Consider the following 72,089-nt stretch of genomic DNA (forward strand, 5'->3'; position numbering starts at 1 on the left):
TTTTACCTTAAATGTAACTACTTAAATACTTAAAATAACTACTTAGGTACTTAAAATTTACCCGCTACAGGGCAGAAAGTGTTGTTTTTGTATTTTGAAGAAAGGGTATGGTTTAGTTATTTTTTTAAATATACTAAATATTTTTGAAATGGAGAAAAAACCTTCAGGTTTTACCTAAAAAGATCTGTTGCATAGTAAAAAGTTCTATAAGTGGCTTGATATTTATTTTTAACACATTTCATTTTATTCTTATACTTTAAAAACGATCCCCTGAAAAATCAAGTTTTTTTTTATGACGTTGTTGAAAGGAGTGAGCGACATATATTTACATCTTCTTGCAGTACACAAGAAAATATATTTATATATATATATATATATATATATATATATATATATATATATATATATATATATATATATATATATATATATATATATATATATATATATATATATATCTTTATATTTAAAATAACTTCCATGGTAAATGGAATTCATCCAGAATTTGTGAACGAAAATTTAGACCAACATAATATTATAAATACTTTCAAAAATATATTTTCGCTTGATTCAAAACTTTCTCTGCAATTCCCAGCTGGGGAAGGTAAAAAAAACTCAATAACTTTTGACACACCCACAAAAAATTACTACGAATTTTTATAGCTCAAATTTGATATATTATTCTCTTATTGCACCTGATCTTATTTAATTTCGGCAAGGCTCTTTTTTTATTGCACCGCGCGGAAGTTTAATCTTAAAATATAAATCTCTCTTGAATCGTTCAAATTCTGCTCCATAAATTTATAAACTTAATTCTTGGGTTTTGTAAAATATTTTTCACTCGCAACAATAAATGATTCGTTTTTCAACTCAACGGAAAATAAAAAGAATTAATAAATATTAAATATGAATATTTTTTGTAGTTGATTAGCTATTTCGGACTTCACGAACAGTTTTATTAGAGTCGTTTTTTGGATGTGGATGCGTTTTCAAAAAATGCGTCTTTAAGACCTTATATACAATAAACCGTAATTTAATTTTCTGTAATACCAAATATCATTAATCGTGTTATTTTTTTCTTAAAACACACTTTTTTAAATAAAAAAAATGAGTTTTCCTTATTTATATGGTTTTAAAAAAAAATTACTTATTGAAAGGTTAAAAAAATTATTAAAATATAAACTAACTAAGTTACCATAACGCCGTTTTCCCGTAGGGGTAGGCAGAGAGAATAGAACGCCATACTACCCTGTCTTTGCAAACATTATTCGCCTCTTCCACATGCACGCATCTCCTCATGCATACCCGACGATTATATCGACTCCTGACCCGGCCGCTTTGTTGTGCCGAATTTTTCTCGGTCATTCTCTGCTTCTTTTTCTACTACATTCGCCTCATAAAATTTGTTTAGCCGTTGTTTCCTCACTCATACGTTCCACGTGTCCAAACCATCTCAACACACCTTTCTTAATTTATCGATAATCCTTATCTCAGCTATGCATTCTTTCCTTATTTCACCATTCGAACGTCTATCAAACATCAATAAATATTCTTTATAAAATCAAAATCCAACATACATTCAAAAAATGTGCATGGAGCTCCCGGGTTCGATTCCGATGGCGGTCGGAATAAATAAAAGCGTTTTTTATTCCCATATTTACAATATTATCACTGGACTGGACTCGTACAAGAAGTGCAGGACTGCCATGATCACCTTTCCAACTTGAAATTAACGATATTGATAACACTGCCTCGATACGATCGTAGTGCCCTATGCACCATTGGGTGCGTAAAAGGGTAATAAGAAGAATTAAATTGAAATCGAATTTAAAAATAAATAAACGAAAATAAGAAATTTTTTATATTGTTTTATAGTTAACATATTAATTACCCTGTGTTAGTTTTGTTTATTTATTTTTTTAACTTTCTTCTTTGTGTTTCAGTCTTGTTAACCTCAATCCCAAAATAAGTAGCGGAATTTACTCGTCGGGAATATTACAAATGTGATTCGTGTGTATTATATGTTTAAAAATGAATAATAATAATAATAAAACCCTTATCCGCACCCTAATGGTGCATAAGGCACTGCTTCATATAAATGCAGTGTTATCTTGATCGTTTTACACATGAAGGAAAGGTGATCAGCCCTCTGCTTCAGGTACCAGTCCAGGGTAATATTGAATAAATATTACAGAGAAAAAAACACTTACATTTATTTGCCCCCCCCCTTGGGAATCGAACCCGGGACCTCCAGAACGGTAGCCGAGCGTGCTGACCATTACACTTCGGAGGCGAACAATTGAAAATGAATAATTAAATAAATCAATAATAATTTGCGATCCTTCATGTTAAGTAAAAATCCTTCCTGTTAAGTAAAAATCGTATAAAAACTATGACATGAGAATTTATGTTTTGTATTCTGTTGTTTTTGTCAATTAATGACGCTTCATTGGGTACTTACGAACTGATAAACGATGTGAAATACTCGTAATTCTGCCTAAATTGGTGTCAGAATCAATTTTAAGGTAATTTTCCGCTTCATAAAGCCTCAAGCTTTCCGAATTTGCCAAAGTTTACCTTGATAATGAAAATTAACGAGCAGAGAGGGTGACTTTAACATAGAAATGCAAAACATTTTAATGGGATTTATAAACACAAATATAATATAATTGAAATCACCATTTTTTTCTTAATTCTATGGTGACGTAACTAGAATAAAATGTCAAGTATTTTATTAACAGTATGGTTGAATAATTTTATGTTCACAATTTTTTTTTAAATATTTTTATTTGAATTTTATTACTAAAACTGGCAGTACACAATGGAGTCCTGATCTTAACCTAATGTACGAAAGTGAAGCATAGAGTTGACAAAAGAAGAATGAAAATAGACTTAATGCAGCCAAATACGATCTCTTAGATAAACGTACGTCAAAACCATATATGACAGATGTTTCAATGGTGAAATAAGGAAAGAATGCAGGGCTGAGAAAGCACGTGAATATTGAGAGCAGAATAAAAATATTCAAGACATGTCGCTCACTCCTTTCAAGAACGTCATAAATCAAAAATCGTAAATTTTCAGTTGCGAATATTTTCGGAATGCCCAGAAAATGTACTATATCCCAGCAAAAAAGGCATATTTTTAGCTTAATATTTACCCGTTACAGGGCAGAAAATGTTGTTTTTGCATTTTGAAGAAAAGGTATTGTTTATTTTTTTTTTAAATATACTATAAAGAAATTCAAATGGAGAAAAAACCTTCAGGTTTTACATAAAAAGATCTGTTGCACAGTTAAAAGTTCAATAAGTGGCTTGAAATTTATTCTTAATACATTGTGTTATATTTTTAAACTTAAAAAACGTTCTCCTGAAACATCAAGTTTTTTTTATTAATGACGTTCTTGAAAGGAGTGAGCGATGTGTAAAACAGATTGGAATAGAGATCAGAGCAGACACAGCGAGAACCAAATCTCTTCTAGGAACTTCAGAAATGGGACATTGAGGTGCATAACCGGGAACACGTTAAGGGACCGAATAAGAATCACGGAAATTCGGAAAATGTGTGGTACGAAGAATATAGTCAGATGGGGAAGACAACGAAGACGATTCTGGAATGCCCATGTCAATAGAATGCAAGAAAATAGACTGGCCCAAATTGCTCTTCAAGAGAACCCAGGCATAAGAAGATCATCTGGAAGACCTCCAAAACGATGGCGCGATAGCTGCCAGTTCACGTCACAAGAGACGGATAGTGGAACAGACAGATCCTCAGATATAATTTTAACCCTTACTGGTCCAATGTCGAATCTCATTCGACATCGATTTTTTCCTCTTAGGTCCCATGTTGGATGCTTTTCGACATTATTGTCATCATAAGTATTATTATTTAAATTCCAAGCTAACATTTTTGTCACTCGTATCTACTTCAACAGTAGGTATGTGGAGCAGAGGACATTTTTTCCCAATTGGAATATAACTGTCTACCCAGATTGTTTTAATTTTGTGGAACCGGAAAGGGTTAATAGTTATTTTGCCATAAATGTGGAATTGTTTTATTGGTTTTATGAATTTTTTAAATGTTTTTCGCAAATTCATTGTGGCACATTTTATTTTTACGGAGATACTTTGTGGCACATTTTATTTCATTTAGGATTTTTAACGGAGTGTGTGGAAGTTTTTGGTAAGGGAATGTAATTAATTATGAGTATTTTAATGTTTTTAATGTTTTAGAATTTAATAAACTCTGATAATGACAAGGTTTTTGTCAGAACCGGTAGGCTAAAGTGTTCTTATAATAAAAAAGTGGTTACAACAAAGGTGTTTAATTTTATAAATATGGCATTATTTTTATTAATGTAAATATTTTTGCTAATGTAATGTAATGTTTATTATTGTTAATATAACTATTTTTTTATTTTATTTACTTTTTTAAATGTAAAGTTGTACAATTTTCGAATAAATAAAACAAATAAAATGAATAAATAAAATATGTATGAAGGAAGAATAAGAAGAAGAAAAGCATAATTTTTTTTCGATCGCATTTATTCGCTTCCTTAAAATATTATGTCCGATACTGATGTTTATTTTATATTTAATATATTGTACAATAGATTTTTTTCAGCTGGCGTTCATAAAATGACCGTATATAATTTAGATCGATACGATACAGCAACGTTTTCAATACATACATTAAGGAAATGAGTTTAATAACATATCTTGATCGAGTTCTTTGTTTATTTTGGTCAGCCATTCTCGGTTTAGGTATGCAATATTATTAGTGACCTTTTGAGACTCAAAATACGTGCATTCGTTTCCACTGACGAATACTTCATGATCTTTAATCTTTACTTCAAATGTCGAAGGTCTTCATTCACCTAACGCCCAATGAATGATGGATTTACGTGCATTCTAACACGCCCGAATCTAAAACTACGTATGCAACAATTGCTCAGAAAAAAACATTTTTACATTTTAATATCTTTGATTTTCTTTGATTTTGTTACACATTAAAAAAATTAAGACGGCTGGCTATTTAAAAGGCTTATGACCTATTTCAGTGATTATTATCTTTTTAAGTGGTAAACCAAGTTTACCCATCGTTGACAACAACGCTATTCAATTTTTTTTTAAATTACATAACGTTTAAGTGACTCTGAAATCTAATGAAGCTATGGCTTATGCAACACCGCTTACCATGACCCTAAGATTATTGAAAGTTCAATAAATAAATAAATATATAAATATATACATATATATATATATATATATATATATATATATATATATATATATATATATATATATATATATATATATATATATATATATATATATATATATATATATATATATATAGATATATATATAAATAAATATATATATATATATATATATATATATATATATATATATATATATATATATATATATATATATATATATATATATATATATATATATATATATATATAAATATATATATATATTTATATATATATATATATATATATATATATATATATATATATATATATATATATATATATATATATATATATATATATATATATATATATTATATATATATATATATGTGTATATATGACTCAATTTCGAAACAATGCTTGAATCACTAGAATTTCACTAGAGACATCTAATGGCAAGATGAAAAAATAATAATTATAAAAAATATATACTGATTTATATATACTGATGACAAATTTGATACACAGTTCTTGAACTCGATAGACTTCACGAGAGGCATCTATGGTGGAATAAGGCAAGCTTTTTATTAAGAATAAACTCTTTCATTTGTACATTGTTCTTATTATACTCTATATGTCTTTATTATACGACTGTTTCGTGTTCGTTTAAACACATTTAATACATATTGAAATGTTTTTATCAAATCATTTTTTCTATAAATTTGTCGCATACTAAGTTTTGGACTATAAGAGCCTTAATATACCTGCGTCTACATGTTTCTTGAACGACTTCGTGACGTCTGTCTGACCATTACTCCTTGCAATCCGCGTCTATGCAGAATATATCTGTATAATTGTTATTGTAATCTTATTTCTTAATTCCTACACAAGCTTTAGGAATAATTTTTGCTCGTTTAAATTCCAATCCACGAATGTTGACTTCAGGAACTAGGCAATAACAATAAAGTCAAAACGATTACGGTTTTTATGTCACCGCCCATTAAAACACAAATCACACGAGGATTTATTCCACCTTACACTGGATTTTTATTCACATTAATTTTAAAACACTTATCGAACGAGAATTTATTATTTATATTATTTTTTTACCTCTCAACAAAGATGAAAAAGAATATGGAAAAATTAAATAATTAAAATGTATTATTTTTTGACAGGGCTGATTACCTTTCCTTCATGTGTTAACAATCGAGATTATACTGCTTTATATTATGCAGTGCCCTATGCACCATTGAGTTCGTATAAAGCTGAAAGGAATATTTTTTCTCCAATATTTATTTTATAATAACCTGGAGTAGTACCTGAAGCGGAGGGCTGATCACCTTTCCTTCGTGCGCTAACGATCGAGATAAAACTGCCTTTACATGATGCAGTGCTCTATGTACCATCGGGTGCGGATGACAGTTTGAAGAAGTAATACTTACAGATTTAAGGCAGTCTTTCCAAATCAGTCTTTTATAAAATGAGGAATAATTTTTTTGACATCTCATCAAAGATGAAAAAGAATATGGAAGTCTAAGCATTTACGGGTCTGAAGACCGTCATTGGCTGGTTTAAGTGATCACTTTACACACGTGTTACATTCAACAATTCTGCCCATTATTGACCAACACAATACACGAATTCTTGGAAATTCTCTATATTTGAACCAATTTTTAAACATTGTTCTAGAACCACTAGAACTTCACTAGGGACATCTATTGGTAAGATGTAAATTGATGATGATTGATTGATTGAAAATGAATGTTTTTATTGAGCAAAAACTCTTTTATTAGTATGTGGGTAAATAATATGAAAAAAAACTCCTGTAATTGGAGATAATCCAAATTTTGTGAACATATATTTGGACCCACTCAAAATGTTGTAATTTTTTTTGTTTTGTTTTATAATCACTATGGTGATTTTAAAACAAAGTTAAATTTTAATTATGAAATTAAAAAGTTAGTGCTTCAAATATAAATTATAAGAATATGGAAGTCTGGACATTAACGGGAATTACGACTGGCATAGTCTGGTTTAAGTTCAAGAAAGATTTATTTTCAATTGGTCTAAGTGTTTGTAATGTATTTTTCATATTTACCTTCACTATCCTTACTATCCTACCTGCAGACAAACCTCTAATAGAGGCTTTGCGAGTTATTCCTTTATAAAAATAAAAATAAAAGTGTTCATTTTACACACGTGTAACATTGACCACTTCTATCCATGGTTGACAAGCACACTACTTAAATTCTTGGAACTTCTATATGTATAGTTTAAATTCGAAATATATTGCTTGAATTACTAGAATATATCTAAAGACATTTGGTGAGATGAAAGAAGCTTTTTATTGAGCAGAAACTCTTTTATTTGTTTGTTAGGTCCGAATCTTGGATTATATTCACATACTTGTGAAACGCTAGAAAATACCATTAAAAAAAATATTTAAGCTTGTAATTTGACGAGTTTTTTTGTTTACGACATTTTGAGTGTGTACAAATACTTGTTCACAGATCTGGATTATCTCCAATGAGGAGTTATTTTTTAATTTATTTTATGTCAAAAGACTCAAAATTTTGTATATAAATTCTTTTACGTTATCATTTCTAAAGGAAAGATTAACACAAAATTGAAAAATTCAATTGAAACGGATGACAATCGCCCGAGAACCGAGAAATCGTAATAAAACTTTACGTTTTATTGCGATTATTAATTGATAATAAATACAAGATAAACCATATTTGTGAACGAGTATTTGGATGCACACAAAATGTTGCTATTTATTCGTCTATAATATACATTTTTATACATGGATATGTATTCATATAAGTTATAATAAGAATACAATAAGTATTAATATATTAAACTTTTTTTTTAAACGTGACTTGATTTGTTACAGAAGGAAACACATTTATATTAGATCATTATTTCATTGGATTGTACTCGTATATTTTGAATGATTGATGATTTTCTGTCTTATGCACCGCTCATATAAAAATCAAACCAAGTTAATCTATTTTTTATACACTAAAATAATTGTTTTTGATATGACAATATAAGTTTACAATAAATCATCAATTTAATCTGCTAACACTTCAAACTCGTTTTTAAAACGATAATGATTTAGTAATAGTTCATACATTTGTAATAAATGACTGATTTGTAAATGATTTATATTGAAAATTGCTGTATATAATTACTTACATAAATATACAATAGTTTTCAATTCGAAAAAAAACAAGTGGTATGATATACAATTAAATCGGACCTGCATCATATAAAGCAGTGTTCTCTTGAACGTTTCAATGCCAAATTTTTCTCGAAATTCTTCGCTTCTATTACTGATTTGTTTAATTGAACTTTTAGTCAAATTTGAATCTGGATAAATCCATAAATATTTTTATACATTTAATATATTATAGTCATGCTTTAATTTTTTTTGAAAAACGTATTCTTTGTCAGCAGCAGCATCTTTTGAATGTAAAAACAGACACAAAAGTAAACATTGATCATGGCGGACAACGGGCTTCCTGACACTCTTTTCACTTAGCATTTTTAATGTTTACGATTGCATAGTCGTTTCATGGATTATTTATATTTTTATTGCTTTACTAGCATTGTGAAATTAAAAACATTACTGAATTTTGTTTTTTGTTTGTTTTTCATTTTACCTGACTGAGCCACAGCAAGCATTATACTTCATCAATCATCATCAAACCCTTATCCGCATCCAATGGTGTATAGGGTACTGCATCATGTAAACGCAGTGTTATTTCCATCGTAAACACATGAAGTCAAGGTGATCAGCCATCCGCTACAGGTACCAGTCGAGGGTAATATTGAACAAATATTAGAGTGAAAAAATCACTTATATTTATTTGGCTCCACCCTGGGAATCGAACCCGGGACCTCCAGCATGGTAGCCAAGTGTGCTGACCTATATCATTACAAAAATTAATTATTTATTTCCATTTGATATGGATATTAAAGCGTGTATAGTTACAATAATGCTAAAGTTTGTTAAGAGAAATCGATTTTAAAGGCAAAAAATTAATCAGTGCACTTAAAACGCAGCCAATTTCCTTCCACAGTTTTTCATACGATTTAACACCTTGAAAAATACCAGAATTCATCTGTATGTAATGTACGTAGATTCTCGTAACACGCTTAGTGCGCTAATGAGTCCATATTAATTAAATCAGTATTGATGATGTTTTACTTATCACAGCATGAAATATCTTGCCGCATTAATTAAAATCATCATTAAAAACCGAATAATTAATGATAATTAATATTTCCTTCGCTTGCAAATCTGCAACGTGTGAAAAATGGACTGCAATGTTTAAACAAGTATTAATCATCTTTAAGGCCCAATATACGATAAATCGGAAATTCTTCTTCTTCTTCTTCTTCATCTTCTTCTTCTTCTTATTATAGGCCTTGCGGCCTGTTTTTAAGAGGGATTAGCCTCCTGCGACGTCGATTCCCAGCTATCGGCCCATCTCTTAGGTGGTCTGCCCGGGAGTCGTCTACCATGGGGCTGGCCGTACAATGCGATGTGGGGGAGTATGGATGGTTCCATTCTCCTCACATGCGCATACCATTGTCTTCTTCGCTGCCTTCCCCACCTAACGACATCTTCGATCTCGCATATTTCCCTGATCTTGGCATTTCTCAATCTATCTCGAAGACTCTTGCCTGTTATGCTTCTCAGAGTCTTCATTTCTGACACTCTAAGCGCGTTTCGGAAATGAATTTTCTTTAAACCTAGGTAGCATTGTAGGTAATTGAATTTATTGGTTAAAACGCCGTTTTCTGTTGAAAAAATAAGTTTTTCTTCGAAATTAACATGCGGTTTTGAAAAGAAAAGGGTAAAAAATATGATAATTTTTTTATTCATTATATTTCTTAAAAGTGTTACAGTCTTTAAAAATGAAAATATAAAGAGATAAAAAATAAAACTAAAGGATAACACACAAAACATAAACTTTCAAAAAATTATTACATTAATAAATGGTAAAATGTTAAAATCCCCGCATTTTCCCCACATAGTGCTAATGCCCGCAAATTCCCCATCCGTGTTGAGATTCTCCGCAGTTTGGAAAATTCCCTATAGATTGGCAACCCTGAGAATACACCACTAGAAAATACAATGTGCTAAGACATAAACATTATCACACCCAACACCACCAGTAATTGAGATAAGGGATCTATTATAGTTGCAATAAATCAGGAGCTGGCGAAACTCCTTGTTATAAAATCGCAATGTGCAAGGTGTGGTACCTTTCACTCCAGGAAGTAAACGCAGTTCGCTAATTTATTAAAATTTTATCAGTCGACCGCCAAGGCACTTCTCGGTACAAGAAAACTAATGTCATAAATAAGTTGAAATTCCGACGTTAATTTACTTATTATTAGTTATTAAGTATTGAGATAAATTACGAGAATAATAAGGAAGGTTTGTCCGCCTCTGTGGTCTAGTGGTAAGCACATTAAGCCTTCGTGCTAGAGGTCCCGGGTTCGATTTAATTATTGCATTTTCTTACTAACTAAAGAAGTCCCCGTTCTAATTCAGTAAATTTTTATTTTAACAATGTAAACAATAAATTGCACGAAATATTTTGAATTTTTATATAACAAATATTTTAAATTATGTGAATATATGTACAATTGTAAATATTTTTTAAATCAATTAAAATATTAACGTAGTTTCCAGATACTGCAAAAATAGCTGAAATATAATTTTAATCAGTTTTTGTGTTTTGTAATTTTTAAGGGGGTGATTAGTATAAAATAAATCCATATTTTCTGAATTATAATCCAATTCATTAAATTGTGCTTATTTTTGAATTAAAACCGTTTTAATGGTAAATTAAGTGTACAAATAATTTAAGTAACATTAACTTAAGTTAATAATTGTATTTTAATCTTAATTTTGTTTCAAAAATTTATTTATTTATTTATTTTATGCTTTCTATGAATTCTAATTCAATGTGAATGTAATTTTTTGCAAGGCGATCTGCAAGGCTTTTAAATATTATTCAAACGCTAGTGAAAAATAAAGTCCTTTGTCATTTAAAAAAATATATATGCATTTCAGGTCAAGTTTAGATCGTGATTGTAAACGAAATACTATTACTACAAAACGAAAGAGAAATTAGAGTCAATATCTAAACATAACATCTGAAAAGCTTTTAGTGGATTAAATTATATTAACACAACTTTGTTTGGGTATTTTCCCGCCTAATTTGGCAATAACGTGGGGAATTATATCTTTATCTTTTGAACTAAATATCTTTATCTTTTGTACTAAAGTTTATATTTAAATGAAAAAAAATATTATTTCGTAAAATTCCCTAATTTATTATAATTTTTACCTACAAATTTATTCAATATTACCCTGGACTGGCACCTGAAGCGGAGGGCTGATCACCTTTCCTTCATGTGTAAACGATCAAGATAACACTTCGTTTATATGACGCAGTGCCCTATGCACCACTGGGGTGCGGGTAAGGGTTTTATTATTATTATTATTATTATAAATTGTATAAAACGTGTTTACATGGCTCCCGCTTTTTACCTTTAATGTATTTACAGAGCTCCCGCTTTTAACTTATAAATTGTAAAAAATGTGTTCGCACGTCTCCTGCTTTTTACCCTTAATGTGTTTACAGGACTCCCCCTTTTTAACCTATAAATTGTAAAAAAATGTGTTCGCACGTCTCCTGCTTTTTACCTTAAATGTGTTTACAGGGCTCCCGCTTTTAACCTTTAAATTGTAAAAAATGTGTTCGCATGTCTCCTGCTTTTAACCTGTAAATTGTATAAAATGTGTTTACACGGCTCTCGCGTTTTACCTTTAATTTGTATGAAACGTTCGGCTCTCGATAAGAATGTGTTAAGTTAAAGTATTTCCTAACGTCCCATAATCAGTAGCTCCTACATAACTGTATTTGATACCTTCGAAACGCCTTTGTTCGCATTATTATGTATAGCAAGGCGGTAGACGTTATTTGGTGTTTCGTTATCCAGGCTATTATATAATTATGATGCATTTACTTGCTATAACTCTGTCGCTATCAAAATAGTTATGTAGTAGTTATATAGTAGGTATATTATAATAAAATAACAACTAACCAGTTTTTTCCACATACATGTCATTTGACCAACGACCGGGTTTCGTCGTAACAATCATAACCAGTCTGATGATGTCGGTTAAGACGAAACTCAGTCGCTGGTCAAATAAAATTAATGTAGAAATAACTATAAAGTTGTTATTTTATTATATAAAATGCATTTCCAACAAGAAACGCCAGTACAAAACTGAAACATAAAAATATTTGGAATTTTAGATATTATTTTTTTCATTATTTATTGATTTAGCGTTTAATTTGTAGAACTCCATTTTGATTTGTGTTTTAATTTTTAAATCAAACATAGATTTTTTGAGTCTACTAAGTTGTATTTTATTAAAAAAACAGACAAAAATTAATATTGTGACTATTGTTCAGCCTATTAATGGCATTTTCACGATATTAATTTTTATGTATTTTTTTAATAAAATACAACTTCAAAAAACCTGTGTTTGATTTAAAAATTAATAAATAAATTGTTTGTTTTCTTTTATTTTATTTGCTCAGTGGCCGATTTCGTCTTTATCAACATCATCATACTAAAAGGCTAGACAAAAAATTGTTATGTTATATGCAAGGCAGAAGCTGAAAACCATGATTTTATATATTTTTTTCTGAATGATTTATTTTAATTTATAAAGTGTATTGTAAAAATGATTACATTTAATTGGGATTTTATATAAATTTTATTATAAAAAGAGATTTTTGCCCTTATATTTCAATTTCGTAAGGATGAATCTGGAACAGTTGGTTAACGATTACTTGCAAGACTTATAAAGTGCCTTGGTGGGTCTCTAAAAAACATGTCAATTTTGTTTAGGAATTTTTAAATTAATGCATATATGTATTTATATATAACATGTTTAATCAACGAATGAAAAAAAAACATTGAAAAATCAATATTTAATTTTTTTGGTGGTGCAGAGTACCTAATGGGTGATCGCAAAATGATCATATTTTTAAATATATTTTTTTTATGTAAATTGTATAAAATGTAATAATCGCGTACTACGAGCCCTTTTGTTGCTTTGTTTCGATGTCAATCAACAATAGCACGAAATCTCAGGTAGATGCTTGACATAACTTTGAAAGGGCGTTGTTCCTTCACGAACTGCAGTGTAATGCGAGGTCAACAGCACTCCAATAGTAGACATACTATTAATTCCGACACGCACCGCGCAATCAATATAATAATTTCTTTACGTGCCTGTTATTCCTTTTGTATTTGCAGAAATTCATGTTTATTAAATGATAGCCATGTCTTAACTATTGTATATTTTAAGGACATAAACAGCTAACATATGGCAGATTTTTTTTTTAAGTACATTAATATGATTCTGAAACCAATACAATCTTATTTATTTATTTTTTAAAACATTTATGTGTGGATGTGTGAATTTACATTGAGATATTTTGAACTCATATCGCTCACTCCTTTCAACAACGTCATATATCAAAAAACTTAATTTTTCAGGAGATGGTTTTTAAAGTTTTAAAATATAATAAAATGTATTTAAAATATATATCAAGCCACTTATTGAACTTTTTACTGTGCAACAGAGTTTTTTTGGTAAAACCTTAATGTTTTTCTCCATTTAGTATATTTGAAAAAATAATTAAACAGTACCTTTTCTTCAAAATGCAAAAACAACACTTTCTGCCCTATAGCGGGTAAATATTAAGTTTAAAATATACCGCTTTTGCTGGGATATAGTACATTTTCTGGGCATTCCAAAAATATGCACAACTGAAAATTGACGATTTTTGATATATGACGTTGTTGAAAGGAGTTGGCGATTTGTGTGTGGGTGTATTAATTTACACACATGATATTTTGAACTCATATGTGGTCCGTATTAGTCGTATGAAAATTCAAGACGTTCTAAAGATAAAATAAATAACGTAGTCAAACCAGAATATAAGTGAAACCACTTTAACACGTTCTTTGCGTCGAACACGGCTCCCGTATCCATACAAATATGGCAGCCACACGTTAACGGGAGTCGTGTTGTATGAAGATAAGAATTTGTAGCTGATTTTATGTGTTTTGGAAACACGAGAAATACACTTTTTATGATGTTTAAATAAAAGGCGGAAATTGATTTTGAACAAAATTATGGGTTTTCAAAAATTCGCGAATTTTCATATCACTTTATACGCATTAAATGTGTTCAAAGAGAGCTTACTTGCAATACCATTATTTCGTCTGTTTTTTAAAAAAAATACCTTAAATCACTTGCTTTTAATTTTTTTAGAAATGTGAATTAAGTATTGTATGGTTTATAAAAATTAAAAAATATATCTCTTTTTTGTTTTTAAATTAATAAAAATGACGGCACCATCCTTGATAAGTGGCAGTGACACCTGGTACATAAATATGCACGCAGTCACCATTGATAATAAATATAACATGTCCACAAGCAAGTTAACATGACACGGGATACTGAAAGGTAACGCTAGACCCTGATGTAAATCCATCGACAGTTTATCTTAAGTGACCGTTTAGTTAAATTTGATCTCCGACCTTCGCGTATTGAATGTGTCACTGCGGATTTATCTTTCATTTTTATATTTATTTATTTTATTTGTTCGCTTACAGCTTAACATTTAAAAAGTATATAATAAACAATGGTTACATAAACAAAAATAAACATTACATTACATTAACAAAAATAGTTACATTAATAAAGATAAAGCCAAGTAAACAATTCCACACTGATGTTATAACAACTATTAAAAACATTAATAGATAAAAAAAAAGGGTATGGTATGAAAAATAGACAACTCTTATTCACATTATTTCATTTATTTTAAGATATTTAATTTATTTTGTCCGCCTCCGTAGTGTAATGGTCAGCACGCTCGGCTACCGTTCTGGAGGTCCCGGGTTCGATTTCCAGGGGTAGGGGTCAAATAAATATAAGTGAGTTTTTTCACTCTAATATTTATTCAATATTACCCTGGACTGGTACCCGAAGTGGAAGGCTAATAACCTTTTCTTCATGTGTAAACGATCAAGATCACATTTCGTTTATATGACGCAGTGCCCTATGCACCATTGGGGTGCGGATAAGGGGTTTATTATAATTATTTTTATTTTAAGACAACAAGACCTTTTTTACAAAGGAAAACGATTATTTACACCGCAGTACCAGATATACATATCATTGCGTGTGGATAAAGGCCTTAACATCTGAAAATGTCGTGAAAAATGTCTATACGGCTTTCAGTATAATTATGAATGTAATTTCCAATGCTTTATAGATTTTGTGTATCTCAAGGTTTCTGTAAGTCACCTATAGTGTACCAATTATCTACTAAAGGCCAATTACCGATATTTCAGTATTTCGATATTTTACGCAAAAATACTCAACTAGAAAATAATGGCATCGTAAATATTTATGATCTTTGCGCCGTTGTGAGCTTTTTCTTAGTATTCTGTTCCCATTTTGTTATTATTACCCATTATTGTGTAAATTTGCAGGCATCAGTGTAATGTTACTGGGCTTGTATATAACTACACGCATTTTCATAGTTCTTATATTCATAGTTTATTTATTTATTGGAAATCAACAGCCATTAACAAAAATAATTTAAATATACAATATAAGGAGCCGATAATGAGACCAATTACTGATTTCACATTTTATACAACAATTTATAATATATATAACAACAAGAAAGAGTGAAAATACTATTTATAATAATAATAATAATAAACCTTTATCCGCACCCCAATGGTGCATAGGGCACTGCGTTATATAAACGCAGTGTTATCTTGATCGTTTACACATGAAGGAAAGGTGATCAGCCCTCCACTTCAGGTACCAGTCCAGGGTAATATTGAATATATGTAACAGTGAAAAAATCACTTATATTTATTTTACCCCCCTTGGGAATCGAATCCGGGACCTCCAGAACGGTAGGCGAGCGTGCTGATCATTACACTACGGAGGCGGAAAATACTATTAAGCTCAAAATAAAATGTGTTTGCCCGATGTGGCGTGTGGTGTGTATTGTATTAGTGTATTTTGTGTAATAGTAAAGAGTGTGCAAGGCCTAGAGTTATAGTCGTGAATTATCCCTAAGCCGAGTTCCGAACATGCTTCGCACATTGAGCCCTATACTGAATCTAATGCTCAAAACATAACCAAGAACTCAGCCCAGATCCTCTCCACGACCACAACCCACAGCCCACAGCCTAAGTGTTTAAAATAATAGTTAACTCAATTTTAATATAACACAATAATTAAATAATTGATGACGCACCATTTTTACAATATATCATTTCAAGGAGGTTTTGCATTAATATATATTTTCTTCCTAGCTCCCCCCAACTAATTGTCTTGTAGATTGTTGGGGTCGGCTTTCCTTAACCTCAGATTGTAAGTCCTTCTATTATATACAACGGCACCTAGGCTATGCCTTGTCGAATCATGTTTTTTTTCCTGCAGCATCCATGAGTTATTTTATCTCTCTCTAAATGTCATTAAAGGAAGTTCAACGGCGATAACTTGTTTTAATAAAATTAATGTGGAAAAAATTGCATAGTTGTTATTTTATTATATGTATATATATATATATATATATATATATATATATATATATATATATATATATATATATATATATATATATATATATATATATAAATATATATATTTATATATATATATATATATATATATATATATATATATATATATATATATATATATATATATATATACACATATATACATATATATATATATATATATATATATATATATATATATATATATATATATATATATATATATATATATATATAAATATATTTATATATATATATATATATATATATATATATATATATATATATATTGTATATATATATATATATATATATATATATATATATATATATATATATATATATATATACATATATATATATATATATATATATATATATATATATATATATATATATATATATATATATGTATATATATATATATATATATATATATATATATATATATATATATATATATATATAAACACATATATATATACACATAAAAGGCTATATACTGCGTATTACAACTAGATCCGTCTTACCATGATATATCCGTGACAGCTCTCAATATTTATTATGATTATTCATTAATTATTCACCATTTCGAAGTTTTCACGTTGGCAGAAAGGTGTGCCGGAGACATGAGGAATTACACTAATCCAATTTAATTAATGCCGTTCCGCCTTATATGTCTCAGGATTGCAAATCCTTGTAGCCTGTTCCGTTCGGTTATCCTTTGCGGCCCTACGACCTTGCAAGGAAATCGTATATTAAACTTAAAATACCTAATTGACAGGTTCTTTTGTCATTACATCAAGTTTCACAAAATAGGTGCATTTAATATATATTGTGTATTATTTATTGCGTTGTCATTAATTGTAAAGAATTCAAGCTTTGTACTGACATTTCTTGGTGGAACTGCATTTTATAATACCATAAAAAAATAATTTAACATTTTTTTTCCACTTTATTTTATTTGACCAGTCTCCAAATTTTACCGTTACTGACATCATCGCCTCCGTAGTGTAATGGTCAGCACGCTCGGCTACCGTTCTGGAGGTCCCGGGTTCGATTCCCAAGGGGGGTAAAATAAATATTAGTGATTTTTTCACTGTCATATTTATTCAATATTACCCTGGACTGGTTCCTTGAAGCGGAGGGCTGATCACCTTTCCTTCATGTGTAAACGATCAAGATAACGCTGCGTTTATATAACGCAGTGCCCTATGCACCATTGGGGTGCGGATAAGGGTTTAATTAATTAATTAATTATACAAAAATTATTAAACTTTTTTTTTTCACTTTATTTTATTTGACCAGTCTCCAAATTTTACCGTTACTGACATCACCAGTCTGATATTTTTTTTATATAACGACATTGCAATTATTAATCATCTATACTGCAACTCATCATAATTTATGTTTTTTCTTCAAATAGTTACAACCATTTTCTGTCTTTTTATTTCAAACGGTTGTTAATGATATTAATTTTTGACATCTCATCAAAGATGAAGAAGAATATGGAAGTCTGGGCATTTACGGGGCTGACGACCGTCATAGGCTGGTTTAAGTGATCACTTTACATACGTGTAACATTTACCAATTCTACCCATTATTGACAACCACACTACTCAAATTCTTGGAAGTTCTATATATATATGAACCAATTTAGAAACCTTGTTCTTGAATCACTAGAACTTCACTTGAGACACCTATTGGTGAGATGAAAAGAAGCTTTTTATTAAGCAAAATTTCTTATATTAGTATGTGAGGTCCGAATCCTGGATTCTAATCACACACATGAGAGACGCCAGAAAATATCATTTTCGTTTTTATATTTGAGCTTATAATTTGACCAGATAATTTATTTACAAAATTTTGAGTATGTTCAAATACTTATTTACAAATTTGGATTATCTCCAATTACAGGAGTTTTTTTTGACATCTCATGAAAGATGAGATTATTTCCATATTCTCCTTCATCTTTGATGAGATGTCAAAAAATATTATGAAAATAACTCCTGTAATTGAAGATAATACAGATTTTCTGAACAAATATTTGAACACACTCAAAATGTTGGGAATATTATATATGTGACTTATGTATGTAATATGATTAAATAAATAAATAAAATTAAAATTAAAATACCACAATATCAACCCTTTGCAGTCCAGAATAACTACAAAAATATATATTTGATTCGTATCTAGGGAGATAATATTATAACGAACTGACGTCCATAACATGCCATTAAGGAGTAGATTAGCGTATCGGCTCTGTGGGTGGTCGATCGGGATATATCCCAAAGATGCCGGAAGAATGCACGCTAATGTAGTCTGTAGGTACTTACATTTTGCTTGTAATATCAAACTACCCGATGTTTAACAAGTAAGACTACGCCCTCGCAATGAATGACCCATAAATAAGGACCAATGACAGTTGCACGATTATAACCCTAATATAACAGGCAAAATATTTCGTTTAAATAATCTGAATGGAGTTTTAAAAACCCGTCACAAAATGTTAAAAAAATTTATTTTTTAAGAAATTAGAGCTTAAGTATTTTGTATATAAAAATGTTAATTTTCTTTTTTAATTCGGTTTTCATTTTCACCAAAATTTGACAATTTTCTTAAATACATTATATGTACAATTTTAAACAAGATTTCATAAATTTTTTTATCCCTACAAGCACAGAATGCTGGGAATGTCATAAGTAGATTTTTTTTATATGGGAAGAAAAAAAAATGTTGGTTGGTTCGTTTTAGCAAGGGATCGTTATCTTTTCATGTCTACTGGCCACTTTTGCTTATTTTTCATGTTTAAAATTTCCTTACCGCATATAAATATCGATATATTTTATAAAGTACCATACATGGTTTACAAAAAAAGATGGAGTTCAGGGATAGAAGTTTTATAACCAAAATTTTATTCCAAAAAATGCTTATGAATTTACAAAAAACAAACCTAGAAATTTTAAAAATAAAATTCTTTTATTTTTTCATAAATCGATTCTACAGTTATTTTGTGAAAATACCTAATGTTTTTTAATATTTAATTTTACGTCGTAAAATCTACTTTTTCTTCAAATATATTGTGACACGTTTTTCTATGCATTCTGCATCATTGTTTAAAAATGTTGCGGAATGCATAGAAACTCGCATAACAACAAATTAAAAAAAAATACTTGTACTTACCAAGTAAAATTTAAATAAGAAACAATTATTTTGTCTTGTTCGATTTTCGTAAAAACAAATGAATGTCTCCTCTTTCAGCGTTTTTCTGACTAAAATTGTCGCACCCCAAGGTCGCTTTAGGGTTACAACATTACACTACACCTGCCTACATAAATTATTGGAATTGATATAGTTTCCAGTAGGTACTAGTCTGTACCAACAGCTATGATATGACTGAAATAAGAAACGTACAATTTATTGTGGTTAGTACCTTCAGTCTGCAAAAAACAGCGTACATATTTTAATTAAGCAATTTATGCATGCTATAAATAAATATTGTACTATATACATATAATACGATAGAATTTATACCTTTTAACGAAATCTAAAGTGTCAACGCAAAATGGAGCCCTGGTAGGCAAAAAATTTATGAAAATAGGCTGAATGCTGTCGAAGTGCGTGCGACCTTTTAGACGAATGTAAGGTAAAACGATGTATGATAGATGTTCAAATGTATGAATATGGAATAAGGAAGAAATGCAAGGCTGACATAAGAATTATCGATAGGCTGAGATAGGAACTTGTATATAAGTATGTATATCCTGTAATTCTGAGTATTCAGCATCATCTATGGTTGGTTAAGTTAGCTTTTTATTAAAAAGAGACCTTTTTAAAATACCCAAACTTCCATATTCTTCTTCATCTGTATCCAGATTCCAATATAAATAACTCCTAAGTGGAGAAAATCAGAATATGGATACTCAAAATACCATTAAATATCTTGAAACATTTACCGCACGCTTCTGATACGTACATACATAAATTACAGCCATGAGAGCCTTTTTACCTTGTTTTTTTTTAATCCAACCAAGAACATACTTTAATATTGCTTCAGTTCATTGGAATCGCATTCTTTTTCAATGGCATGACTAAAATGACAACGCGTCTAACAGTGTAGCAAGCCACAATCGTATCATAATCTCAAGTGATTATTAAATATTATTATGACATTTCAATAATAAAGCCGCAATGGAATAATGATATCAATCTCTTTCCAATATCTTGTTTCTGGATCTAACCGCGAGTTCGATTTTGTCATTTCCCACATTAATAACTAACAAAATGTGAAATGACTTGTTTTAAAACCTGTATATATATGCGTGGTAATATTAAATGTATATTACCGTGAAATAATCTATTTAAAATGTTTATTTAAACATATTTTTACTTAAACATATTTTGAACCCACCAATTAAACAATCAATCTTTATATAATTTTTTGACATCTCATCAAAGATGAAGAAGAATATGGAAGTCTGGGCATTTACGGGGCTGACGACCGTCATAGGCTGGTTTAAGTGATCACTTTACACACGTGTAACATTCACCAATTCTACCCATTATTGACAACCACACTTCTCAAATTCTTGGAAGTTCTATATATATGAACCAATTTAGAAATATTGTTCTTGAATCACTAGAACTTCACTAGAGACATCTATTGGTGAGATGTAAAGAAGCTTTTTATTAAGCAGAAACTCTTACAATATATTCATATTTTCTTCTATATTCTTCTTCATCTTTGATGAGATGTCAAAAAATTATATGAAAATAACTCCTGTGATTGGAGATAATCCAGATTTTGTGAACAAGTATTTGGACACACTCAAAATGTTGTAAATCAATCTTCATATTTATAAAACTAAAAAACATTGTTTTAACTATTTTTTTATTGGAACACTTTATTTAAATGGTTTCGACAAGAACCCTGTCATCATCAGGGTTTATGTACTTAATTCTAAAAACAATGACAATTCCTGATGATGACAAGGTTCTTGTCGAAACCAGTTGGATAAAGTGTACCAATAAAAAATGGTTAAAACAAAGTTGTTTTATTTTAGAAAGTTTATAAAATGTGCAACAAACTATCTGCTAAAAACATTCCAGAAAACATAAATACTGTTACAGTCTATATATAGAAGAAGGTTTTGTGATCTAAAAATGGTTGTCAATCAATTATTTAACTGACAGCCTTATCTTATTAGTCTATCTAACATAAATAAACTCCCATGTTTCCACAATAAAGTAATTAGTATGTAAAATTAACTCACTGCGAAAGTTTCAAGGTGAAATAAATACCCACTCGAATTTATGATTCGATAAAAACAAAACTAATCCGACATTCCGCCATCTATCGAGTCGCATTCGTTTTTTACTATTTGTAATAAATTCTTTGCAGGTAGGTAGATCAATATAAAATATGGAATACAATGTAGAACAGGGTTTTCAGAACGTTGTTGATCAATAATTATATAATTAAAAGAGTATAATTAATATATAACTTTGTTTTAAAATCAATTTAAATATTTTTATTACAACTTTATTATAATGTCTACTGGTTTTGAAGCAAGATAAAGAAGCGGTTAGCTTCGAAACCGGTAGACATTATAATAAAGTTATAATAAAAAATATTTATATTGATTTTAAAACAAAGTTACATTTTAATTATAAAATGGAAAATCACAAAGCTTCAAATATAAATTATATATTTAAATGAGTTTTTCCCAAGCTCTTTAAGAGACTTTAAAATTCCGCAAAATTGTAATTAAAAGCTCATCTTATTTCATTTTTTTTTTCAATAATTTTACTATCAATTTAATATTTTACGCTTTTTGATTTGCCCAACTGCAAGTAAATTGTTCATAAATATTGTCAAATTCAAGCTAACTCCACAAAGCGTATTCATAATATCATTCTTAGTAGGTACTGAGTTTTCAAAAATCACCTATTAGTAACATTAAAGTAAAGGCGGATTTACATTGAGACATGGAACAGATCAATATATGTGATATTGTTCAGCATAGCGGTAGTTCTTCTTATAGGCATAATCATCAGCAGGTTACTCCTGCAAATAATTTGATATTGATACATCTTCTCATACATACACGCCGATTATTCCGACCTGACCACTTTCAAGTATTTGAAATACTTGATGCCAAGTTTTTTTCTGTCTTCCCTGCTTCTATTGCTAACTACATTCGCCTCATTAATTTGTTTAACTATCCTTTCTTCACTCATTTGATTCACATGCCAAAACCATTTCAACACACCTTTCTTTGTTTTATCGACAATGCTTATATCAACATTGCATTCTTTCCTTATATCACCATTCGAACATCTATCATACGACGTTTTGCCGTACATTCGTCAACGCTGTACTGACGTGAAATCAATTTATACCAACGCATACTTTTCAGCATTGACTTGGCTTGTTTTTGAAGTCAGTTACCGACTCAATGTAAATCTGGCCTAAGCATTATTCTACGGAGGCCGTGGAAATTCTTCTGGTACTGAAAATATTTCAACGCTCGGTAGAGCGGCAAACCCATCACGCCGTTCCGCCATTGATCCTGAAACTAAAAACTGAACGTAAATACTCTTCGTTTGCAAATTCTCAGCACCTGATCCGGATTCGGTCAGTAGTTCTTTGCAAACAGATCGCTGCAATTGAATCATTAATCGATGATCGACGAACGAAGTGTAGTAATACCGATTTGGCAACTTGTCGTAAGAAACATCAAATGAACAAAGGAAAAACACGATTGTTTAACTCGGTTCCTATACATTAACCACAAAAACTGGGCTCCAATGCTACTTTTTGTATTTGCTTTCTTAAGTTTAAGGTCAGTCGAATGGTTTTGTGTAATAGCGCAATATTGAGTCTTTTTTTTGACATCTCAACATGGATGAAGAAGAATATGGAAGTCTACAGAGTTTATGACCAGTCATTGGCTGATTAAGTGATCATTTTACACATGTGGAATATTTACCTTTCTACCCATGATTCACAACCTGACTATTCAATTTTATGGAACTCATACATATATCATCGATGACGCTTCATCGTTGACGCTTCACAACAGTTATCTATTCTAGCAGGGAACCCTTTTATTCAAACGTATGCAAGATTTGAATCACGAAGGGGAGGCGCCTGAAAACGATTTTTCAAAAATATGCAGCTTATAACTTGACCAGTGATTCTATTCATTGGATTTTGAGTATGTCCAAATACTTGTTTATAAATTTGAGATTTAGCAGAGACCCTTTATTAGATATACGCAAGATCGAACCCACATTAATTTTACACACTGGTAGACGCCTGAAAATGAGATTTTCGATTTTTTATGAGGTTTATATGAGTAATTTGACCAGTTATTTTATTCGCAACCTTTTTAAGTGTGTCTAAGTATTTATTCACAAATTGTGGCTAGCTTTCATCCTGGAGGTCCCGGTCTCGATTCCCAGGGTGGGGTCAAAAAAATGGAAGTGATTTTTCACTCTTATATTTATTCAAAATTACCCTAGGCTAGTACTCGAAGCAGAGGACTGATCACCTTTCCTTCATGTGTTTAAACGATCGGGATTACACTGCTTTATATTATGCAGTGCCCTTTGTACCATTGAGTTCGTATAAAGCTGAAAGGAATATTTTTTACTCTTATATTTATTTAATAATAACCTGGACTGGTACCTGAAGAGGAGGGCTGATCGCCTTTCTTTCATTTTATTCTTATTTTTTTATTGCAAAACCAACAGAATATTTTAAGAAAAATAATATAACATAATAAAAATTTCAAAAAATAACATTCCAATTAGAGGTTTTCACATAAGTAATCTAAAAATAAAAAAATCTGTCATATACATAAAAGTATAACTATATAATAAACTTACATTACATGTTTTTAACAAATAATAGAAATGAAATGTGTAAACGATCGAGATCGCGTTTACATGATGCAATGTCCTATGCACCATCGAGTGCGGATGACGGTTTGAAGAAGTAATATAGATTTGAGGCAGTTTTTCCAAATCAGTCTGTTATAAAATGAGGAATAAGTACTTCCAATCGAAAGTGGAGCAAATGGGGCTTGGTCAATTTTGTTTGAATTAAATATTGTACTAGTTTTGAAAGCCAACGCATTCTCTGTTTGGACGTTAGTATCAGGTATCACGATTCGCTAGAATAAAGTGCAATACTTCCCTTCAAAGTGAGTGCACGGAATGATGGAAGAAAATATAGCAACGCCGATTTAACGCAATATGACTTACTTAACCAAATAATTATTCATGGGGCATTCTAAAAGTATACATTACCATAAAATTATTAATATATTTTTACAGTTCAATCTGAAGGAATAAGAAATTGGGTTTTTAAATCAAGTCTTTACATAGTTTAACATTGAAATAATACATTTTAAAAATCTAGTAAATCACATATAAATCACTAATTTAAAAATCCAAAAAAGTAAAAATGAAATATCGTGGAAATTACAATAAGTTTTCTTATTATTTTTATAACGATCGCAGATCCTCGACATAGATGAAGAATAATTTTGTCGGATGATTATGTTGACATGAAATAGGTACTATACACACAAACACACACACACACACACACACACACACTCACACACTCACTCACACACTCACCCCAACCAACATAACTTTCATAAGAATAGTATTATCAATGGATTTTTTTAATTGGCTGTAGATTTGTTAATTGTTGTTGTATATTGTTTTGTAGTGGCTGTAAAAATCTCAAATAAAATAAAATAAAAATAAAATAAAATAATATGGATATCTGGGTGTTTATAGGGCTTATGACCAGTCATAGGTTGGTTATTCATCAACATTCATCATTCTACCCATGATGTAGTGACAACCACATTAATCAAATTTTCGGAACTCTCAGATATATTGATTGATTTCATAACACATAATACGAGTACATACGCCACTGAACATATGATTTCACAACAGCCATCTATGATTGAGTTGGATTGAAAAAATGTTGGATTTTGTCAAAATGTAAAAAAAAGTGGAGGAACACTAGATTGACGATAAGCAAGTATAAAACAGCATAGATGATAATAAGTATTTGGACACATTAAAAATGTTGAAAAACAATTATTAATTTTTTGTGTTAATAAATAACAATCCTAAATAAATATTTTTTTACTAAGCACATACTATTCACTTGATTCTTCAATTTATCTCAAAATTAAAAATTCTAGTTTCACAAATCAATTGTGAATATTAATACTTCCGTAATTCCGTTAATCGAAATTCGGAAATTGGAGTTGATTAAATAAGTTCATATAAATGTATGCGTTCATGAGGATAATGGAACTATCCAGACTCCCTTACATTGCATTGCACGACCAACCCAAAGGTACACGACTCCCGGGCAGACTACAAAAAAAATGGATTGACAGCTGGGAATCAACATCGCAGGAAACTAATCCCTCTTAAAAACAGGCCACACGACCTACACCAAAAAGAGGAATATATACGCCCGCAATGCCGTAAATTATCACGTTATCCTCGATATTCAAATTCATCCAACATTTCCTTTAATTACACTGGCCAATAATTTACAACTTTTAATTTTTAACTGGCATGAAAACATCTAATCTTTATGCTTTTTGCATAGCTGAATTAAAAGCAAAAGCAAAAAAAATGTAGCACGATAAATTTTCTAGCTACGGATATTTTTAATTCTGATATTGACTAAAGTTTATCTTATTATTTATGTATAAATATATATTAACATATAATGCTACCATTTTCAATATTTTAAGTTAATATATTTCTACTGTTACTTCCTAATTATCAATACTTTTTTTGAATCCCCTAGACCTTAGACTAAAACATATCTGGATACCAATGACTATTTCGGTTTCAACGTATGGGGTCCATACACACAATAATATGACTGTAACATCAAAACTTGACGTGATACAATCTTGTCACCGTATAGACTTTGAATAAGAACGACTAACTTAGTCCAAATCAGTCTTCAAAATTTCAGTTACAAAATCATTGTTGGCCAGTGTTATTCTTAATACTTTTTCGAATGCCCCTCGCAATCAATGGGCGGAAAGTTTGTACCCACTGACTAAGTCACGGCGCGGTCGTGTGGCAACACGTGGGTAATAACAAATACCAACATTAAACGCGCGTCGGCCACACGGACGATAGAGATCTCACTACTTGCTATGTAATATTTAAGCGGTAATTTATTGTTACCGAAAGACGACACATGTTACGCAGTCGAAGGTTGACATACTCGTATTATATATTTCTCATTACTAATCACTCAAAAATCTATCAGTTTTCATATTAAAAAAAAAATCAAATTCTCTTTGATTCTCTTTTTCAACACGTGTATTGAATATTGGATGATTGGCATTTCTTTTTAAATTATTTTTTTGGCTTTTAAGAAATTGTTTTATTTCTATTTTTAATTTAATTTGAGTTACTGTGCATTAAAATGTATTGCCGAAGAAAATGCAATGCTTTTGATGTGTTTCATATTTTCACCAATTGATTCAGTTACTTTATGGATGGTTTGGACATGCGGAACGAATGAATTAAAATAAAGGACAGTAAAATAAATTTATGAAGCTAGTGTAGTTGGAAATAAAAGCAAAGGATGACCGAAGAAAACTAAGTATTATTACATATTTAATATACTTAAAATGGTCAGCTCAGGGGTCGGTATCATCGACTGGTATGTATAAGGAGATGAATGAATGTGGAAGAGGCGAAGTAGAATGTGACAGAGATAACTAATAACCCTATCTTCATGACATGACCATAGCAATAACACATATGTTTGATACAGTACCTTCAAATAACTGAGGATAAGAAAATGGAAAACAGAGAATTTCAAAATATTTTTTCAAAGTATTTTTATCCTGAAATATTCGGTTCATAAATTCTGAAAATTTATGTAAAATAAACTTAGTATAGTTAATAGTAAAATTATTTATGTATAATTTTTGTCCGCCTTCATAGTGTAATTGTTTGACACATTTGCCTACCATGCTGGAGGTCCCGTATTCGATTCAATATTTACAATTATATTTATTAAATATTACTCTTTTGTCCGCCTCCGTAGTGTAATGGTCAGCACGCTCGGCTACCGTTCTGGAGGTCCCGGGTTCGATTCCCAAGGGGGGTAAAATAAATGAAAGTGATTTTTTCAGAGTAATATTTATTTAATATTACCCTAGACTGGTACCTGAAGCGGAGGGCTGATCACCTTTCCTTCATGTGTAAAACGATCAAGATAACACTGCGTTTATACGACGCAGTGCCCTATGCACCATTGGGGTGCGGATAAGGGTTTTATTATTTTTTATTATTACTCTAGACTGGTATCTACTTACTCTGGACTGATCACCTTGTCTTCATATAATTGACGGTCAACCTAATATTGCATCAATATGATGCGGTACCTTTAAATGAGTGTAAGAAGAAGAAGAAAATATTTATGACCTAAGGCAGCGGGTAGATTAATTTCCAATTTAAGATATTTCAAAATGTCGAACGGTGTATTATTCAAAGTAATCAAAATGTACGTGCATATTTCAATACCGGGAGTTGTAACGATAATAACATTTTATTGCATTCCTGCGAATGAAATAATTCTGTGTTTTAATGTATTTCTTTGTTCAGTTGTTATTAAATTAATTTCATCGTTTAACGTAAGCGTACTTTTGACATTGCTCCAATACTTGGAATAAGGCGTTTTATTATTATTTTAATATATTACGCAAACGTTCCAATTTAGCAGACATCTACTTCCTATCAATTTAGCTAGCTGTATTTGAATCTGTGGCATTTGTTAATGAACGTTTCATATTTTATGAAATTTGATATGAACTGGTGTTTATTTTGATTGAATCGCATAGTTGAATCGAGTATTGTGTATATTTGACTATTATACGTTACAATTACATTGCTTTTTTTTAATTTTAATAATTTTACAAAAGTTTTTACCTCAAAATGGACATTTTACAAAACAAATATTAGCCTAATAAATCAAATAGGACGTTATATTCTACTTTATATATTTTTTTTTAATTTAAAAATTTTTTAAAAATTTATTCATATTAGTACTACTTATACCGTCAATGTGAATACCTGCCCACGTCTTTTATTATTAAGACTAGCAAATGCGTAAGTCGTCATATTGGCAAGCCTGCGCGGCGCGCTGTCTTAGCCTGTGCGCGCGATGTGTGCTCAAGTTTTCATGTTTGTGTGTGTGTGTGTAGGTGTGTTTATGTGTGTGTGTGTGTGTGTGTGTGTGTGTGTGTGTGTGTGTGTGTGTGTGTGTGTGTGTGTGTGTGAGTGTGCGTGTGAGTGTGTTGTTTACCAGTTCAGTTCTCGTGCACTCAGTACATGATAGGTTGTCTTAGCGGAACCTTTTTTTTATATGGCAACATTGAGCTGTCATAACTAATTCCTTTACATGTAACTTTTCATGAATTAAAATTAGTAGGTAGCAGTACACTTCAATGATTTGTAGACAGCATTAACAAAAAAGCGACCTGGGAAGTCACATACGTACTACTAAAGCTACATGTGTCTCGTATTTACAGTTACATTTAATACACAATATTATGGTATGTAAGATTTAGGCATAAGGCGCGTTGAAAGGTAGACAAAGGTCGTTGAATACGTGAACTATTTTATTGTACTTGACTTGAATATAGTAGTATGAGGAAGTATTATTGTTATGTTAATCTAACATGCGAAGTACTCCGAGAGCCGCCATCAAGCTTGCATCTTTTCAAGCCATCAGGTTCGCGCCGCCCAGGACGACCACTGCTGATAATTCGTCGACAGCTCTCGTCTGAACATCGGGATGCAAACCTGACTTGGGAGGATGACAAGAGAGCTGGCGGTTGATAGAAAACCCTGGAGACAGTTTGTGAACTCCATGTGCTTCTCACGGATATGGTAAAATAATAATAGTAATAAATCTAATATAATTTTAGATTTAAATATATAATATAATAAAACCCTTATCCGCACCCCAATGGTGCATAGGGCACTGCGTCATATAAACGCTGTATTATTTTGATCGTTTACACATGAAGGAAAGGTGATCAGCCCTCCGCTTTAGGTACCAGTCCAGGGTAATATTGAATAAATATTACAGTGAAAAAAATCACTAATATTCAATTTATCCCCCCTGGGAATCGAACCCGGGTCCTCCAGAACGGTAGCCGAGCGTGATGACCATTACACTACGGAGGCGAACATTTAAATATTAAATGTTAAAATCAAACGCTAATTATTAGTCTATTAATTTATATTTCCGCCTCCGTAGTGTAATGGCCAGCACGTTCAGCTACCGCACTGGAAATCCCAGGTTCGATTCCTAGGGGGAGCGTCTATTAAATATAAGTGATTTTTCACTCTTAAATTTTTATTCAATATAACCCTAGACTGGTACCTAAAGCGAAGGGTTAATCACTTTTTCTTCATGTGTTAACAATCAAGATAACGCTGCTTTTATATGATGCAGTGCCCTTTGCACCATCGGATAAGGACCTATCCTTCAAATAAAATTTTAGACAATTTGTGACAATTGTTTAGCCTTGTTACAGCAAAATGACATAAAACCCTAGGTTTGAAGAAAATTGCTATGGCATTTTGCTGTAACAAAGCGAAAAATTATCACAACTTTTCTTTTTATGTTTTTTTTAACAATAAAATTTAATTACGTAGATTTTTTTTAAATCAGTGTTTGATGTTAATATTTAATATATATACATAAATTAAATTAGAGTTCTATATTTTAAACGCCAAATCTATAAATGAAAAAAAAAAATTTTAGATCCTCTGAAAATATTATTTTTTAAATTGATATTTATCCTTGCATGTGCATAATTAAACTATGTGGGAAAAAAACCAATGGACGTATTGATGCTCAAAATTGTAATTCAATATGATTTTTTAAAATAAATTCATCAATAAATCACTTGTCGTATTTTAGTTCACATAACTAACGGATTATCGAATTCTTTCATACAAAGTACACACCGATTCATTTAAAAATATAAGGAAGTAGGTTGAAAGGTTCAACTTCTTTTATCAGTAATTCCACTCGTAATAATTATACAAATTATCTGTCTGCTTATGAAATTTCATTGAAAATGTATTAAGTTGTAAGTGCTCCATTTTTTACTGATGCTTTTAACGTTAGTAAATGGATTTGTTGAGTGTTGTAAGCAATTAGCAAGTTCAATATTTTGAGTGCATGCAAATTCACATGTTCCATAAAGAAAACTGGTCTAAATGTAATATATTACCATGCTATGGATTTATTTATATCAAAGAAATAAGTATATGTATTGATATTTCAGAATTGAAAATAAAAGCTATTAAAAACTTACTACTTCATACCCTTATTCGCACCTCAATAGTGCCCATGCACTTCGTTTATATGATGCAGTGCCATAGGGCACTACATCATATAAACGAAGTGTTATCTTGATTCTTAACACATGAAGGAAGGTCATCAGCCCTCCGATTCGGGTACTAGTCCAGGGTTGTATTGAATAAATATTAGAGTGAAAAATTAATTACATTTTTTTAAACCCCCCCCCCTTCTTCAGGGAATTGAACCCAGGAGCTCCAGAACGGTAGCCGAGCATGCTGACCAATTCACTACGGAGGCGGATTTTGGATTTTTTTAAATTAACTGAAAAAAGTGACAACTAACTCATCAGTCAAATCTCTGATACCAATTAACGGTTAAGTATATAAACGCACACGTGTAGGGATCGATTACAATACTGTGTAATTATATTTGAACTACATATCTCTTATTTGTAATAAAAGCAGCTGTATGCAATAGTATCCACTTAAAACGAAGTGATACTTCCTAGTTTGTTAAGTAATTATATTACAATACAAATTATATAATTAATGCTTTGTTTGATAATAATTTGATTGACAAGAAATTGATAGTAATTACTCAAATTCATGACTCCCTATTGTTTATCAGACAATACTGACAATCAATCATACTGATAGGAAAGTATTGATACTAAAAAGAACGTTCAAAAGGATTTGATTTAAAAACTTTGTAAAATTAAACAACTTTGTTATAACGACTTTTCTATACAATTACACTTCAACCTACCGGTTTTGACAATAACCTTGTCATCATCAGGAGTTGCTACGCAATACATAATAAAAAAAAAACATTTATGATTTTTTATGGAGTGTGTGGAACTTTTTGGTAAGGGAATGTAATTAATTACGAGTATTTTAATGTTTTAGAATTTAATAAACCCTGATGATGACAAGATTATTGTCGAAACCGGTAGGTTAAAGTGTACTTATATAAAAGAAAGTGGTTAAGTTAGAAAAAATTTGTTTAAATTTATAAAGTTTATAAAATGTGCCAAAGTATCTGCGAAAAACATTCAAAAAAGGATTTGATTTACTATGGATTCTTCTTCTAACCCTTATCTGCACCCAATGGTGCATAGGACACTGCATCAGACAAATCAGTCTAATGATGTCAGTTAAGAAGAAACGCGGTCACTGGTCAATTAAAATTAATGTGGAAAAAGCTATATAGTTCTTATTTTATTCTATAAAATGCAGTTCAACTAAGAAATGTCAGTACAAAACTCAAATTAAAAAATCTACCATTTATTCTTCTTTTAACCCTTATCCGCACACAATGGTGCATAGGGCACTGTATCGTATAGACGCAGCTTTATCTTCATCGTTACTTACATGAAGACAAGGTGATTACTCTCGCGCGTCTGGGACCAGTCATGGGTTGATGTACAATATTTAAAAATGTATGTTAACAAATTTCTTGTTTAAGGGTTCATTTAAATGTTTGTATTATACTTTATAATCTATTACGTTCGTGCAGAGATTTTTTGTAAAGTACAGAGTTTCGTTTACTGGCTTTTAAATTGTTTGGTTTTTGAAATTTTAAATTGATTATTCACAAATAAAAATAAATTATATTTTATAAAACAGGAAAGTCTGAAATCGTTGATTTACAGCGTTATTCAAGAAAAAACTCGAATAAGATATATGACTATATGCTGAATGACACCGTGTTCGTCAATATTAAATTGTAATATCTTACAATTTAATATTGTATAGTACGTTACCGACATCTGTTGCCATCAGTCATAAGTCTGCACATTTTGAAAGCTCTCGATAGATGTCTCTAAAATTTCTGTTAAAACAAATTTTAAACAAAGATTTGAAAGCGCTGTGTTTCTTTGTTCTTTTGTGAAGAAAAGGTATATTTTAATTATTTTTTTAAAATGTTTTAAATATTTTCAAATGGAGAAAAAATATTCAGGTTTTACCTAAAAAGATCTGTTGCACAGCAAAAAGTTCAATAAGTGGCTTGATATTTATTTTTTATACATTTTATTATATGCTTAAACTTTAAAAACGATCTCCTGAAAAATCAAGTTTTATTTTTATATATGACGTTGTTGAAAGAAGTGAGCGATGTGTCACCAAGTATTTGCAAAAAAAAACAAAATAAATAGTTATTTAAAATAAAATTATTTTTTTAAAAATCTGTGTGTGTATGTATGCATGTGTTTATTTAAACATTCACAAGGATTTGAACAGATGATGTTTCGAACTCGTGTATACGTATAATGTAGAAGTTCGAAATATCGTAGTAAGAAATGTGTGTTTGGCAATGGGCAGAAAAGTAGATTTATACCTAGGTACAAAATTGTGGACTTATGTCAGTAGCCGTGTTAAAAATAGCCTCGGGGTTAAAATGTACTTGAAATCAATACCCTCACATATCCATATTAATTAACATTACATTAATTCACCTGTCACGTCTAAACATGACAAGTTTGTGACGGATTTTATTTATTTTTAATGTCGACGAATTTACTGTCTAACGAAACAAATAAAAATTGTCATAATATTTTTCTAAGTACAAGACATTAAAAATAAACATTTTAATAAATATATATAACATTTTGAGTGTGTCCAAATACTTGTTCACAAAATCTGGATTATCTCCAATTACAGGAGTTATTTTCATATTATTTTTTGACATCTCATCAAAGATGAAGAAGAATATGGAAGTCTGGGCATTTACGGGGCTTACGACCGTCATAGGCTGGTTTGAGTGATCACTTTACATAAGAGATCACTTTTTACTTTTAATATAAGAATTTTTGCTTAAAAAAAAAAGCTTCTTTACATCTCACCAATAGATGTCTCTAGTGAAGTTCTAGTGATTCATGAAGAAGGTTTCTAAATTGGTTCATATATATAGAACTTCCAAGAATTTGAGTAGTGTGGTTGTCAATAATGGGTAGAATTGGTGAATGTTACACGTGTGTAAAGTGATCACTCAAACCAGCCTATGACGGTCGTAAGCCCCGTAAATGCCCAGACTTCCATATTCTTCTTCATCTTTGATGAGATGTCAAAAAATAAAAATAAAAAATAAAATATATATAAATATATATAAATATATATATATACATATATATATATATATATATATATATATATATATATATATATATATATATATATATATATATATATATATATATATATATATATATATATATATATATATATATATATATATATATATATATATAAATATATATATATATATATATAAATATATATATATATATATATATATATATATATATATATATATATATATATATATATAAATATATATATATATATATATATATATATACAATATATATATATATATATATATATATATATATATATATATATATATATATATATATATATAAATATATATATATATATATATATATATATATATATATATATATATATATATATATATATATATATATATATATATTTATATATATATATATATATATATATATATATATATATATATATATATATATATATATATATATATATATATATATATATATATATATATATATATATATATATATATATATTTAATATGGTAGCTTATCTGGATATATCGTAATGCCACCGTATTGTAAAATTTATATCGTAAAACCATTATTAACCCGTCTCATGTTATATAACATATCACCCCACGTGTTATAACTGGTAATAAACCAATATTGAGATATTTGACTTGTATTGTTTGCAATGAAATACAGCCGGCTTGATTCATTGTCAAGTTTACTTTTAACTATGTACTAGTAACGTTGTAATTGATAAGTCCGCATATAAACTTAGAGTTAAACCCAAACTGTCAATACCCGTTCAACAATAGATTAATTATTCTCATTGCGCTTTTAATTGCATTGTAACCGTTATTTATTGCATACAATACAACGTTTATTATTTGATTGTGTGATTGTCATATTGGTTTAATGATTGAACGTTGTTTAAAGCATGAAAATCCGGGTCTATTAATTTATTGCATATTTTAATTTATATATATATATATATATATATATATATATATATATATATATATATATATATTCGCCTCCGTAGTGTAATGGTCAGCACGCTCGGCTACCGTTCTGGAGGTCCTGGGTTCGATTCCTGCACGATTCCTGTTCGATTTCTACCCTGGACTGGTACCTGAAGCGGAGGGCTGATCACCTTTCCTTCATGTGTAAACGATCAAGATAACACTGCGTTTATATGAAGCAGTGCCCTATGCACCATTTGGGAGCGGATAAGGGTTTTATTATATTTATATATATATGTATATATATATATATATATATATTTATATATATATATATATATATATATATATATATATATATATATATATACATATATATATATATATATATATATATATATATATATATAAATATATATATATATATATATATATATAAATATATATATATATATATATATATATATATATATATATATATATATATATATATATATATATATATATATATATATATATATATATATATATATATATATATATATATATATATATATATATATATATATATATATTTATATATATATATATATTTATATTTATATATGTATATATATATATATATATATATATATATATATATATATATATATATATATATATATATATATATATATATATATATATATATATATATATATATATATATATATAATGCTGCTCTATACTCTCTTTTTTTTCTCCCACATAATGCATACTGGAAAACACTATAGTAATAGTGTGAGAATCCCTTACCCGTAGCACGACCTTGCATTTATAAGCAGGGTGCAAAAAGTGAAAGAAAAAAAAACAGCCTATGAGAGATCATAAGCTCTATAAAGAGTATATGAGAGGTCAAAAATGAAGAAAAAAACCTTATCATGTTTTGATTTACCAAAATGCCAGGCGACCTCTCTTCCTCTATTACAATATCGTGAATCATGGCATTCAAATGGGAATATTTGCCTTGAAATACGCCAGCAGTCATCGTAGGTTTGATCAGTATATTTATGATTCTGGTGTAACCCGATGACGCACCGACAATTCTCAATTCGTACATCTATCATTCAATCGTCCCACTCGAAATTCTTGATTTATTTGAGAAATTTGCATTGTTAATAATGGTCTTGCAAGATATTGGCGAGAAACTCTATTGCTGTATTAATTATACGCTCTCTTACAGGGCTTTACAAAAATGTCAGTATTCTATTTGAGGTGTTTTCGACGCCTACACAAAACGTATGTTTTATTACGTAAATTTACAGCATTTTGAGCGTGTCCAAATACTTGTTCACTTGTTCTGGATTATCGCCAATTATAGGAGTTATTTTTCATACTATTTTTGTCAAAAAATAGTATGAAAAATAACTCCTATAATTAGATCCTTTTGTAGCCTTCGAATAATAATAATTTGTGTTTTTTATACAGGGTTATTGGTAACTCGATGTGTTCCCGGCAGGACGATGCAAGAAATTTAAGTAAACATTTATTAAACTTATAATTTGACCAGTTATATTATTTACAACATTTTGAGTGTGTCCAAGTACTAATTCACAAAATCTAGATTATCTCCAATTACAGGAGTTATTTTCATATTATTTGTTGACATCTCATCAAAGATGAAGAAGAATATGGAAGTCTGGGCATTAACGGGGCTGTTTAAGTGATCACTTTACACACGTGTAACATTCACCAATTCTATATATTAATAATAAGGAATAATATTATTTATAAACATTTCACAAGGGTCTCTGCTAAATAAAAAGCTTACTCAACTCAATCACAGATAGTGTTCAGAACTTACATGAGAAAGAACGATAGTTTAGCACACTGAGTTGTTTGTATTATTGAATAATTTCAGTCACACCCCTATCAAGACTTCAAAAAGTCGAAATGTGTTAATACTGACCTCAAAACACCTTTTTATGAAGGGTGTGATATGATTTCAACATAATATTGAATTGTAGGCAATAAATAAAACTACATGTTGTACATTTTTAAACATTTTATTGTTTTTATGACTTTTTACCATTCATTTGAATGAAATTGCATCTTCGTTCGTTCGTTTTTTTTCGTACACATTAATAAATCAGTATGTACATTTTCAAATTGCAGCCCTTATGTGGTAATGGATTTTCGACCAGAAATTCCCGATTTAATGTTCTTTGATCTTAAACCTACACTAGTTTTCACACAATATGGTAAATTTCGCACATCACAGAAAGGATAGTATAAGAAATATAATATGTAAACTAAGCTATATTAGATTGTGAAGACTTTGTGGTGTGCAGCGAGTATATACGTCATAGTTAGTACGATAATAGACAAATAATAAATAAAAATAATATTAATATATAGGTTGAAGACATTCAATATCACATATTTGTGTCATGGCAGTTTTAGGGAGTGATCGTCGATATCGTGGATTTAATAATGGCGGAGAGCTTTGGCGTGGGCGGCAAAGTGTTCAGCTTTTGCGGCCGCAACTTCTGGGGTATCCAGGAGGAATTGGCCATCAGGGGTTAGAGCTACTGGAGCGGCTGGAGCATATCTATAACTCAAGAAGTTGACAGCAGGTTGGGCGTAGGAGTATCCGACAGGAGTGGCAGATCTCAAGTAAGGAGTGTTGTACACTAGTTGACCATAGTTGTACGTCTTGCTAGAAGATACTTTGGAGGCCTGTTTGGCGTAAGCCTCCAAGTGGGCGGCGCGAGCTGCGGCTACTTCGGGCGTGTCTTGGATGTACTGAGCAACTGGCGCTTCCGCTCCGTAACGAGCGACGGCTCCAGACCAGGAAGAGCTCTTGGCGTTGGCTAAAACTGCGGAACGCGTGCTCAAGTGCTCGGCGCGAGCTTGTTGAACCTCAGGAGTATCGATCAAATACCCATCAGCGCCGACTTTAATATCAGCGTCTGGTCCGTTCCACTTTTGGTAGTGAGATGAATATGCTACTGGGTTGATGGTGTATGCAATTGACGGGGACGTGTAAGATACAAATGAAGGGGCTGAACCTACGACAGTGGCGCTATCGTCTGAAGAACCATCATCAGAAGTTTCTCCAGCAATAGCTAGTTTGGCCAGATGAGCGGATTTTGCTTGAGCGACTTCGGGTGTGTCAAGGACAAAGCCATCGGCGGATACCTTGATGTCAGCGGGAGCATCTTCCGCTTTAGACAAAAAGGGCGTGCGCACAGCAAACACGGAAACTGAATCACCTTGAGAGGAAGATGTGTCGCTCAAGTCACTTTGGTCACCGCCGGCAGCTGCTGCGCGAGCGGCTTCAGCTTGGTATTGGGCAAAGTGAGCTGACTTAGCCTGGGCTACTTCAGGAGTATCGAGTACATGTCCGTCGGCGGAAATTTTGATATCAGCCGCTCCAAAATACTTGAGTGCTGGCGCAGGCGCGACAACATTAATAGGCTGCACGAATCTGTACGAGACCGCGTTGTTTTGAGAGAATTGTGAGTTGTATGATGCCTTCGCGGACTCTTGCGCGAATCTCGCCAAGTGGTCAGCTCTGGCTTGCGCTACCTCAGGAGTGTCCAAAACGTGTCCGTTAGCTACTTGGATATTGGCGATCTCGTACGATCTCACCGCTGGCACGGGAACGGCTACTGGAGCTGGAGCGTAAACTTGAATAGGTTGAACAAACTTGTAGCCGGCATTATCGTTATTGGCTTGTACGTCCTCCGGTTGTTCTGGGTTGGCGGCAGCAATGGCGGCCGCTTCGGCAAACTTGGCAAAGTGCTCAGCGCGGGCCTGGGCAACTTCAGGGGTATCCAAGACGTGACCCTCGGCTGAGACTTGAATGTTAGCGGGTTCGACTGGTGCAGACGACTTTACAGCTGACTTGACTTCAATTGTGTCCTCGTCTACCCTATTTTCAGTGTTTTCATTGTAATCGCCCTCCGAGGAAGCGCCAACCCTGGCAGCTTGCTGGGCAAATAAAGCAAGGTGTTCAGCACGAGCGTTGGCAACCTCGGCGGTGTCGAGAACAAATCCATCACTAGAGACCTGCAATTATCACAACAAAAGAAAAAAACATTAATGCTTTTTGGTTGAATTGAAAATTTTGATAACCAACATAAAAATTTTGTTAATGCGTTGATTTTTGGAACATTGATTATGATACTGTGATTTAATAACTGAAACTTTTAATTATGCACTGTCCTAAATTTTTACGGGTCATGAAGCATTTCGAGAATACCTCTTCTGTTTTCAGACTAGGCAAAACTCTATTTGTGAATGTAATGAGGCGTCATCACAAGATATCCCTTATTTACTGTGGATATTCATTTTTTAAAGAAAAATTTAAATTGTAAACAATATGTAAAAAAAAAAAGGTATGCAGTTGACAAACAATGATGAGGCATCAAGATCTATCAGATTTAGTGGTGTCTTATTTAGAAAATTTATATTCTTGTCATCAAGACGTATGAGACAAATAAATGAACCATGTGACAAATTTTGATTGATATAATATATTTAATCTATTGTATTGTATTGTATCTATTTTATTATTCTTAGTATCTACCTTATTCATTCATTATTTACTATACATGTGTTGCCTACTTTCAAAATGACCAGATCCATGTAAGTCGATTTTACAAAAAAATGCAAAATTCTCCTGGTAACATTTATATTTCAAAGATTTGTCCATCTTTAGAAAAATATTATGAAACAGAGAATTTTCCCATAATTGTGGAATTTTTTTTCAGTATTAAAAAAAAACAAAAGATACAAACCGATAACGACGTCATCTTAATTTTTGACCTATCCCCGCTCTCTGGTTGGTCGATATGGGTCAGAAGACAAGTTCCATGAATATAGCAGAATTTGAAATACAACGCTGTTTTTAAGTATTTTTAGAAGGGTTTTCAAGTATGTAACTATTTTAAACAATAAAACCCACAATTGGCATTCCGATAGAGTATTTATTTTAATATCTTATGAAATTGGATCTGGCGGATTTTGAAAATAGGCGACACACATATTCACTAACCATTTTTCGCTCAGAACAAAATTACATCGGTCGCTTAATTAATTTTGTTTTTAGAGTTGAAATTTGACTATTAAAATATTCAAGAACTAAAACAACAACTATTTTAAGTATTCGGACCCTTTCATTTTGCATTAAGTTAATAGTAAATACGTGTCTTTGGACACGTATTAACGGAGAGTGACAGGAACAAATTAAAAGATCCATTTTTTTGCTTAATATACGACCTCAATGCAGCAATTATTTTAATGATAACTTGCTTTATTATGTCTTCGAGGCATGTTTACGGAATATATCATAACACGTACACTTCGCAAAGAATTTAATTGGAATGCAAATAAATGCGTAAGTGAAAAATAATTATTTTATCACTTTATTATGCCTCCAGATCTATCACATTAACGTTAACTTTTTAATATCATTGATTGTCAGTTTGTATTAATTAAAATTTTACTTTATTCATTTAATAAATTACTTTGTATGCTTGTTATTACACTATTTCTTAATTCCATACATACAATTAGCAAATTATATATATGTATATATTTATATATATATATATATATATATATATATATATATATATATATATATATATATATATATATATATATATATATATATATATATATATATATATATAATATATATATATATATATATATATATATATATATATATATATATATATATATATATATATATATATATTTATACATATATATATATATATATATATATATATATATATATATATATATATATATATATATATATATATATATATATATATATATTTATATATATATGTATATACATATATATATATTTATATATATATATATATATATATATATATATATATATATATATATATATATATATATATATATATATATATATATATATATATATATATATATATATATATATATATATATATATATATATATATATATATATATATATATATATATATATATATATATATATATATATATATATATATATATATATATAAATATATATATATATATATATATATATATATATATATATATATATATATATATATATATATATATATATATAAATATATATATATGTATATATATTTATACATATATATATATATATATATATATATATATATATATATATATATATATATATATATATATATATATATATATATATATATATATGTATGTACATATATATATATATTTATATATATATATATATATATATATATATATATATATATATATATATATATATATATATATATATATATATATATATATATATATATATATATATATATATATATATATATATATATATATATATATATATATATATATATATATATATATATATATATATATATATGTATATATATACATATATAAATATTTATATAAAAAATTTTTACCTGAATATTAGCAGGCTCTGCATGTTTAGCAGCTCCGAAAAGAGCACCTCCATAATAGGTTACAGCAGGTCCCACAATAACCTGAAAATGAAATAGAGTCATGAAATCAAAAGAAACAGCAGAATATTTAAAAAATGGTTTTGTTTATAGACTTAGTATAGTCATAAAACAAACGCTGAAGAGGGAAACAAGTTGTTGCCGAAACTAGTTGGTTTTGAATTTAAAAAAAAGTGAGTTGATAAAAAAACAGTAATTTTATTACTCCAAATAACATAGGAAAAGTGATTGTGACCTATGTGATATACCTCTAGTTTACAATAAAAAAATAAACAGTAAAAAGTCAAATAAATCATCGATTCGTTCATTTAACTAAGAGACAGATAAAGATAAAGACAGACTCAATACAATACAAGACTCAATACAATTTTCTATACTCCTCATTCAAGTTTTTAACCAAGCCTTAAATTTTCGGCTTCCAACCAATTTATTGGTATTTTTCTTACAATTTTGTTTTAACTGTCAATCTCTGAAACATGTTATTTTAAATAAAGATATTATGTATTTATTTATTGTCGACATTAACGTGTTTTAAATGCCTTCAAAGATGAAATAAAAATTAGATAATCGAAAACACCCCAAGGTCGGTTAGTTTTCATAATAAGACTAGAATTCCGGTTAAACTCGTTTTGTGGTCTATTTAACCATTCTAGTGATGATGATAACACATGCCATAATTAAATTGAAACAGAACAACAATTTTATGTTTTTGAAACACCTTTCTGTCAAACCAATAATTTATAATGATTTATATTTTTGGGGGTATATATTAATATTATAAATAAATAGTAATCGATGATATGTTTTTAAAATGTTTTTAATCAGTTGATCCAGTAGTCACTTTGTAATAATATCAACCCATTTTAAATTTTAATTTTACTCAAATACCACTACTTTTTTAAATTGTAACATTATGACAAGCATTATGGCAAGCATTTTAGATGTACCTATTCTACATTATGTAACGTTTTCCTAATTATGTGAAATTCATTTAAACAAATGTCATAATAAATTATTTGTTCATGACATATGGGAACGAATGCAGACTAGACACCGCAGCAACAACATAAAAAAAACGCGCTAAGGGAGTCAGAAATAAAAAGGAGCATATTTGGCAAGAGTCTACGAGATAGAATAAGGAACACCAGGATAGGAGAAATGTGCGAGATCGAAGATGTCATTAGGTGGGGAGGCAATGAAAAAAACAATAGGATGCGCATGTGAGGAGAATGGAACCATCCAGACTCCCTCACATTTCACTGGGACAGACTCAACCATAAAAGGATGGATTGACAGCTGGGAATCGACATCGCAGGAGACTAATCCCTCGTAAAAACAGGCCAAAAGCCCTACACCAAGAAGAAGAATAAGAAGCCGAAGAAATTTGTTAAATTTTTCATTTTTGGATTTATCAAGTTCACATTTATTAATAATATGTATATGTCATCTGTTGCTACAGACCAATCCGCAGGATTGAGACTAAAGAGAGAGATGTATATTAGTAATACGAATTTTCTTTAAAATGAATTATATTTCAACAATCGTGAATAATAGCAATGTAGTGTTTAATATTTAATATTCTCACGCAATCTTAAAGATAGATGTCTTTTTAATTTAATATCTACTGGCTTTGCTTGAAAATTCTTAAACTTGTTTTAAAAAACGTATAAATCAACCTCAGCGCGAAAAAGGTTAACGTTACTTGAGTACAGGTTTCAAGTGTCAGATTTGAAATAATGATTCCAGATCAATAACACATTTTACGAAGGTTTTCAACTTGTATCTCGTGAAAAAATACAAATTCTTAATAGTTTATTTTTAAAAAAATATTTTTGCCTTTTTAGACAAACTTTGAAATTCAATTAATTTATTTTTTGAGAAGAATATGGAAGTCTGGGCATTTACGGGGCTGACGACCGTAAATGCCCAGACTTCCATATTCTTCTTCATCTTTGATGAGATGTGGTAAAACAATATGAAAATATATTTAACTATATTGAAAAAGAAATTGATCTTTAAAAACTATTTTTTACCAAAATTAGTTTTTCAAAAAAGCGGAAATGGAATCAGATAATTAAAAATAAATTGATTTATATAAAAAGTTAATTGAGTAGGTAAAAAGGGTACTTTATCAAAATAGTTTGATATTCGTCGGACTTTTTTAACGTCTTCGACGACATAGTGATTATAGCTTCATGCAAGGTCAGCATAATGTCATATAATTCCTTATAAATTTACATAATTATTGTATTGCTAATTCTACGGTATATTTCATAAAATTTTCACATATATGACTAATTGACGCATATTTACGACAAAATAAGTATTGAAGGAAAAATTAAGGTATCAATTTATACTTTCCGCAATTTTGCACCTTTGGCTCCACGAATTGAATTCCAGTGCAATTGAATTTAAAAGGAGGTTATTTTGTTATTTAAGTATGAATATAGGTGGAGATAAAGACTTGTGAAATTAGGAAAAAAAAATTAAGGCTGAAATTAAGCTTTACCGATAAATTTAATATGTCAAAAAGTAAAAAAAAATAAAAACAAAAAGTAAAGAAACCCACATTTCGCTCACTCCTTTCAAGAACGTCATAAATAAAAAATCATCCATTTTTAGATGTGCATGTTTTCGGAATGCCCAGAAAATGTACTATATCCCAGCAAAAGAGGCATATTTTTAACTTAATATTTACCCGCTACAGGACAGAAAGTGTTGTTTTTGCATTTTGAAGAAAATGTATTGTCTAATTATTATTTTGAAATAAACTAAATATTTTTTAAATGGAGAAAAAAACTTCAGGTTTTACCTAAAACGATTGTTGCACAGAAAAAAGTTCAATAAGGGTCTTGATATTTATTTTTAATACATTGTATTATAGTTTTAAACTTTAAAAACGTTCTCCTGAAAAATCAAGTATTTTGATTTATGACGCTCTTGAAAGGAGTGAGCGATTTGTTAATTAGAATAATTTTTTGGATGTGAATTTAGGGGAAAATTAATGAATATACAACTTACAGGAGCTGGTTGCGTATATTGTTGCACAAATCTTTGAGCTGGATAAACTTGGTGAATCGGAGTCTGGTAGCTGTAGCTAAAACTCCCTCCATCATCAGCAAATCTGACCACGGGACCCAACACACTGGGGCGAGCCAACACGCCCGTCACAGAAAGAACTAAAATCTGAAATGAAAAATCAAATTGGTGACAAGTTTCTTCCCGTCTCCATCCCAACTTATCGACTTTGTAGACTGTTGGGATCAGCACTCCTCGTCCTCAGGTTATAGGTCCTTCTACCATGGACAACGTCACCTAGGCCATGCCTTTGAATCATGTTATCTTTCTGTAGCATCCATGATTTTTAGGTCTTCCTCTAGATGTCTTTCGAGGAAGATCTATGGCAATTGCCTGGTTCACAATATGTTCAATTCTCTGCGTCCTATGTGTTCATACCATTGAGATGGTACCATTTTTTTTACGATTTTGTTACAACAATAATCTATCATTTTTTATTAGTGATTAGTGAAATACCTTAAATTCCAACTGTAACTTCAAGATTTTTTACTAAGTAATTTATTTATAAATGCATTTTCTAGAAAAAAAATCCTAATTCTACAGTTTGATATAATTTGAGCTTTCTTAAATGTCTAAAAATTCTATAACATGATTTTTTACATCAAAAAGTTGCAATTTTTTTATTAGTAAAAAAGGCGATCTTTATTTACGACGAAAATTACATACCAATTTTATATCAACTGTTGATGAGATGATTTTAAAATATGTAACATGAATCATCAATTTTGTTATGTCTATAACTACATGGTTCAGATTTTTTTGTTCAGGCAAACCGCCAGAGATGTCGTAATAGCTGTAATCTATTTAAATCAGAAAACAAAAAATTGGTTCCAAAGGATTTTGACTCTTAGTGACTCAACGGAAATTCTTCGATCGGATTAAATTTATTATATAATGATACTATCGTACTTAGCTCAAAAGGGGTAACTGACGATTTCGGGTATTTATGACGTGTTTTTTCATTAATATACGTACTTATGGTGAACAGTAGATGCTTTATATTTTTGGTGTTTTGGAAATATCTACTTTTTAAGTTAAAAATATCATTATATGTCTTAATTTAGTACAAAAGTAGTAATGATAATAATAAGTACAACTGACATTATTTTAAATGAAGTATATGTTCTGTACCAGGTCTGTCAATATGTATTTACATAAAAATACATGTATACTATCCGATTTTTTTTAAAATATGTATATTTTATTCAAAACATTGCCCATAAACACATTTTTCCAATTTATTTGGTAATATTTGAATACCAAAATAAATAAAATAATAAACTATTCAGAAAAAACAGCCATGGACTATTTTAGTAATATAATGATTTAAAAATACGTCAGTCTACATTTTTATGGGATTTTTCTGACAAAATTTAGTCTGAAGATGCCTGTAGATGGGTGAAAAATTACTCATTTTTCGGTGTTATAATAAAATAAAATAGTGGCATTTACCAAGCGAAATTTAAATTAAAAATATTTGGTGATATCGCCAGAGCAATGAACCCTTCTTTTAATGTACATAACTCAAAATGTTTATATTTTTAGAGACTCGTCTGCAGGTAGGATATTAAGAATAAATTACATTGAAATGAAATACATTTAAACACCCTATCCTATGTTAAAAAAAACATTTTTGATTTCATTTTGCAATTGGCAGGAATCGAACCCACATGTCAGCAAAACTAATGAAATCAAATGATTTAACCCTCAATTAATTTCAATATTTTAATTTAAAGATATGTCTACTTCATTGATGATTCGTGAATCGATTTTCCCTTTTTATGAAAGAAGATGGAAGTCTGAATATCCCAGGGCTTACGGCCTGCCATTTGTCTGGCTTAAGCGATCACTTTATACACGTGTGTAACGTTCACCATTCTGCCCAATTCTTGAAAGCCGTATTACCCAAATGCTAGTACGTAAGCCCTGGAATACTCTTTCATATAAAGACTTATACGACATATGGACTTCCATCTTCTTTCATATAAAGATAAACCACATATATTTCATATCAAGTTGAGACACCTTTTAATTGACATCTCATCCGTATGGTAAATAATCCAGTGTCCAATATAATAAATCATATTAAATACATCACTCTTATTACAAGGTTCATATTATTTTTATGGCGTTTTGTTTACGTACGTTTTGTTTAATATCTACGTCGCAATAACATAACAGCAAAAAATAATGCCACTCCCATTATTGAATTTTTTGCTTTGTAAAAGGCACATATAATCAGGGGCGTGCACTAAAAACAGTAGTTAAAAACAGTAGTTTTGAGATAAACGAGTTGATAGTTAACTTACAATGATGCTTTTTGCCAAAACATGTATGAAATTAATAATTTTGGGGCTATTTGGATAATGAATATCTCGATAAAGGAAAGAGATAGAGCAAAATTTGTGATTGGATATGATAAAAAAACTAGTTATAAGAATGCTTTAAGCCGTGAAAAGCCAAACAGCCGCAACTTGAGTTACGGCTAGTTGCCTTTAGATATTAGTGTATTCCATTTAGGCAGAAAAGCAGTGCCTATCCTAACTTACCCGCGACGCATAAAAACGCAACCAGTCCTACCCTACCTTATTAAGTAGCACCTAGCTTGCCTTACTACCTATCTCTACTGGCTACCCTAGTTAGTAGTACCAGCTTAACTTACTACCTATTTCTACTGCATATACTAATTGATTCTCGTTGCACGCCACTGCATAGAATAATACATACTGCAAAATTAATATTTTACATATTCATAAACTATTGATTTAAATAAAGTCACAAACAATTATTCAATCTGCGCTGACTTCCATTTGTTGCTACCTGTATTGAAAATTATTCAAACATCATTGTTTTTTTTTGTTAGCTCTACTAAAAGATTGTACGATGAGTGTACTATATGTAGTACGCATTGAATTCTGCCTTATTAACACTTCCTTATAATTTCAGACGCCTACGTTACTATGAAGTAATGAGACAACAGTAAATTAAAATATTTTGAAATACTGTCTACAAAACGTGGGAAGATCGAACCAAGCTTAGTAGTTGCGTTAATGTGTATATGGGATTAACTTTATCGGTTTTATTTATAAGTGGTGCATGCTTGAAATTAATTTTATTCGATATTCGTCCTGAATTCTTGAAATTTAATCAGTTATCATGTTTAATTGCGGTTTTCTTGATGATTTTCATATGAAAATGCATATGCAAAATGTTGTAGAATTATTTCCTTTGGCATTTGCGGAGGTCTTCGCCAAAACGCTACATTTCCATTATAAATGATTTTAAGCTAAACGCATTTAAACTATGAAATTTTATATTAATTGTCATTATTTTCTATTATTTTTTGTTTGTAAATAAAAATAAAACTTGACACTGGCAGAAACATCTTTTCACTGGGTGACTGCCAAATAAATAAAAAAAAATTGAAAGTTATCAGGAATTTTAGCTTTTTCGATTTTTCATATTAGTTTTTTAGGTAATAAACCAATATCGTGACAAAAATCTATTGTAACGTTTTGGTGCGATTTAATGATTTCATATTGGTTAAACACAGGATTGGTCACGTTTTGTCGCAATTTTTATTAAGATTTCGATATAATACAGTAAACAGAACAGATTTGCATTTAAAGGATTTTTGTGCAATATTGGAAATGTAATTTTATGGCTAGAACCTCCACGTTCATAAGTTCAAGCTAACATCAATTTGACAATATATGAATATTACAAGGAAAATAAGATCACCCTTAATGAAATGTAATTTGAGTTCATTTTGTCAGAAATAAACATGCTTTGTTGTGTATATGACATAGAATTTCGTCTAGCCGCTAGTCTGATGATGTCGGTAACGACGAAACATGGTCACTGGTCAAATTAAATTAATGACGGAAAACTATACCTACAGTTGTTATGGAATTTAACATGTACATATATGAAATTTAACTCTTAAAATAGAATGTAATCTTTTAATGTGTATCTCATCTGAGTGGAAAAAATTTTATTAAAGGGTGTTATGAAAGTCTGAGCATTTAAAAGGCTTTCGATCTATCATCGGCTGGTCAAGGTGATCACTTTTTACGATATGAAAAAGAGGCCATTCCGATCACAATTGAACTACGATATTTTGTTATGATATTCGATAGATCTATGCATATGCCTTTATGTAATAGATATTATTCACGTCCAAAGTACCATCTGTTAAATTTTCCGTAAAACTTTTTTTAGCTTAGATCAATATTAAATTTAGCTTAGATCAATATTAAACATAACAATTTGGGTACATGCTTAGGGGTTAAACATGGCTAAATTGGGTACGTGTTTAGGGTTAAACATGGCAGAATGTAAAAATTTATACTCTGCGAATAGTGACCACTTAAACCAGCCGATAACAGGTCGTAAGCCTTGTAAATCCCCATATTTTATTTTTTGAACATCTGGCCTATTTTGACATTACTTTAATACCTTTATAAATACTAGGTTTAAATTTATTATTAAGGTTCTTACAAAATATTTGGAAAAATATATAATATTAAAAAATATATATATTATTATTTATTTTCATCTCGATTATTTTTTAAAAATTAAATACTTGAATACATCACTTTATGAGTTTTATTTATATAAACGACTAGTTTCGAAAACTTACAGATGTTTTCATCTTCTGGTTAAAATTAAATTTTAATTTTTACTAGAAGATTAAAACATCTGTAAGTTTTCGAAACTAGTCGTATATAAGTATAAATAAAACTCATACAGTGGTATATTCAAGTGTTCAATTTTTAAAAAATAATCAGCATGTCATTCCACAAAGTTAATGCCGAATCAATAAATAATATTTTCATCTCACTAAGAATCGAACCTGTTACCTAATGCAAAGTACCCAATACGCTCACCATTACAATCAGTAGCAGTAAACATATTTTAAAGTAAATACATATCTCTTACCAGGAATTTCATTTTTTCTTCCTTGCGTTTTCTCTGCCCTCTTCAGCACAAATTCGATTACAACTTCTAGTACTTCCAGAATAATCCGGAACTTACCAGGATGAGCTCGACTGAAGACTGACTGGAGAAGAGGCTGAGGATCCTTATATATAGGCAGATGGTTCGGACCCAGTATCTTCCCAAGAGTTGATCTTCGCTTTTTGCCACAACTTGATCTAGCAGGGGCGCTCAATACAATTTTATTAATATTGATTATTAAAAATTCAACAATTGTGTTAGACTATTAATTAGTTTTATTTCACACGACTAGTTTATAAAACAACAGGAAAAAATTAATAAATAAAATATTTTTTTTAAATAAAATTAAATAAATATATTTTGTGTAACAAAATAACGGAGCGGGGTTGTAATATATATCTGATAAAATAAGTAATAAATCAACTACTCATTTTCAGTATCTAATATCTAAAATTGAAATATTATTTCGGATTCTCTTTCTCTCTCTCTCTCTCTCTTTATATACATATATATATATATATATATATATATATATATATATATATATATATATATATATATATATATATATATATATATATATATATATATATATATATATATATATATATATATATATATATATATATATATATATATATATATATATATATATATATATATATATATATATATATATATATATATATATATATATATATATATATATATATATATATATATATATATATATATATATATATATATATATATATATATATATATATATATATATATATATATATATATATATATATATATATATATATATATATATATATATATATATATATATATATATATATATATATATATATATATATATATATATATATATATATATATATATATATATATATATATGTGTGTATATATATATATATATATCCTCTTTTATATTTTTATCACAAAAAAAAATATTTTTTTAAATCTATTACTGTTTATGCGTATTTTTCCATTCTAATAATGAAAATAATAAAAATAAAAACAAAATCAATTTTTCAAAACTCTTTTGTTTCTTTTGATTTCATTATTCGATTTATTGTTATTGTAGAACCCGCAGTAACCTATTTAATAGTCGAAATGTCAACCAATGTACGAATGAAATCCTACAACAGTTCTCATATACTCTTTCAAAATTAATGCAAAATGGATGTTCTATAATGAACAAAATGTTGAACGTTACTCCAGTATATAAAGTGATCGCTTAAGCCAGCCAAATGCCAGGTCATGAGTCCTGGAATGCATAGATTTCCATCATCCCTTCACGTAAAAAAATAAGATACCTTTAGTATATATTTTGATATATTATCCGTAGGGAGGAAAATCCAGTGTCAGTAATAGAAAGGGCTTTTTATATTAAAGTAAATTGTAAAGAAATCCAAAGGACTTTTTTTATATTAATAAGAGTAATAAAAACGGCCTGCAGTTGACACCCAATGCAAGGTCGCTCACACTAGTCGGTACCCACTGGTTTCCGTTTGTCGCCACTTCTCGTATAGCACACACTGGATATAGTACACACATCGTGCATTCGCGGGGCGTCGCTAGAGCCTCACAGATCATCCGACATAATCTCGGAGCTTAATAAAGCGTATCCTCCCATATCATGATATGATACCGACGTGCCCTACGTAAAGTGCTCTAACTACATTTTTGTCAATTTGAGATATTTGGTGAACGATATCAACTGACCGTTATCTTCTCATATTTTAAAAAAATGTAGAAATATATAAATAAGGTAAATTACGCCTAGTTTTACGTCAAATTTTCAAAATAAACTGAACTCCTAAAACGCTAACCACTTAATTTTGACAGAACATAAAGTTTTAAAATGATTTAATGCATTATGTAAAATCCTAGTTTAGAATTTCAGATAGAACCATTATTAATAAAAAAAATACATTGAAAAATCTTCTAAGCTCTCTCCTGTAAAGTAACAGATTTGCAGATAGAGTACTTTACGTAGGGGCCGTCGATATGATATCAAGGGAAAATCTGTTTGAAAAAAGTTTGTAAGCTCTTTTGCAGCCTTCGAATAATAATAGTAATTTGTGCTTTATATACAGGGTTATTGGTAACTCGATGTGTTTCCGGCAGGACGAGGTAAGGATATTCACGCAAATGCAAGAAATTTAAGTATGACATTGTTTCATATTATTTTTTAACATCTCATCAAAGATGAAGAAGAATATGGAAATCTGAGTATTTACGGGGCTGACTTAAGGTTGGTTTAAGTAATCACTTTACACACGTGTAACATTCACCAATTCTACTCATTGTTGACAACCACACTACTCAAATTCTTGGAAGTTCTAAATATGTGAACCAATTTTGAAACATTAATCTTGAACGTCACTAGAGACATTTATTGGTGAGATGAAAAAAAGCTTTTTATTGAGCAGAAACTCTTTTATTAGTATGTGAGGTCCGAATCCTAGATCATAATCACATATATGAGAAACGCCTGAAAATGTCATTTTTATTTTTATTATTTTAGCTAATAATTTGACCAGTTAATTTATTTACAACATCTTATTGGTATCAATGATATGGAAATGACGTACCTAAATTTGTCAATTTTATAAACAATGCTTGAGTGCTAACCGCAACGTTTGTCGAATTTGAATTTTAAAAATTATTGCAAATAATTTTCATCTAACACTTATCTTCATCCAGTGGTGCCTAGGGCACTTCATCGCATAGAAACAGTGTTAAATTGATCGTTAAATACACGGGAAAGGTTATCTACCCTGCGCATCAGGTACCAGTTCAGGGTCAAATAAAAAATATATTGGAGTAAAACATTACTAACATTTTTTGACCCCTCCTTTTGGTACCTTTAGCATGGTAGCCAAGCGCGTTAGCCATCACACTACGAAGGCGAATAGTGAAAATAACTAACTAAACATCGCGCCGCTTTCCCGCAGGGGTAGGCAGAGAGAATAGAACGCCACACCACTCTGTCTCGGCAAACATTCTTCGCCTCTTCCACGTTCATGCATCTTCTCACACATACCCGCCTATTGTTTTGACTCCTCACCTGACCACTTTCAAGTATTTGGCATATTTGATCGTGCCAAGTTTTTCTCGGTTTTCTTCTGCTCCTTTTTCCAATTACGTTCGCCTCATAAATTTGTTTTACCGTTCTTTCCACACTCATTCGTTCTACATGTCCAAACCATCTCAAAACACCTTTCTTAATTTTATCGATAATGCTTGTCTCAGCTTTGCATTCGTTCCTTATTTCACTATTCGAACATCTATCAAATACCACTAATTATATGAAAATGGTACATACTAATATTTCTAATACTATGCGATACAAGGACTAGTAAAGATGAAAATATTTCTATGTAATTACACAGTTGAATGTGCATTTTTACCATGCGAGTAATATCCTATATCTTTTGGCAACATTGTCTTCCCACATAGATGCTGTTATTGTACATATAGTTTTACATACATTATACTGAATTTAAGAGGCCAGTATGAACCATTATGTACCATATTCACTCGCTATCCTGATTCGCAATTGTGCGTAAAAAGAATCCTAATGCTTATTAACTCTTAACTGCCCAGGTCATGGAAACCCCTCCAATGCCCACGGGGTCTATATGGGCCCAAATGTAATGTATTATATTATTGATTATTGCTCGACTACCGTTTTTTAGCCTGGCAACACTTCTTTTGTAACACTGACAATACTGCTTCATACCAGTTTACATTTATTCCGTTATTTCTAATTACCATTTTTTTTTTCGCTAACGAAGAAAAAATCGGAAATTAGAAAAAAAAATCCTGAGCAGTTAAGCAGTCAAAAATTTCAAACCCATATTGACCCTAGGATTAAGATAATGCTGCATGAATTTGCAGCATTATCTTGATTGCAGATTAGTAAAACTAACTAGCAAAAAATTATTCAGATATATAAAGAAGTTGATAGGGTAATAGATAGAGGGGGGATTAAGGTTAATCAACTGTACTTTTCGAAAATAAGTAGCAGTGTGTAATGAAATGAAACCTGATACAATTGTTTTTTTAAATCTACAAGTCATACCACAAAGATAATGCCGAATCAATAAATAAACTAATTTATTTTATTTACAACAGTTTGAGTTTGTCCTAATACTTGTTTACAAAATTTGGATTATCTCCAATTACAGGAGTTATTTTCATATTATTTTTTCACCAATAGATCTCTCTAGTGAAGTTCTAGTAATTCAAAAACAAGGTTTCTAAATTGGTTCATATATATAGAACTTCCAAGAATTTGAGTAGTGTGGTTGTCAATAATGGGTAGAATTGGTGAATGTTGTTATATGTATGTGTGTAAAGTGATCACATAAACTAGCCTATGACGATCGTCAGCCCCGTAAATGCCCAGACTTCCATATTCTTCTTCATCTTTGATGAAATGTAAAAAAATAATATAATATGTTTTAGACTGTCCCTTTTTATTGCAAATAAATATTGACGCCCCAACCAGAAACACGAGAAACCGTTAAATATTTTATTGTAATAACAGCCGGACAATGTCTGGATTCAATACTCCTATACATTGAATGCAAAACCTCGGCAATGATTTCGCGGACCATATCGATATCTGGAATATGTCACTTTCTAACTATAAAGCAATAATAATTATAATGTTTCAGGTTAATGCATAATCCCTTATTTTTCATATCGTTCACTCCTTTCAAGAACGTCATAAATCAAAAATCGCCAATTTTCAGTTGTGCATGTTTTCGGAATGCCAAGAAAATGTACTATATCACAGCAAAAGCGGTATATTTTTAACTTAATATTTGCCCGCTACAGGACAGAAAGAGTTGTTGTTGAATTTTGAAGAAAAGGTATTGTTTCATTGTTTTTAAAAATAAACTAGTTATTTTTTTAATGGAGAAAAAACCTTCAGGTTTAACCTAAAAAGATCTGTTGCACAGTAAAAATTTTAATAAGTGGCTTGATATTTATTTTTAATAAATTGTATTATATTTTTCAACTTTAAAAACGTTCTCCTGAAAAATCAAGTTTTTTGATTTATGACGTTCTTGAAAGGGGTGAGCGATATGTTCATCATTGTTTAGATGAGTACTTTTCGAACCAATAAAATACTTAAAAAGAGAAAACATATTATTTTATTTTATTTATTATTTCGGCATTAACTTTGACATGTTACAATGATTAAAGAAAATACTTGTTTTGTTTACTCAACAAGGTATAAAACAAGTGTTTTCTTTAATCATTATATTATTTTCAAATTAGTTAGTAAAGGAAAACTTAATTAAGTGGATTATTCAAGTGTTTAATTTTTATTAAAATAATCATGTCATTCCACAAAGTTGATGCCGAATCAATAAATAATACAATAATGTTGACTTGGATAATATTTTATGAACACTGCCCCCTTAATATCGCATCTATTTCCGATCATATTGTATGCGGACTTGCATTAAATGAGCAGCTTCGCGTGATTCACCGATGAATAGTGAGATACGAGTACGAACTTTAAAACTTAGGGCTCGGAAATTCAAGCACCCTGTGTATGGCGAAAAGAAAACGAATGGCGTCAACCATTCAATATGTATCCAATTGTTTTTCATCATAGAGACTTAACAATTTTTACAACATTTTGAGTATGTCCAAATACTTGTTCACAAAATCTGGATTATCTCCAATTACAGGAGTTATTTTCATACTATTTTTTGACATCTCATCAAAGATGAAGAAGAATATGGAAGTCTGGGTATTTGCGGGGCTGACGACAGTCATAGGCTGGTTTAAGTGATCACTTTACACACGAGTAACATTCACCAATTCCACACATTATTGACAACCACACTACTCGAATTCTTGGAAGTTCTATATATATGAAACAATTTTGAAACGTTAATCTTGAATCACCAGAACTTCACTACAGACATCTATAGAAATCCAGATTTTATGAACAAGTATTTGAACACACTCAAAATGTTGTAAATAAATTATCTGTTCAAATTATAAGCTTAAATAATAAAATAAAAATGATTTCTGGCGTTTTTCATGTGTGTGATTAATTATAATCCAGGATTTGGACCTCACATCCTAATAAAAGAGTTTCTGCTCAATAAAAAGCTTCTTTTCATCTCACCAATAGATGATTACTTATTATCATCTTTTTTAATTAATTTTTTTTATATTCAAGTACTATCAACCCTCTGATTGCAAACAGCTATATATGGTATCAAACGCTTTGATCAATATCACTAGTCTGTTTTTGGTTGGATGTAAGATATTGCTTTTTAGCAATAAGCCCGCCAATGTACTTATTTATTTTCTGTACATGAAGTTTAAATAGATAAATAAATAAATAAAGATTTCTGGTCGCTTTCATTTTGTCTGATTGTGGTAAGGAATAATCGTTGAAATTCCGACCGCGTAAATCGAGAACTGGATCGTCCAGTGGCATTTGCGACTGAAATGGGCGCCCGAAATGGCACGAATGTCATGACCAACCTTTGTTCTCGCGACCGCCGCCGGTGGGGCGGATTGGCGGATTCGTTTAATCACGGCGTCCTTAGTGACCGACAGGGCTGCCACCTTTAGCAACGGGCGCCATGTTGCAAAATCAATTATAGAAAAATATTCTGGAGTTCTTATGATATTCTTTCACAAGACACCCAAACATACAACTTTCTAAGCCATACTATGTTTTCTACTCGCAGATAAGCCACAAGATTTGCGCTTTGTTCTTTTATAAAATAATAATTTTCCTTGCTAGGAACAAAAAAGGGTCCTAACCAGGGCTTTGACAGGACACTGCAGACTGAGGAAACACATGACAAAAATTGGACTTTATGACTCCCCAGTATGCAGATTTTGTATGGAGGATAACGAAACGCCAATCCACATTCTCTACAATTGTGACACACTCGCTCGCAAACGAAGTCACATCCTTGGAGGACCTCTACTGGACTCCGAGAAGGTGAAGCTCCTACCACCAAGACAGGTCGTGAGTTACATGACTCATGTAGGTCTTGGCAGTGAGCTGTAATGCAGAGGGAGAACACAATAGACCTAATATGGTCGCGGTGACATAAGGGATGCTAGATCCCTTAACCTCAAAAAAATGCTGGGTTTTACATTTCAATTTCTATTGTAATCTAGTAATATTTTAAGAATTATACAAAGAATTGTAATTTTTATTATATGCTAATACAAAACACCAGTTTCGAGAACTATAGTTATTTACAAATAAAATACTTTGGGGATGTGAGGTGAAGAGGAAGAAGACGGTCGTGTTGAATAGGTATTTATTAATCAACAAAGGCTACACAAAACGGTACGGTGTAGCGGTGGCGTAGCGAGACTGTCGGGCTGGCCGGAGTATCTTCGTGGGGTTGACGAGGGTGCTGGACTGGAGATCGTAGCGAGGTCTTGATGCGGTGTTCTCGTGATGGCGTCGGTGTTACTTGACGGGTTCCCGGCGGAGGAATGAGATGTCGATCTTTGTAGTCGCGCTCCCGGTGGAGAAACGAGATGGTACTCGACGAGCCCCCGGTGGAGGAGTGAGATGTCGGTCGTCGTAGTCGCGATTCCGGTGGAGGAATGAGATGTGGAGGCACGGGCTGCACCCCTTTTATATCGTTTGGGAACTCTTTGTTCCTTTGTCTCGGTTGAGGATCAAAGTCCGTTGACATGTTAGTCAAAACAAATCCAGGTTGCCTTTCACTAGACGTGTGCACTTCTTTTGTTCCCGGTCACTGCCTCCTTTTATCTACATAGTTGCAGTTTTTGGATTCTGAGAATTTGCTATTGTTTAGCGGTTTATTGGCCGCTACAATACAAAGAATACAAGATACAAGATAATACTAAAGTATGAAACAAGAGCTGGAAGATTGTAGGTATTTTATATAAAGAAGAAAATGAGGAAAACAGTAATGGTTAAGTGATACTCGGGGTCGCCTACCTGTATTCGTACAAGCTGATTTGAGACTAGCTACCAATAATCTACAGCAATATATTTTGCCGTAAGCTACTTCTTTTTTTCATTTGTAAACAGTTCGTATTTTCACCTGTTGGTGAGAATATCTGTAGTTCTCGAAACTGGTCGTGTTTACATCAATAAACTCAAAACTGCTCTTCTTTTACAACTGTTATATTTAAATAGATTTTTTTTTTTTGAATTTCATAAAATTTTCATCGTTAAAACATAATTTGTTCCCATCAGACAGTAATGCCAATGTGAGATGAAAGCTACAATGTATGTTAAAATTTCCAACAATTCTAATTAACTATCACGCAGCTTCTCCGTAGGGGTAGACTGAGAGAACAGAACGCCACACCAATCTGTCTTTACAAAAAATATTCGCCTTTTTCACATCCATGCATCTCTTCGACTGAAGAGAAAGCTGAAAGGAAAGCATTGGGAGTTCATGGAAAACATCAAAAAGCATAAAACAACGTTCCTAAGAGATATTCTCAACGAGGAGTTTCAGGGTGCCTTTCAGGCATAGCTGATACGTCTCTGCAAATATATTTATGCTGGGGGGAGTATTTTGAACAATTTTATTATTATTGTTTTAGCATTAATCAGTCTTGATAAAGAAGCGGTCAGCTTTGAAACCGGTAGACATTATAATTAATTTATTATAAAATATTTATGGTGATTTTTCAAACAAAGTTACATTTTAATTATAAAATGGAAAATCACAAAGTTAGTGCTTCAAATATGAATTATAAATTTTAAGCATTTTTACCGGCACGAACAATTAATCTTTTTTTGCCAGAAAATGCGCATTGCTTTTATAATGGACCCTGTACATACCCTCCAATTTTTCAGACTCCTTACCTTACCTTTCACTTAAAATTCACCAAAGCACCTACTAAGTTTGTTCTTGAAGGATTTTTTTCTAATTATAAACGCTTTTTTTGTATAACACTCTCCTTATCATTCATCGTTTACTTTGTGTAATACCACTTTTATAAACACTTATTCGTAACTACCGGTTTCATTTCATTCAATCATTCCATCATCAGTTTTATTTGTAATTTATCAACCCTGATTCTGCGTTATACGATGCGTTATTTGATTGATTTATTTATTGTTAAAACCAGTTTCTTTCGGATAATACAGTGCATGCGTAGGTACATTACACCATTACACATATTGCAAATGTCTCTTTTCCGCCACTCTGACATATTAAATTATAGGTAGAAATAAAAATAAGCACATCACATTCGTCACCCATTGTGGTAGCGCGAAGTATCACTGACGTTTTTTATTATTTTCCTTATTTATGACTATCTCGTGTGGAATGTCAAGAGTAGATTCCTAATGCAGATATATCATATTTTATATTGTTCTTTCGTAATTTACAAAGACCATTTTACTGACTTATAATGAGTAATCACGTCTTTAAGTTGACATTTTGTACTTTCTAATAGATACCTTAATAATAACTACTAAAGTACATTATTTTTAAGTTAACATACATGCATTTAAAAAATACAAGAAAGTTATATCAATATTTAAATGACAGACCCGAAGATGGAAGCATCTGTAGCTTAGCCGAAAATACTCGTTAAAATTAATAAATGTAACTCATGTGGTAAAAAACAAGCGTTTTCATTTACAAGTCATACTATAATATAGTTACTCTTATGTGCATGACAGTTTTTTTAGATTATTTTAAAGTGAAACCTGTTTTTGGAATTTTTATTTTTACATATTTTTTATATTACATTTTTTATTTTTGAAAATAATTTGTTGGTTTTAAAATGAATATATAAATGAATAAAATATTGTGATAATGAATTTTCTCCATTGTTTTTTTTTTATAAAAGAAAGACTGTTTATATTAATAATTGATAAACATTTTATTTAAGTTTTTGACATCTTAACAAAGATGAAGAAGAATATGGAAGTCTGGGCATTTTCGGGAACTTACGACCGTCATAGGCTGGTTTAAGCGATCACTTTTCATACGTGTAACATTCACCAATTCTACCCATGATTGACAACCACACTACCACAATTCTAGGAACTTCCATATATATTATATATTGTTAAAATTCGAAATATAGGGCTTGAATTCATTAAAATTTCACCACTTATGTCATTAGACGTCTATAGTGAGATAAACGAACCTTTTACTAAGCAAAAACTCTTTCATTTGTATGTGAGGTCCAAATCCTGGATTATTTTTATTTAATTTTATTCACATACTCGACAAACGCTAGAATATATCCATATTTTTTATGTTTACCTCATAATTTAACCAGTTAATTTATTAACAACATTTCGAGTGTGTTCAAATATTGTGAACAAGTATTTGGACACATGCAAAATGTTACAACTATTTTATTAATACGACCTTTGAAAACAGAAGCATACTAAGAATACCAGTGTTTGAACTGATAAACACAATAAATTAAATATGCCCATACAAAAAGATAACTATGTAAATGAATTGGCATTAAGTTGTATGTATAATATATATAACATTATAGGGAAATTCGTTCTAGTTTTTTAATTATTTTAATATATGTAAATCGTTCATAAACGCGTTTTGCGAGAATCAAAACAGATTCACAATAAATCTTCTTTACAACTTTAAAAAAGGCCTATATTTTACGTCATCCCAAATCAGGTTATGTACCGAAAATTTATATTAAATCCAATGTTATTTTTATTTAATTATATTAAAATGAATGTTTATGGGCATGCTTCCGCCTTGGTTTTGACTTTGTGCTCCATAAGTTATTTTAAACAGATATTTTTAATTAAAAATTTAATCAAATTAAGGTTTTATCTCATGATTCATTTAAACACTGGATTTTAAATGCTTATATCGTGGTTATACTGGCAAAACACGTTAAATCGAAAATATGACGTTAAGACTTAATGATACAGTTTTATAAAGTTTTCAACATTCTTTAAACTGGCAAAATACACTAAGTAGTTTAAAATATCAAATTTTTGTGGTTTTAAAAGTAAAATCAACTTTGAGTTCAATAGCGGGTATATTATTCAGGCTAAAAATTTAAAATAACAGGGATTATCAAAACAGGAATTTTAGAGCTAACGTTTTTTTCCAGTATACCCACGATATGTTCAAAATAATTTAAATTTTTGGTCAATTTATGGTCAAAAAATTAAAATTAATCACTTTATTCTATCAAATAACGAGGGACTACCTTATTCGTTCATCCCCAATAATTTACATTCCCAGACATTATTTTAATTTAAAAAAAAAAATAGTACTCAAATTATTATATTGTAGATTGTAAATATATTATTATATGTTTAAAATAACACTGTCGTGTTTACATAAAAGCCGCGACGTTTCAAAGGAACTTGAATGCATTTAATTCTGTTGCGTGCGTCGTATATTTAATTTATCTCGTTATTGGTAAATGCACGCGGTACATGATCGAGAAATGGACCGACAAACAAAACTACTTTTGCTTTCAAATAACCCTTTATGGCTTATAAATATTACAGAAATTGAAAAAACATATACAATTAAGATTATCTAATAGTGCAAATGCTCGTTTGTTGAAAATCTTATATCTTCTAAAGTTATTCACCAAACTCTTCGAAACGTTGGCACAATTTTACATTTGAATACTTATTGTATTTTTATTTATTTGATTTATTCGGGAATTGTACAGCTTACATATAAAAAAAATATAGAAAACAATAGTTACATTAACAATAATAAACATTACATTACATTAACAAAAAATAGTTACGTTAAAAAAAGCCAATTAAACAATTCCACATTTATGTTATAAAACTGTTAAAAAACATTCAGAGATTAAACAAAAAACAAAAAAGGGTATTATATAAAAAATAGATTTAGCAGGAAGGAGAAGGAAAGGAGAGGAATTAATAAGGGTGGTTAAAGGATTTTTTTTTTCTAGGTAAGAAGTTTAAAAATATATTTAAAAATATACATACATACATATACATATACATACAAACACACATATATTTACATATACATACATATACATTTTCATTATATATATACAGAAAAAAAATTGTCATGCTCCGTTCACCCCCCACCCATAACATACATAACTAGATTATTGGTGGAGAGTAAACAGAGTATGACAACTTTCTACTAACCTCTTTTTTTATTATCGCTATACTTTTCCCAAAAATATCCATGTCATTAAATGTCTTATACGCAAAAAAGTTTTTTTTAATAGTATTTCCAACCGTAACGGCAGCGCCGTTTTAGCGTAGCAGCAACGTGCCATACTTAGCATTGGTCATGGCGGAAAGCCGGCTTCTTGACAACTGTTAAAATATTATACACTCACAAGTTCTATAAAACTAAACATATTAGTAATTCGTTCAATGCATTTTTTTCCATTTAACCAGACTGAGTTACATCAACGCTTTGCCCCGTAGAGCTAGTTATAAATAGAGTATTTTTTTTTCAAAAGACATGGGGTGAGCTACATGGTAATCTACGGGCAGCAAGTGAAATATTTGACGAGCCGGAAATAACCGAATATGAAAAGATGAAATTATCTGACACGTCCCAACAGATGAGGATAGTCAAAAATGCATACGAGACAAATTCAGACGAAGTAAACGAAAACTTGCAATGTAAGGATTCAGATGATGTAACAATACGCCAAGAAGCAGTGTAAGGACCGAAGACTGCAATTGGCTGGCTAGACGCACAAGATTTCAATCCAATGAGTATTATGCATACTTGGTAAATAGCACTTTTTCTAAAAATGTATTGTGACACAATAGATTTTGAATAAATAGTTGTATTTACGAAGTAAAACTTAAGTCAAAAGTAAATAGATGTTACCACAAAGTGATTGCCGAATCAATGAAAGAAAACAGTATTTTACAGTTAGTTTCCATGTTAAATTATATTCTCAAAAAAGGTCCGTCAGAAAAAAACGGCAAGAGATTACTGTTTTTTTTTTAAGTGATTGTGTTACGATTTTCACTCATATTATATTATAAAAAATGTATAAAAATAATAAAATTTAGAACGTTATATTCTTTTAAGAAAATAACCTTAATTTTGGACATTTCGTTTATACAGAGGTATTCATCTTATATAACGAGAGTCAGAAAAGCCGCATGAGTTGAAACCGAATTTCACTGTTTATACATGTATATAAAAAAAATATTTAATGCTTCCCAGGCTTTTTAAAACTTTAGCTCGTAAAGGGTTAATGTAAATATAGAATAATTATGATTCGGCATCAATAATGTACATTGTTATGTGGCCAGTCGATAATTATATAGTGCATTAAAATAGCTATTCCATAGGAACTAAATTTCGCTTTATTTATATAGCCAAACCATTATAAAGCCAATTATTATGTCAGCGATATTTTAATTTCCCCTGACATCCCTTCTAGCATAATAGTAATACGTTCGGTGAAAATGTATGAAAACCATGCACGATTTTTACAAGAACTAAAAATATAAATAACTTCATTAAAGTGTACCACACACACTGAAATTCCCATGTTCCCATTGCGGTCAAGAAAGCTGTTTTTTTAAACCTATTTTTACTTGTCTAGATAAAATCAGACGCGTATTCGAATTCACCGTTGTATTAAAATTTCAAAGAAATTGGTTAGCAAGTTAGGGAGATTTGAAATTTTGAACAGACTTACATAAACATTTATATACACATATTATATATATATATATAAATATATATATATATATATATATATATATATATATATATATATATATATATATATATATATATATATATATATATATATATATATATATATATATATATATATATATATATATATATATATATATATATATATATATATATATATATATATATATATATATATATATATATACTATCAGTAGTATTGAAAGTACTGTTATCTTTGGTTATGCAAATTTATACTAAAAAATTAAATTTAATAATTTCGTCGAATCGATACATGACGGGAAAAAACTAGTCTTCAATAACGTATTAAACAGAACAATGTTACAAAAATATTTTCTCAATCGTACCACATTCTCACGATGATTAATTAATAGCCATATATTTTATCGCAAACAGACAGCTACTAAATTTGATTGTTCAAATAATTGCTAAACAAACAAACAATTTAGTTCATGGCATATAAAAAGATTTTATTTTTATATTTATACCATAGACGCGATATAGTTATTGATACAAAAAATAAAAAGGAAACCTGTATTTCGCAATATCCTTTTATTGTAGTATTCAATTATGTATTTGCATATCTTTTTAAAGTATCATATGGCAAAAAAGGCGATTAAAATGATTTAATATTCCTTATCATGTTCATTTAGAAAACAGTGAGATTAGTATTTATTTATTTACAACATTTTGAGTGTGTCCAAATGCTTGTTAACAATTCTGAATTTTCTCCAATTAGGGGTAAAAGAAAATAAATTATTTTTGACATCTCAATTAAATTTTTGAGTGATGGAAACATTTATTCAGACTTTTAATAATTTTCGTGGAAAAGATATCCGTCAAGTGTTACCAGTGTTGATACACATTTGTGCCCGTTTTATTAATTTGTTTGTGTATTGCAGCTGTCTTGTTTATAAATGTCAAATTTGAATGACGTACAATGCCATTTGCAATAATTATAACATATTCCAACTCGGTGATTAATTTTGCGCCATCCTGCTTATTATAAATAAATTAAAACTTTATTGAAAAACAGTGCAGCAATGCACTTTCAGTCAACAAATTTGCATGCTTGCACCGCGTTAAGTGATTTTTACTGATTTCGTTTATTCATTTAAAAATAAGGAATTATTTAAATTACTAAGCGTCATCTTTTTAAGACAGAGTGATCATTCTTACGCTTCAGATGTCAGTCCAGGTTTTACATTAAAGATTACCGTCAAAAATTGTTATTTGTATATTTTTATTAACCTAGAAACTCGATCAAGGCTTAAAACAACACTTTGTAACCAAACAGATGACAGAAAAAAGTCAGTAAGTCCAAAAATTTCAGTTTTTTATTTGAAAACGGGAATTGACGGGCGCGTGGCGCAATTGAGTAGACTGAGAAACTAGCGTTGATGGTTCGATTCCCACCGATTGCAAACATGATAACAATCTTAATTTTTTGTTATTTTTATTATTTTAAACCTAAAGGTTGTAAAGTGTCAAGGTCTATAAGGTTCACATAGAAGATCAATTTAGAATAGTGCAAAAAATTCAATTATATTTTTTTTTTAATTCTTTTTTTTTTGGGATTTTAAGATATATTTCTTTGCAGTGATGGCATTCGATATGTTGTATCGAAAAATACTTTATTACGAAAAGATGGAGATTTTTTTGTAACATACTAACTAACCATCATGCCTAATACCACGGGAGTAGGCAGAGAGAATAGAACGCCACACTAATCTGTCTTTGAAATATTCGCCTTTTACACATTTTATCTCTTCAAACATACCTGCCAATTATTCTAACTGACCTGACCACTTTCAAGTATTTGAAATACCTGATGATGCCAAGTTTTTCTCGGTTTTCCTCTGCTTCTATTACCAACGACATTCTCCTCATAAATGAGCTTATCCATATGTCAAAAAATAGACTGACAAAAAGTGTGTCAATTTTTCACTTTTTTTGTATTTAGCAGATATTGTTTAAAAGTTGTAAGTTTTCTCAGTCTTCCTATGCTTAAATTTTTAACTACATTCGCTTCATAATTTTTTTTAACGAATTTTTTCACTCATTCGATTCATTATCATACATCGTTTTGCCGCACGTTAGTCTAAGAAATCAAAATAATCATACAAAAATGTAGACTATGAATATTGAGTTTCTATTCTAAGTGTCAAAATTTCAAACCAACCAATGAATAAGTATGGGAGATTTTATTCATCATTTATTTTTTCACAGTCATATTTTCTTTTTTGGCAATAGCACCTTTTACCGTATTAACGACGATATATGTTATTTTGACAAAACGCTCTAGATTCAATTAATGTTCGTACACGTATAAACAAAACTGCATTTTAAATGCCAACCACTTTCCGAAATCGCACGCAGTTGTAAACATCATAAAGTTATCTGCCACCCACTTCTTTACATAAAATAATTATTATGTTATTCCCACAATGATTTATTATTAATGGATATAGCCTTAATGCATTAATATGTGATATCGATCACACATTAACTCCTTGTCACGGAGTACTTCCAAATGTTTTTTTTAATATATTTTTTGTGTTGATCTATATTTCTGATTTGCTGACAATAGAAGGAATATGAATAATAGTTTTAGCTCCGTAGTGTAATGATCAGCACGCTCGGTTACCGTTTTGGAGGTCCTGGATTCGATTCCTAGGGGGGGATCAAATAAATATTGGTGATTTTTTCACTCTTATATTTATTCAATATTACTCTGGATTCGTACCTGAAGCAGAGGAACTATCCACTTTCCTTCATGTGTTAAAGATCAAGATAACACTGTGTTTATATGATGCAGTTCCCCATGCACCATTGGGGTGCGGATAAGGGTTTGAAGAGAAGGAGAAGTGCCTAAAGGAATTCTGATTATTTTCAATTGACAACTATTTCACAAATATGGGTAATCTCCACTTTTTAATTTTTGTTATTTTTACATTTTGACATCTCAACATAGATGCAAAAGAATATAGAAGTCCGTATTTTTACAGGGCTTATGACCAGTCATAAGCTGATTAAGTGATCACTTTACACACGTGCAACGTTTACTATTCTACCTATGATTGACAACCACACTACTCAATCTTTCGTAGAATAAAAAAAAAACTCCTTAGTGGAGAAACCCAGAAGTATCTAGATACACTCAAAATGTTGTGAATAAAATTAAGTAATTAGGACGATCGCCACTGACCAAAAGTACTACTTTAAACATTATCAAACTAATAAACTATTCATCAATTCTATACGAAAGTTTGAAGAGCACAAGTCATATATCGCTCACTCCTTTCAACAACGTCAAATATTAAAAATCGTAAATTTTCAGTTTTTTGTTTTCAATGTTTTCGGAATGCCCAGAAAATGTACTAAATCCCAGCAAAAGCGGCATGTTTTTAACTTAATGTTTACCCGCTACATGCTGAAAGTGTTGTTTTTGCATTTTTGAGAAAAGGTATTGTTTAATGATTTTTTCAATTATCCTAAATATTTTTCAAATGGGGAAAAAACATTCAGGTTTTACCTAAAAAGATCTGTTGCACAGTAAAATGTTCAATAAGTGGTTTGATATTTATTTTTAATACATTGTACATATTATATTTTTAAACTTTAAAAAGGATCTCCTGAAAAATCAAGTTTTTTGATAAAGACGTTGTTAAAGGAGTGAGCGATATGCTAGATACAGAGTGCGTATTCAGTTTACCTACCTTTTGATCAGTCACTAATAAACGATGCGGATACAAGAATTTTTGATGCAACGACAAAATGTCGTGATGTCCACTTTAAAGTTGAAGGCTCCATTGCGCATACTTCGTAAAGAAAATTGTATGGGGTTATTAATTCGGTGTCATATTTCGTGTTCAGTTAACATGATAAGGTTTTAAAAAATCCAAAACGACATACGCACGACCATCTCAACATATTCGTACTTTAAAACTTGTGGATTTATTAAAATCTAATTAGCATCAGACGATGTACAGCTTGTTCATCGTGCAGTGGCGTGCACAGAGAATTAATTGGGGTAGACAGTAGAGGTAGGTAGTAAGGTAAGCTAGGTACTACTTAGTAAGACAGGGTAGGTATTGGTTGCGTTTTTATACGTCACGCGGGTAAATTAGGATAGGTACTGCTTTTCTACCTATATGGAATGCTCGCCCCTGTGTACCATATTAGACACCGAGGTGATGAATTGATTGTTTATTATAATGAGAAAAGTGCTTTACTCCAGAGACTTATATAAACTACTGACTCTTATCCACAGTCAGTGGTGTATAAGGCACTGTATCAAATTGATGCAAAGTTATGTGTTGATTATGTAAAGTGATTAGTTATTTTTTTTTTTTTACAAAAATGTTAATAAAATTAGTATATAACCACTCACCGAGATTTTTATGTCTACCGGTTTTGAGACGTACCCGTCTCTTCGTCAGGACAATCACTAACATTATCACTAACATAATACTACCCTTCACCACCATAGCACCATTTACACTCTCAAAACTACACAAAATGTCTAACACATGCGATTTTTGGTCGACCCGAAGACCAACATTCAACATTCAACAAAGTGATTAGTCTAGCGCTACAGTTTTCAGAGCAGGATCAATGAAATTAAAAAATTAAAAATATACATTCATACTCGTACATATATATATACACATCACCTAATCACCCAATCCACCCTGTTTGTCGACCAAATAAGAAATTTTAAGCGTTTTAAATCCCAAACATTTTTGTCGCGTAGACCCCTTGCCATGTTTTTCGATTTATGGTAGACCCCACCCTACCTGATATTGATTTTTAGCAAATCCATTAACTTCAAATGTATTTTTGACAGCCGGTGTATGTAGTGCTACTCACTTTGAAAGACTTAAATTTATAACGGTAGTGAATGTTAGGTTTTGATAATTTTTTTATTAAATTCAAATTCAATTTTAATGCCTGTTATTTTGTTAAATTTACTTTGTCTTTTAGTGTGAGGGATAAAACCTGATGCATTTATATTTGGCTTTAATATTATTAATTAATTAATATTTTAGATTTTTTAAATTTGGCTTAGTAAAGTTTAATCTCAAATCTCCTCGGTTAATGATGTCAAGTTTGTTTCTTTTTTTGTTAGGAGATTGGTAACTGCACTAAAACAAAATTTCACTAGGTATGAGGATGGAAAAGTAATTAAAATTTAAATAATCTGTCTGTAAAGTGTTAAGTTATAAGTAAACCTTTAATAATTCCCTACTGGACCTCTCTTGCTTGTAATGGAATACTTTAGGGGATTTATTAAAAGTTCACCTTAAACTTTACTTTAAATAACCTTCAAAGCTATTGAACTTAATTACGTTTTCACTAAATAATCTGAATATCTTCTTTAAATTATTTAATATCTCTTGTGTGCTGACATTTATTTTATGAAGTCAATTATTTTGAGTGGACATTGTATATATTTATACAATGCATGCTTGACATATTCTCGTTTAATTATAAAAAGGGATAAATATATATAATTGAAATTGCGATGCAATTTTAGTAAATTTTGTCCCAACAAAGGATTTAAATTAATGATCTAAATCATATCTATTTTTTACTTTTGAAACATATAGTTTTATTTTCTATAGAATAACACGAAAATATGAAATACGTATTTATTAAGTTTTATAGTTTTTTACATAAATTTTATTTTTAAAGTTATAGTTAGACGTATAAGGTACAAGAAAATAAGGACATAAAACAATTATTACTATTACATTTGCGTATATTATATTTAATAAATTATAATTTCACAACATATCTAAGTGAAATTTTCGTATAATAAGATATCTCTCATTATGCATTTTATAAAAGTAATAAATAATTTTATTTTCCAGCATTAATAATTCGCAATGATTTGATCTCAATAACTGAGGTGGGAAGAAAATTTATTAATAGCAAAGTTTCCGGCAGAATTATATCATTGTGAAGTATTTATTGTTTCCTTACATTTCATATTTAAAAAACTGTCCTTATTTTAACTAAATTTATGTTTAAAAATATAAATTTACGTAAATTATTAAGATGTTAAGTATTTTTTTTCTCGTAGGCTTGAATCAAATCATAGTTATTTTTAGAGAATGATTTTTTCAAGTCTTATATTTTTCTTCACCGAAATACTTGGAATTTTTACCTTTAAATTTATTAGTGTACTGATTTACGCACATGAAAAAGTTAGTTTTCTGTATTAAAATATATAAACACCATAAACAAAGGCTTCAATGTTTATATCATTTTATAAAATTAACCATAGAGAAAATCCTCAAGCTGTTTAATAAGTATCATAGTCACCCGTGTTTATGGCTGATTAAAAATATTTTCTTTGTATTTTAATTTTTTAAACACGTAATTATGGATAAATGGACCAGTATATTTATTGCTGTAAAACCATTAAGTTCTCAAAACATATATTTTAATCTTTAATCTCATAGTATATTTCAGCGGTTCTCAATTTTTTTTGACGACGGAACCCTTATGAAAAAAATAAATATTTTAAGAAACCCTTAAAACCTAATTTTATGCTCATTATTTAATTAAAATTATTTAATGAAAATATACGAAAACGGGTACATTATATACTGCTAACTTCTACGATACATAAAACAACACACAATAGTTTAATGCCTTTACGTAAAAGTTAATTTTTTATTTAAATTTTACTTGGTAAATACCACTATTTCTTAAAATCTATTCTGACAGGTGTTTCGATGCATTCCGCATCATTTTCAAAATGTGGAATGCATACCAAAATACACGTATCATAATAGATTCTATGAAATAAAAAAATAATAAAAATTTATAAAGTAAAAATTAAATTAAAAATGGATTGATATTTCTACAAAGTGACTGCTGAATCAATTAATGAAATGATTTTTTTTACAGTTTTTGGTTATGCCATTATATAATTCAGTGCTCCGCAAACTTTTTCTATTCAAGGTACACCTACCAAATAAAGAAATTTCAGAGGTACATATTTACCATATTATGGTAACATATTTAACATACATATTTTGTTTAATGCGAAATGTGATCCTTCTGAATTGAGCACAGGCAATCAAAATTTGGAGCAATTTTGTTATTTTCACAAAACTAGACTTTTTCCGCGGCACACCAACTAATCAGCACGGTACACCAGTGTGCCGCGGCACACACTTTGCGGATCAATGATGTAATTTATTTTTCTCCTTTTGGTGTCGAGCCCCTCGCTGATGCTTTGCGGAACTCCAGGGCTCTTGGGACCATACTTTGAGAACCACTGTCGTAATTACATTGTCTACATATAAATTATGATAATAAAATAGATATTTAGTGCTTTGGGAGCGTTTTCAGTAGAAACGTCCGAATGAATAAAAACATATAATAAATAAATTAATGACATTATAAAGTTTTTTAACTTGTTAAACGTAAGGAAAATAACATTGCATATAATACTTTATGAAAAATGTAGCAATTGACTTATTGTATTAAAGAAACATACAAATCATAAGAGGCAAATAGAGGGTCGACGAGGTGTGGGCAGAAGGTAGATCTCCTGGCTACGGAATACACGAGATTGGACGACCTGGACCGCCGAAGCGCTGTTGAGAGCTGCCCAAGACAAGCACAATTTACAAAATTTTAAGTGTATCCAAATATTTGTTCACAAAATCTGGATTATCTCCATTTACAGGAGTTCTTTCATATTATTTTTTGACATCTCAGCAAAGATGAAGAAGAATATGGAAGTCTGGCCATTTACGCGGCTGACGACCGTCATATGCTGGTTTAAGTGATCACTTTACACAAGTGTAACGTCCAGCACGGTACCTACAGTACACCACGGAGAAGGCTGACATTTTAGTTATACCCTTTTTAAACCAAATCCATCAAAACATGTACTTAAAATGTATTTTTTTTTTATTGGCAAAGCAACCAAAATTATCACATGCCATAATAATGATTTTACTTAAACGTTTTTTTTTTAATTTCATTAATTGATTCGGCAGTCACTTTGTGGTAAAATCACCCCATTTTTAATTAATGTTTTACTTAGTAAATACCACTATTTCTTAAAATCTACTGTGACGCGTGTTTCGATGCATTCCGCATCATTTTCAAACACCGTATTTGAAGCTAATTCTAAATTTTAGAGTTGGGTCCTTGGGACGTTGAAGGTTGAAGAGGGGGTAGTTGCTGTTTCTTATTTTAATTTATTTATTTAATTTTTATTTTTTATTTTTATTTCTTATCAGAGGGAACATAAACAAAAGGGGGGAGGCTTTACTCATTGTCATATTGTTAATTATGGGTTTATTGTTATTTATATTCTTATGAATTTCTATTGTTTCAAAATGTTGCAGTTTATGGCTTTTCGTATTGATTATTTTTAGGATTTCTACGTTATTGTGGTTAAATTTGTGATCATTATCTATTCT

At 30.1% G+C, this 72,089-nt stretch overlaps 1 protein-coding gene across 1 annotated transcript; it reads right to left on the bottom strand.

Annotated features, from left to right (window-relative positions):
- Window positions 1-37,383: 37,383 nt before the first annotated feature.
- Window positions 37,384-50,028, bottom strand: LOC148309703 (uncharacterized). Its single transcript, XM_088259654.1, has 4 exons — window positions 49,910-50,028; window positions 44,912-45,076; window positions 41,834-41,914; window positions 37,384-39,410 (listed from the first exon to the last, which is right to left on the bottom strand). The coding sequence occupies exons 1-4, from the start codon at window positions 49,919-49,921 to the stop codon at window positions 37,824-37,826; spliced, it is 1,845 nt and encodes a 614-aa protein (XP_088115780.1). The 5' UTR covers window positions 49,922-50,028; the 3' UTR covers window positions 37,384-37,823.
- Between the last annotated feature and the right edge of the window lie 22,061 nt (window positions 50,029-72,089).

The sequence above is a fragment of the Brachycentrus maculatus genome, unplaced genomic scaffold (genome assembly GCF_059751285.1).
Source record: "Brachycentrus maculatus isolate JH-2025_06_01 unplaced genomic scaffold, ASM5975128v1 h1tg000119l, whole genome shotgun sequence".
In the NCBI taxonomy this organism is placed as follows: domain Eukaryota; kingdom Metazoa; phylum Arthropoda; class Insecta; order Trichoptera; family Brachycentridae; genus Brachycentrus; species Brachycentrus maculatus.

Coding starts and splice junctions, on each gene's coding strand:
- LOC148309703 (XM_088259654.1), bottom strand. Junction 41,915..44,911: donor AATATACGCAACCAGCTCCT/GTAAGTTGTATA, acceptor TTTCATTTTCAG/GTTATTGTGGGACCTGCTGT. Junction 39,411..41,833: donor CAGAGCCTGCTAATATTCAG/GTAAAAATTTTT, acceptor TGATAATTGCAG/GTCTCTAGTGATGGATTTGT.